Genomic DNA, 72089 nt, shown 5'->3' with positions numbered 1-72089 from the left:
CGACTTGCGGTGCGACTTCCATTCAAATCAATAGGCTCCCATAGGGAACCATTGATTTTGAATGGAGGCAGAAAAACGCTGCTAAAAGCAACGTGGCCAAACGTGCAATAACGCAAATGGAAAAAGCTACTGAAAGCACGTTTAACAGCTGCTTTTTCCCGGCGTCAGAAATAGCTTTGCAGGACGTTTTTTCTAACGTCCCGTGTACATGGACCCTAACGCTGCTGCTCCAGAATGCGCTGGCCCTGGGTTTTTTTACAGATTGAAAACGCCTATGTCACTTACAGCCCCTAAAAGCCTGTGTGTGCATGAGGCCAAAGAATAACATGGAGGAGCCTTTTGAAGCTGCTAAAAGCAGCTGTAAAAACGTCCTGTGTACATGAGGTCTAAATGGGATCTATTTACTAACATAACTGTTAATATCTCTAAAATCAACTTTCCAGTATACAGGGTTCACCTTCTTAAAGTACATAATATTGAAGTACTGAAGTAGCCTTTTCCACTCCTTGTTAATGTTGCAAGATGCCTTTCTCTTTTATATCTTCTTTTTACTCACTCACCTCAGTTTTGTGCTGTTTTCACTCCATGTTTGTGCTGCCTATGGGCCTGCAATATCATCTGGAATTGATGGAATATTTATAATTCATTTTGTTTGCATCTGCTTTCAGCTACGGTATATGTAAAACCTATAAACAGAAGAGTGAAAATAATGAAATCCCACTAATATCCTGGTATTTGCTATTTTAAAAGGGAACATAAAAAATATTGATTGCATGTAAGTGTTTACCTGATTCGCTCAGTATGTAAAGTGTTAATCGACCAAAACTGATATTTCTCAAATTCTGTAAGTTATGTATTGTAAACTGCAGTGGAGTTAATTTTTTTTCTCATGCTTGCTCATTTGCTGTAACCATTATCATTAGGGAGTGCCATTCTCTGTATGTTATATTATATTATATTATATTTTTTATTGAACAGTTTGCACTTATATCTCATCCTAAGTCATTTTGAACAGCCAAGCAGTGTACAACTTGAAAAAAGGTTTTTACTAATTTAAGGTATAAGCATATGCACAATATGAGCAGCTGCAATGAGCTCTGGGATGAGCATTCCCTGTTACATTATAATATACTTTATCTTATTTTTTAAATCAGCACAAGAACTATGCTTACAATCAGTATAAAGCTCCCTTGTGCTGCTGGCTGTGATTTTAGTTAAAATCCTCTGTCTTCTGATGAACCCTCCCACCCTTCCTCCCTCCCGTAATTATCCAGTGCTGCAGGTTTTAATACAAGCTATGGGACCTGTGCACCCATCAATAGTGTGGTCTATGCCTGCCCTTTCCACCACTTCCTCTTATCATAGAAGTTGTACAATAGCTTATATGAGTAAAAAATAAACTAGAAATGGAGGAGAGAGACCTTTCATTCATCTGCCCATCCTCCATTCATAGAGCATTTTTCAACCAAGGAATCTGTATTACAGCTTCTATGAAGGGAGGAGGGGGGGCATAGGTGGACATTAGGGTGGGCATAGTTGGCACTCTTGACAAGTGCATATGGCATGTTCCTTGGCTTGTATTAACCTCTGCTGCACCGCAAGATTATTGCTGTGGGGGACAGGATTTCAAATTGATTGTAAATACAGTCCATTGTGCTGATTATTTTTTTTAATAAACTCAGGGTGTAAATATCATTACTGAAAAGATGAATAAGGGTGCGCTAACCAAAATAATATGCAGCTGCACTAGAAAAGGTGAAAATAACAGTGAAAAAATGAAATAGTGCGCTTACAATGTGGCATAGAGTATATACAACCAACACAATAAATTATATAGTGATACTAAACCACACAGTGGTAATAAAAACATAAAAAATAAATGCATCAAAAGTCCATTTAAAAAAGCAATCTATCAAAAGAATGCATAAGTGTGATAACACACAAACTTATATGATTAATTTTGTTGGTTGTATACACTCTATGCCCCATTGTAAGCGCACTATTTCATTTTTTCATGAATATCATTACTGAATGTAAGTTTAACAAATGTACACTCTGAGACAGGAAGTTTACATTCTCAAGACTGCGAATGGGATACAGCCTACATAATTGCAAAACAAATTTGCATGGTCTGACATTGGGTCCATTAAGTTGCCTATGATATCTATAGGGAGGACAATTTGTATATTCTAAGGTTCCTCTGAGATCATTGTTTTTAACAGCACACTGTTTATCATACATGTTACTATGAGAGTTCTGATAGTAGGTGGTTACTGAGACAAGTAGAAGGCTATTATTTTTATTAGACACCCTTGTTATTTAGTTAGATTTTTTTAGTTAGGTTCAAAGAATTTATTAATTTCTTGTAAGTAAAAGTTTTTACTATTTAAATAAAATGAATAAAAACATATATTCCTTTATGTGACAAGTAATTTTCTAGTGAAAAACAATATTTTTTTCCTGTAAAGAAAAAGTGTCAAAAAAGACTTGGTCTTCAAGTGGTTAGAAGAGAGTGATGTGTGGCATAAGCTTGTAATATTGGGTATAAAATTCCAGGACAGTTCAAACAACCCCCATTAGACCACTTTTTAGAAAGTAGACACTCCAAGCTATTTGCAGAGAGGCATGTTGAGTCCATGGAATATTTTATATTTTGCCACAAGTTTTGGGAAAATTACAATTTTTTTTTTTTACACAAAGTTGTCAATAAATGATATATTGCTCACACATGCCATGGGTATATGTGAAATGACATCCCAAAATACATTCTGCTGCTTCTCCTGAGTATAGGAATACCACATGTGTGAGACTTTTTAGGAGCCTAACTGTGTATGGACCCCGAAAACCAATCACCACTTTCAGGTTTTCTAAGGGCATAAATTGCTTATTTTACTTCCACACTACCTATCACAGTTTTGGAGGCCCTGAAATGTCAAGATAGCACAACCCCCCCCCCCCCTCCCAAATGACCCCATTTTGTAAAGTAGATACTCCAAGCTATTTTCTGAGAGACATGTTGAGTCCATGGAATATTTTATATTTTGCCACAAGTATCGGAAAAATGCCCAACTTTTTTTTTTTTTACACAAAGTTGTCACCTAAATAATATATTGCTCAAACATGCCGTGGCTATATGTGAAATGACACCCCAAAATACATTCTGCTGCTTCTCCTGAGTACAGGGATACCACATGTGTGAGATTTTTTGGCAGTCTAGCTGCGTACAGGACCCCTGAAACCAATCACTGCCTTTAGGCTTTCTAAGGGCGCAAATTGTCGATTTCACTCCTCACTACCTATCACAGTTTTGGAGGCCCTGAAATGTCAAGATAGCACAAACAACCCCCAAATGACCCCCTCTGGGAAAGTAGACACCCCAAGGTATTTGCTAAGAGGCATGGTGAGTATTTTTCTGCTCTCATTTGTTTTGGAAAATGAAGAAAGTAAAGGAAAATTTATTTTTTTAATTATCTTTTCAAATTTCAAAACTTTGTGACAAAAAGTGAGATCTGCAAAATACTCAAAATGCCTCTCAGCAAATAGCTTAGGGTGTCTTCTTTCTAGAAAGGGGTCATTTGAGGGGGGGGGGGGGTTGTGCTATCTTGGCATTTCATGGCCTCCGAAACTGTGATAGGTAGTGAGGAGTGAAACCAACAATTTAAGCCCTTAGAATGCCTGAAGGCGGTGATTATGATTTGGGGGTCCTGTACATGGCTAGACTGCCAAAAGTCTCACACATGAGGTATTTCCGTACTCAGGAGAAGCAGCAGAATGTATTTTGGGGTGCCATTTCACACATACCCATGGAATGTGTGAGCAATATATCATTTAATTGACAACTTTGTGTAAAAAAAAAAAAAATTGGCATTTTCCCAAAACTTGTGGCAAAATATAAAATATTCCATGGACTCAACATGCCTCTCAGTAAATAGCTTAATGTGTCTACTTTCCAAAAAGGGGTCATGGGGGGGGGGGTTGTGCTATCTTGGCATTGATAGGTAGTGAGGAGTGAAACCAACAATTTACACCCTTAGAAAGCCTGAAGGCAGTGATTGGTTTTCGGGGTCCTGTATGCGGCTGGACTTTCAAAAAGTCTCACACATGGGGTATCCTCATACTGAGGAGAGAAGCAGCAGAATGTACTTTGGGGTGTAATTCCACATATACCCATGGCATGTGTGAGCAATATATCCTTTCAATGACAAATTTGTGGGGGGTTTTTTGGTCATTTTTCAAACACCTGCGACAAAAAAAAATTAATATTCAATGGGCTCAACATGCCTAAAGGAAAATTCCTTGGGGTGTCTACTTTCCAAAAAGGGGTACTTTGGTGGGGAAGGGGGGGGTTGTACTGCCCTGCCATTTTAGCACTTCAAGAAATGAGATAGGCAGTCAGAAAGTAATAGAAAGTAAAAACCAATGTCTGTAGACACTATAACTTTTGCTCAAACCAATAAATATACATTTATTGAGATTTATTTTTATCAAAGACATGTAGCTAAATACATTTTCGCCTAAATGTATGACAAAAACTGAGTTTATTGAATATTTTTTTATAAGAAAAAGTAGAAAATGTCATTTTTTTCTCAAAATGTTCGCTCCTTTTTTGTTTATATGGCAAAAAATAAAAGCCGCAGAGGTGATTAAATACCACTAAAAGAAAACTCTATTTGTGGGAAAAAAAGGACATAAATTTTGTTTGGGTACAGAATTGCATGACCGCACATTTGCCAGTTAAACTCATGCAGTGCCAAATTGCAAAAATGCCCTGGTCATTAAGGGGGTAAATCCTTCCGGTCCAGAAGTGGTTAAAAATAACACACTAACGGTAACTGAAAATGGATCAAAATTTGGCCATAGCAGGGATCAGCCAATTTTTGATCCAGATGTGGCCACATCAGTTGACTTCTGTTCAACTAACATGTCAGATAAAAAACATTCGATCAGTGGATATAGCCAATGGCTCCAACACTGATATGTGTATTCTGACAGTGAGGCGGGGGGGGGGGTCTCTCCCTGCTGTCAGCATATGATAGGTTAACATAGGTTAACCTATCTACAAAGCACAAAGGTAAAACAAGTATAAAAAAGGAAGAGGGCTGGGACATTAAGTGAGGTATGTGTAACATGCCTAGAAAATTAGTCAGTGTTGGAAAAAACTTATGTTTATTCTCAATGAATAGCGTGACGAATTGCAGTGGGTACATACGAGTAGCATGACATATTACAGTAGGTACATACATGAGATTGTGAACATATCAGTGTCATGTTGCAAGCCATATATACATATAAATAACAACATAGCACATTGCATTGTGTGATGTAAGAAACAGTCCTCCATATCAGAGATCACTTTAAAAGCAGGACGATGTAGTATGAGCTGAATGAGAAAAAGGGCAAGTAGAGCCGTCATATAGATGCACCAGGTTTTCATAAAGACTGATACGTTTCGTGGATTCGCTCCACTTCTCCAGGGGTGGATGCATTGATAATCTACAGAGAGACATAAATATACCAATAATGTACCCAAACATTGGGGAAGAAATATAAGTAGGGGGAACAAAGTTACCCATCCCTTTAAATACTCACATGTCAGCTCTATGTGGGGGCATGTGAAACTAGAAAGTATGGGCTGCTTGAAATATCTGTCCTGGGAGCTGGGACCAGTGGGACCTGGGGTAAAAGAGGCCCGTGGGGGGAATGGGAGCACATGTATATTCCCCAAAAGAAAGGGTATCCAAGTGATAATAAGTATAGGACCCAATTCTGTGAATTAAAATAAATTATATATATATATATTTTAGTAAATGTATAGTATTAATATACTGATGAAAGTGAGAGGGGCCCATAACCAGGTAGAATGAAGGACATAGAAAAGATATGAAAAAGCACATTTGTCCAAGGAGCGCTGGCATGATGAGTGGAAAAGAAAAAATTATAAGACTAATGTGTGATGTAATCTAGGGGGGCCAACCATACATAACATCAGAGAAAGGAGAAATGAAGACAGGTGCTCGAGGCCCAAAAAAGTGAGAATAAAACTCACAGTGGTTACCTCATAGTGCTACAAAGAGCCATGGTCCAAAATCAAAAATACAATGTACACAGGGTGTGCTGCCAAAAGGACTTGCTAACACCAAATGGGGGTGGTATATGCTCCCAGCGTGTCCCACAAATCCCTCCCAAAATTATACTGGCTCAATGAGGAAAACACTTTTGATAACACTTAATTAGGTTCTTCTTTATGTTGCCACCCTTCCATATGCTGCCACATATACACATACGGCAAGTGGCAAAAATGGGTATTTCTTCTTTTGTTATAGCTTTGGCCACCTTGGTGGACTTTGCAGGCACAGCATGAGGCAATTTGTAAAAAAATATATATATTACAAAATTTCATTGAATTAAACACATAAAATCATAGCAGCGCCCTCTACATTAAACAGGCCAACAATACCCAATCCTAAGCATGGAGATACAGATCCAGCTAAGTAATAAATGGAAGTTCATCAAACAAAAGCTGGTAAATGTGATGTCAGCATGAATCTCACAGATCAACTTTGCTATTCCTCCATGCTTGATAATAAACACGTTTCGCAAAAGATTTGCTTGCTTTTTCAGGACTGATTGGGTGAGTGCTGGTTGACCTTGAAAGTAGGGACTAGAGTGACATGCAATCACAGGGGCAGACGCAGGGGCTACCCTGGGGAGGAGTGGAGGGAACCCAATTACAGATTTCCAGATTACCATCTCTCCCAATCCACAGACCAGAAACATGTAAACAGACTATAGCACAATTATAATAAAACAGTACTTGCCAATAAAACATATAAAAATAATGTGCTCAAAAAAAGGTATGTATAAAAAACATATATGAAGTCTTTCAAAAGTTAGATAGAGTGCTCAAGTGCTCCAAACTCCATTAATAAGGCACTAAAGTGCTTCATGTAAACATGCTGTGAATTGTGCCACAGTCCCCTGTCGCATCCCTACTCATCAGGGAGAATGGACCCACAGCTTTTCAGTATGGGGGTCAGCCAAACTTGTACTCGGTGTTGTGGATATCAGACCTCTTGGCGTCTAGATTGGATCTCACCAATAATACTCTTGGGGCAGCTTTAATATCCTCCAGGCTCAATAAAACAAAATAGCGCTCAAAGAGAAGTACTGTAAAAGTAATGTTTATTTGTGCAAAAAGCAAAGCAGCTTACAAAATTGTAGATAAAAATGGGCATAAACAATCATGAGGCTCTTCCGGGATTGCCGCTACTCGGCGTGCATTCCACAGAGGAAGGAAGTGTTTTAACGGAACCAAAAATAGGTCAATGCGTGTCGCCCCTCCTCCAGGGCATCATTAAGGACCGCTGCTTTACTATGGGTAACAGTATTGCAGGGGGAGCCTCCAATGGATTACCTTCAGAGGAAGTGTGGTTACTGGTGCCAGGGTACTGATCTACAGGAGATAAAGAACACTCAGTAGCAGCTGTGGTTGCTAAGGGTAACAAATGAAGAGTGTCTTGATTTTTAGCAGCAGATCTGACTTTGTGACTCATCTAGTACTGGGGATAGGATCTCTGACCAAGCTTGTGGCAGAAGGTGAACTAAAGTCAATTTGTCTTTCCCTTGCTCACATTGCCCAATTAACCACTTTACCACTAGAGGATTTTGCTGTCTTACGTCTGGGCCACTTTTTGTGATTCGGCGCTGTGCGACTTTAACTGACAATTGCGCGGTCGTACGACGCCATACCCAAACGAAATTTACGTCCTTTTTTTCCCACAAAACAGAGCTTTCTTTTGGTGGTATTTGATCACCTGTGCGATTTTTACTTTTTGCGCTATAAACAAAAAAAAAGAGCGTAAATTTTGAAAAAACAACAATATTTTTCACATTTTTTATATGAAATTCCCCCCCCCAAAAAAATGTAAAAATCTAAATTTTTTTAAATTTTTGGCCAATTTGTTTTCTGCTACCTATGTTTGGTAAAAAAATTCACAATAAGTGTATTTTGATTGGTTTGCGCAAAAGTTATTGCGTTTACTAACAAAGGGAAAGATTTCTGTCATTTTTGGTGTTTTTTTTTTAACGCGTAATGGCGGCGATCTGCAATTTTTTTGCGGGACTGCGACATTGCGGTGGACAGATTGGACCCTTGACTGACATTTTTGACACTTTTGGGGGTACCAGTGACATTACTGCAGTAATCAGTGCTATATATATGCACTGTTACTGTAAAAATGACACTGGCAGGGAAGGGGTTAATTTTATTGGAGAGGGAGGGGTTAATGTATGCCTGGTGCTTACAGACGTGTGGGGGGGAGTTGACTGTGTGACACAAGGACAGATCCAGGGTTCAGCTATGCTGAACCCTGCAATCTGACCCTGCCTGTCACTTGGGAGATCCGCCCGCTTGTGTTTACACAAGCAGGCGGATCTCCACACTAGATCCCCGACGATTGGGGAAGAGCAGAGGCGATCGCCGCTGCTCCTCCCCTGGCCCAACTCCCGCTGTGACTGAATACAGTGGCCCACAAGGGGAGTGTCTGACGATGTAGGTCTACGTCGTCAGACAATAACGAGCCACTTTGCCTCAGTAGTACTACGGTACTCAGCGGTAAAGTGGTTAAAGAGTGCACAGTAGCAATACAATCCAACAACACCTGTTGGGAATTGGCTGAATACTGCAGGAAAAAAGAACCTGCACAATGTTGCAGCAACCATCCCAAAAATCCAAGCTGGAACATAGTAAATGGAAGAGTGAAAACATCATGGCCCTGAGAGATAAACCAAAATAATAGCTCAGAACAGACCCGAATCCAAAGCTGAACTTTGCTAAGGGAGAATCTGCCCTCAACAGCTAAGGCATGTGTCAGAATGCTTCCCAACAGTTCCTCCTCAGTGAGATCCTGCCAAAATGAACAACAAAAATCTTCATTCTCTACTACAAGCTGCACACAACAAATAATCTTCGCTCTAAGCATTTTGACAAATTGAAAGCAAAATAGTCAAAAGCAACTGGCTCCCAGTTCTAAAGTGTCATTAATGGGCATCACTATTATGTCATGATTCAGCAGCAGCTAGGGAGACCAGACACAATGTGGCTACACATGGAATCTGAGACCAAACAATGTAGATACCCTAAAGTGAGATTGATTTTCAATGAAACACACGCAACACAAGCATACACAGAAAACAGTGAACAAAAGAAACTCCTGCAAACAAGAACCAACCACAAAGACAAAAATAACTGATAAACCTAATAACTGACTATATACAAATATATACAATATAAGTGACAAGGGTAACAGGGATGTAAGGAAGAGGGGAAACAAGACTGGGTACAAGAGCAAGTATAGATCAGGATCACAGGGCTAAGGCTCTGGCAACAAGGAGGCAATCAAAATAGTGACACACTGGGGAAAGGGAGGAGCAGCCTTAAATAGCCTCCTGGCAGCTGAACACAGGTTTAAGTGATCATTACAGCCTGTTAGTTTCTGGGAGACACCTGCTGGTGGACACTGGAACTGCAGCAATCAGCCAGAGCAACATAGTGCCACCAGCAGGTTAACCTAATCCTAACACATAGGTATACTAGTTATGATAAGGTAAGATGATAATTCTCAGTTTATGTAAGTCATGTTTGTGTAACATTTGCCATGTTTTTCCCTTCCAAGTTTCAATCCAAGTTCACACATTAAAATTATTATTTTGATTATTGTTCTTCTTGAGGGAATATACAATCTGGGACAAGTTCCATAAGGTCCCTTTTACATTCACAAACCAATCAGACCCGCCTGTCAGTTTTTCAGGTGGACCCGATCTGACCATCCATAGCTCTTTATGGATGACTCGCCTGCCAGCATCCTATCCGATCCTGTACACTAAAAACAGATGGATGGGGTTCCGTTCCCACTCTGTCCGGTAGATTGGATCAGATGACAGTCGGATGGAAGTGGATATGCAGTCTGTTTTTATCTGATCTCCCCATACAGAACAGCGGGCTGTGGCTGTGGCTGTGTCCGCTCTGCATAGAGGAACAGACACAGACCTGTCATCCACCTGCTCAACGGAAATCAGCAGAGAGATTCACTTGATGGAGTCCTCCCCATGTGAAGGGAGCCTGACCCCTACTGAGGAAGTCAACGACTGTGGTTGGGCTTCAATGTCACGCGTATAAGGGACAGAGCCTGCGTGCTGGAACTAAGCTGTCTCTTCCTAGATACCGTTTATGCTGATTGCCATGCGCTTTGGAAGCGCCACCTTTGTGAGTACCATTCCTTTACTCAATAAAGTGGTTTACTGCAACCATACAGAGAGCACTAGATCTCTTCCTTTGTTCCCCTTTTATGTCTATCGGTGAGAATCCCTCTGGAGATGATAGGCTATCCATAGCCTTTACTATCTGAAGGTCCCTGTGTATACAGTATACAACGCTGTGATTGACCCAGCAATGGGTCTATAGTGGAGGTGAGAGACCAATTCACCTGGTGGTGGGATTGCACTAATCACGAAAGCACTAATTAAGTTTTGCACAAGATTCTTTTGGACACGTGGATTCACCGTTTATTTGATTGATTGTATGGACATTGGAACATGTATGGACACTGATTTTGTGTGCACATGACTAGCGCAACACTACTTTTTGTTTTTTTTAAAGAAGAAAGACAGAAGTACTTTGAAAAGGTTTTTTTTATTTGCCAAACAAACTTTTTAAAAGACCCTAATTTTGAACAAAATAAACTTTTGTAATTGTTTCTAATTTTTGGTTAAATATTTTTTTTTTTAATTTCCCATATTTTTTAAACAACCTCTGAAAAAAAAGCAGGACAAAAAAAAACCAACACACAAACAATAAAATAAGAGCAAACCTCTTCTCTTGTGAACTTGTATCCTTTCTGGAAAGTCTTCCTCACTCTCCTCCTAGTGGGTGTCAGAAGTTCAAAAATAAGAAACTTATAGTGTTATACCGTAGAAAATCTTTTGTCCACAAAGTCTAATTTGTACTACTCACAAAAATGTATTTATAAACAATTTATAAACAGGTATGTTCCTTTAAACTCAATAATGAATCCACCATTTGTATTGTATCTAAGTATATGTATGAAAAAACCTCCGAAAACAAAAATAAAATATATAGTGTATTACCGCTTTAAGACTCCACAATGTGCAATGGTGCCATATCCACTCACATTTTTCATGCAAAATGATATACTATCCAATCACCACTGTGAAAATCTGTTGCCGAGCCCACTGGTCACCATGTGGTCATTCCATGCACTTTACCAAATATTAGTATGTAAACACTGTTTTCGACTATATTGTTTTCAACATCATCCTAGGAAGAAGTCCATCGGAGGTGACGTCAGACGCTGAAAGTGACTTCATCATGCATGCCGGAAGTGCCACAGTGGCAATTTTTACATAGTTACATAGTTAGTCTGGTATAAAAAAGACACAAAGTCCCTCTAGTTCAGCCAATAAAAAAGGGAAAACAAAACAAAACAATTTTTTTTTTACAATCCTATATACACATACCCATACCCACAGTTGATCCAGAGGAAGGCAAAACATCCCAGCAAAGCATGATCCAATTTTCTTCAGCAGGGAGAAAAAAATCCTCCCTTCAACCCTTCACTGACTAAAGTAGCCCTTTGTAACTGCTTGTGCTGCTGCAACTCTCAACACTGTACACTGCATGCTGTACATTTTGACTCTTCAGGGCCCAACAGCTGGCGCCCCCTTTACACTTCAGGGTCCTCTCATCAGGCACCCCCTCTACACTTCAGGGTCCTCTCACTAGGCACCCCCTCTGAACTTCAGGGTCCTCTCACTAGGCACCCCCTCTACACTTCAGGGTCTACACTGGCACCCCCTTTACCGCTAGCTGGCTCCTAGATCCCTTGGATCTTCACCGGAGAGGTCCCCTCTGCTAGGCAGACCCCCAGGGGCAGTTTACAGTACTCACGAATTGGGAATGCTTTCCTGAAACTGGACCCCCTCTGCTCTGCTAGTCCTCGGCACACCGGATCCTCTCTGCAGCTCAGCTCACTCCGTCCTCTTAGGCAAGCCGCCCGGGACACCCGATCCTGCTGACAGGAGGAGAGACAGCCGTACTTTCCCTCCTGGGACTCTGCTTCCCGCCAAAGACGCTGCATCATGCGCTCCCCTCAAACTTATACTTACTCCCAGAATCCTGTGCGGCAGAATCTGCCATTCTGGGGTAGATACAGGCCTGAGTGTGCCATTGGCTGGGTTTCCTCCACTGCCCAATGAGAACCCTCTCATGAAGCACAGTGGGGAGACTCCCCAGTCTCAACAGCTACACCTGGGAGACATGAAAATCATGGCCCTGCTGTTAGGCAGCTTAAGGCCCACTATACTTTGCCTAGCACCTACCCTGTAGGATGCTACATATGCATAAAACATGCTGCAGCAAAAATGAAATTTCTAAGGAATAAAAATGAACCAAATCCTATTTAAGTAACTTGTAGTTACAATTGCCGACACCCGGCAATTAAAAAAATAAAGAAAAAAAGAGGCGTGCCCAGAAGGGTCTGGTATGTATTTGGAAAGCAAATTTGGAAGGGGGACCCCACTGCATTTTTTGTTAATATTTTTTTTAAATTTGGCTTGGGGTCCCCCCAAAACCAAAACCAGACCCTTTTCTAGGCAGGCAGCTTGGCAGGCCAGGAAAAGGGGAGGACCATACCAGGCCACGTACCCACAACATGAGGGGGTGAGTGCTTTGGGACACTGCCCCCACCCACCCCAAATCACCTTGTCCCTATATTGATATTGATGAGGACAAGGGTCTCTTCCCGACATCACGGACTGTTGCATGATGGGAATGTGATGTCAGAAGTGGGCGTTGCCACCGGATGAGGTAGCCAGGTGGCCCTGCCTCTTACCTATATAAGAAATGTCAAAGTGAAAAGAAGGCATTCAGTGGGAGGCCTCCCAGGAGGCAAGAGCATTTTAGACTTTTTCTGATTTTTCTGATCCAATGGGCGGCATGATTGATGATGGATTTACATCAAGGGACACAAATTTTTTATTTTTTAATAAAGGATTTGTCAAAAACTGTCTCTTGTGTTTATTACTTTTTGACACTTTTTTGGTGAATGGGTAGGGGTGCTATATACCCTATACCCATTCACAAAGGGGGGCAGGATCTAGGAGTTATCAACATATAAGGACAAAGGCTTTGGGGCGCCTCAAAGCACCCACCCCCCCATGTTGAGGGCATGTGGCCTGGTATTGTTCAGGAGTGGGGGGGTGCTCGATTGTCACCCCTACTTTCCTGACCTGCTAGGCTGCATGCCTGGATAAGGGTCTGGTATGGATTTTGGGTTGTCCTTTAAATCCATACCAGACCTGAAGAACCCCACTGCGTTTTTTTTTCTTTCTTTTTTTTAGGCCTCATGCACACTGGAAGTTAATAAAACATCAGTAAAAAGCTGTAGCTGTAGCAGGAGTTTTTTAGCTTTTTTCCAGCTGTAGCGTTTTTTTAGCTTTTTTTATCAGAACTATATCCCCACAAAAGCTCATGGCTCAAAAAGGTTAATAAATAGTGAATAACCACGTTTTGTGGTGTTTTTTGACGTTTTTCAGCATTTTTTAAGCTTTTGCAGCTGAAAAACGCCTCTTAAAACCCACTAGTTCTGGGTTTTTTTACAGCCAGAAAATGCTCCTGCCAAAAACTGCTGATAACAGTTTATGTGTGCATGAACACATAGAATAACATGCTGGGGAATTTACTGGCTGTAGGAAAAACTTCTGATGCCAAAAACAGCAGCTGGAAAAACGTCCAGTGTGCATGAGGATTTATTCTTCAGCTGTCAGTGGGGAAACCCATTGACAGCCGATGAGTCATGGGTTGTAAAGGATGCTGCGGCAGGCTTCCCAGCCCTGCTTTTTAACAACCAGCTAACAGTGTGCCCTAATTGGGCAGCCTTGCCCAATCAGGTCGCAGAATGCACTGGGCAGTAAATCGACCGATATAGTTTTTTTAACCACTTGCCGACCGCCGCAAGTACATTTACTGCAGCAGTCAGCCCCTCCTGGGCAAAGCGATGTAGTACTACGTCGCTCACCCAGGAGCCTGTAGCGGGCACGCGCGCCGCTGGGGACGCGCTCCCGCCCCCGCTCATTCACAGCCATCCCCGCGCGAGTGACCGGAGGCTCCGATGTCCGCTGGTCACTCGCAATCTCCCGCTGGAGAGGGAGAAAGGCAGGCAGCTAATGTAAACAAAGCCGCCTGTCATTCTCCCTGGTGTAACAGCAGAGACTATACAATCCTGCTATGTAGGATCGTATGTCTCTGTGGTTACATCAAAAGCCACGCCCCTTGACAGTTAGAAGCACGCCCCTAGGGACACACTTAACCCCTGGATCTCTAATAAAGTTAACCCCTTCCCTGGCAGTGTCATTTTTACAGTAACAGTGCATATGTATAGCACTGATTACTGTAGTAATGTCACTGGTACCCCCAAAAGTGTCAAAAATGTTAGTCAGGGGTCGGATCTGTCTGCCGCAATGTTGCAGTCCCGCAAAAAAAAAATCGCAGATCGCCGCCATTACTAGTTAGAAAAAAACAATAAAAATGATATAAATCTTTCCCTTAGATAGTAAACGCAATAACTTTTGCGCAGACCAATCAAAATACGCTTATTGCGATTTTTTTTACCAAAAATATGTAGGAGAAAACAAATTGGCCTAAAATGTTAAAAAATTCTGATTTTTAAATTTTTGTTTTGAATGTTGTCCATTTTTTTAATTCGGCGCAGAGTACCCGGAAGTGATGTCATGACATCACTACCAAGTTTTTTACATGGAGATCGGCGCATGCGCACTTGCGGCAGGGATACTGGCTTTCACAGGGACACATCTTCATGCTACACTGGGTCTTCTCTTCGGCGGCGGCGGTGGAGGTAGGTTCCCCGGGTCTCCCGGTGGAACGGGAGACCCAGGTGAGCCGTGTAAGGATGCGGGAGGGGGGGAGTCCTCTCCCGCTCTTTGTAATGACAGCCGAGAGGCTTCTCAGCCTCATTGGTTGTTATTACAAGTCAGCTGACCGTTGACTATGGACACCGGTACCTCTAGCTGCAGGCATCACCCCAGTACATGCACTTTCCTTAAATATCCGCAATATCGGTAATCTCAGGGGCCGATTCCGATATATCGGGGAAAGTGCATATCGGCCTCCGAAATATCTGTGTTGCCGATAATCGGTCGATCTCTACTGGGCAGCACCCAATGCATTGCAGGGTGTTCGTTGGGGCGAACACCCTGTAAATTCGGGTGTTCGACGAACGGCCGAACAGGCAAATTTTTAGCCCGAACTTATGCTTGGGCCAAACTGTTCACCCATCCTTAGTAAGGTAGTAAGGTGCATGGAGTGACCACATGGTGACTATTGGGCTCAATAACACATTTTCACAGTGGTGATAAGATAGTAAATGATTTTGCATGCTAAATGTGAGTGTATATGGCACTGTGATGGTACTAACCATCACTATGAGTAAAAGACAGATAATTAATGGTTTGAATTGCTTCAGATGGGACAGTCATATTTGTCAGTAATATCTCCATATAGAAATATGAAGATTTTTTCCCATTGCCATGAAATCTGTAATTCCTAAATAATGTGTGTATTACATATCCCTCAATGTCAGACAGGTTTTCCCTATTTATTTAGCTTTAATGTGAGAGAGACACACAGACTGTCACTGGCAGCCTTGTCCTATTGTTTGTGTATTGAAATGGAATGTGGATTGTGCCGTCCCATTGTCTAATGTTAATGACCTCACATTGTTCTGTCCAGATGGCTAGATAATTAGTTTACGTTAGGGGGGAGGGATTGTGTACACTGTATGGGAATGAGTGTAAAACCCTGTTTCTATTGGACTGTGAATGTCACATCCAGTCCTCAACAAGGTCCACCTGGACGGTAACATTGTGGGGGAAAACTGTATATAAGTATGTTTCTTGTTCAATAAAGTTGAGTTACTTCACCCTCAATCTAGAGTCCTGTCTCTTATTGGGGGAATATGCTACAAGGTATTGCTATGGTCTTCCATACTCCCTTGGATAATCACTAAGCTCTTGTAAGAGCTTGTGTAAGAGCTTGTGTAAGAGCTTGTTCTGCTGCACTCTCTGGGGAAAGAGAGGTTCACCCACGGGAACCTGGAGCCTTGTCGTAGGTCCAGGGTGGGTAGGAGATGGCGAGACCCCAACCAAGCTGTGGTGGTTCGTGGGGTCGGACGTGGTTATGGTGTCTGGTGGAGTGCTTGGAGCCCTCAGGAAGCACTAGGATCATCCGTCAATGGAGGTGCCCATTCGGGGTGCTGGTTGATCTGTTACATTGGTGGCAATCGGTGGGATGGCATCCCAGTGTGAGGGGAAGCAGCTCGGAGACACCGGTAACATTATGGAGCGAGCTAACACCCGTGCAGCGTCCCCATATGAGGAGGAGTTTCTCTGGAGGTTGCAGCAATACTTGGCCCAACAGGATGGGCCTGTATCAGAGGAAGCCATACTGGACTGGAGAGACCATACTCGAAAGGAAATGTGGTATGAGGCCTTAGAGGATGTGCAGAGAACCTTCCCAGCGAAGAACAGTGGTTCCAGGTATACGTTGCCCTGGTAAAGAGGGAGATAGGGTGGAAATTTTGAGGGGATGTAGGTTTCTTCTCTGGCTTCGGTAGTGTAATGGTCAAACCATTTAACATTTCCTTTTGGAAGAAAGATAAGGTGGCAGCCGCTTTGAAAAGCTGACAAAGAGGGTTTAAAATGGTTGTATATCCCCCTGTAATGTTTGTACCTATAGGTAAGCCTATAGCATTGTGGCACATAGATAAGAAGGAATAGTCCCATTCTTTGGCGTGTTGATAGCGCCATACATCATGCAGTTGAGAATCTTGAAGGAAAGGCCCCAGTGAAGGTCTTCCCCTCTTGGATAAGTTTGAGGAGTCAAGTTGGGAGTCTGGTGTGATGTTGAAATCCCCACACCAAATGAGGAACCTGTGTTGCACCTTGGAGACTTTTTTGCACAGTTTCTATAAAAAAAACAATCTGGTGGGTGTTAGGTGAATACACGCTGATGATTGTGTAGGGGGAGTTATTCAGGTGGCATAAGAAAATAAGGTATTGACCTTCTGTATCTTCAATGCACTGCTGCAGTTGGAAAGAGACTGTGTTAGACAGCTAGAGTACCTTTCTTTTTGGCTGTGGCACTCACAGTGAAAATGTGCAGAAAGGATTTGATAGTGCATCGGGTTGGCGAAGAGCATGGAAGTGCATTTCCTGCACACAAAGAATATTAGGATAAATATTGGGATAAAGCTCTTTTGACTGGGCGCTTTAGGCCCTTTGTGTTGATGCACAGGATCTTGATGGTCATGGTAGCTGTTCGAGGAATTGGGTATTGGAGTTCAACTATGTGCGTTTGTGATAAAGAGAAGATGCGTTACACAAGCACACAAGGATGAGTACTATTGGCTGTTTTGACAGGAGTCTAAAGTATGCTTTTAAGCAGTAACAAAAAACAGTAGAATTGCTTATTGAAAAATGGGTTGACAACTGTTGAACACTTCCTGTGCTTGAGGCACAACTGTGCCCAGTAAGGAAATACAGGGTTAGAAGTTTAGTAAAGTTGGAGGCTATGAAATACTGGATTGAGCATATGAATTATAGAGTGCTCCCTGGCGCTAATTTAACATGGTCTGAATCTTTGGTTGTTGTGCTGAGGATAGCTGGTAGGTGGTGCTGGTTTCACAGGGTACATGGGGTCTGAGTCAGGGGGGTCTGGTATGGTGATCCAGATATGCAGTTGTTGTAGGCCTGCTTAAAGGGTGGAAAAAACATGTTTGGAGCCTTGAAAAGTAACCAGAAGTTTGACAGGGTTAGCCTATTGATATGGGATTTTTGTGGTTACATAAGGCTTTTGTTATTGTGTTAATTGTCTGTGGCATTGTAAAGTATGCTGTGATAGATCTGCGTACAGTTGCAGATGAGCACAGAGTTCCAGCGGTTTTAGCTTTCTGCATGAGTTGATCCTTAACATGATGGAAGTGGATGCGTAGAATGAATTTGGGAAGTCTATGTATGCGGTTAATGACTAGCTCAACATTTTTGGCTCTGGCAATAGTGTTTTAAGCAGGCTTCGGAGATATGTGGACAGATTGTGCGCTTGCACGTCTTCGGAGAGTCCTCAAATGTTAACATTATTCTGGCGATAACTCTACTGTATCTGCCAGTTTGTTTTTAATCCAGTTGAGTTCTTCAGAGTGTGCTTCATGAGCGTCTATTAAATCATTAATGGTGGTTGTGTAATCCCCCATTTTTGCCTCTGTGTGCTCTACTCTGTTCCCCAGGGAATAGATATCCTGCTTAAACTGCTGCATCGTGTAATCATGTCAGACTGTAGTGTGCTCTGGAGAGACAGTAAAATTTCCTTTAGAGTAGTATCCATCACTGGCTGGTTAGTGGTAGGAAACATAGTGATGGCATCAAATGGAGCTATCTGTGACCCAGGAGTAAGAGAGGAACTTCATGTAGATCCTCTGCTATCAAATCCACCCGCATCCGATGCATTTCGATGCATTCGGTGCTGGGAGGAGAGCTGGCGGAGCATGTATCATGGAGCTGATACTCCATGTTGTTATTGAATGGAACAGTCACCATGTTGCCGGAGCCTCACCACAGGCTTGAGCATGAAATCAGTGAGCTTCTGCGGGTGCCGCAGTTTGTTTTTCTCCTTCGCTACAATGCTGCTGGGTGACAGGTAAGCACAGGAGTTTGCCAGGCTTGAGGTATCACTGCGGATTGATGTCAAATAGTTGCTTTTACCCGATTCGGTATGCAGAGCTTTAGAGCTTGGGAGCGAGCACAGGCATGAGAAAGTGCAGCATGAAGGGATTTATTAATAAAAACAGAAGTGATGGTACTCACAAACAAAGGGAATAGCAGGGCTTAAAACCATGGTAGGCGTAGTGAGAAATCATCCCCATCAATAGAGTGAGAGTTCAGGACGGCCTCTAGCAGTCAGGGCTTCTAGAGACACTGCCGGTGGGTTGCAGCACCTCCTCTGGCTGTGAAATGCACGGATGCCATCTCCTGACGTCACTTCCCGGAAGTGATGGGGTGCCGTAGGCGACGTGTTTGTGGAGCATGCACTCCTTCTTCAGGCCTATACAACTCCATCTTGGATGAGGGAATTTATAGGACTAGTGGGGTGCCGCTGGGTCCTAAAGCCTGGCAGTTCCTCTAAACTGCAGTGATCTGATCATACACCCTAATGATGTACTGGGCAAGTGAGATACAATTGGAATACACATTATATATATATATAGGGATATGTATATCTGACAAAATGTTAATACACACGGTGGACTACCAAAAAATGAAAATATTAGGCACTAATTCTATAACTGATATTTTGTGTCCCTTACTGGTGAAACTGCCTGGCAGGAAAGGTTTGCCTAGCTGAAGAATATCATGCAATACCATTTTGCTACATTTTCAAAACATTTTTTTTCTTTTGGGTGGTCATATCTTCCACATAATATTACCTTGCATAATAAAATAGGTAATGAGCAGTGTGTGCTTTTTGGTATTCTTTTTTTCCTTGGTAACTTAATTTCTTTTCAATAATTTACAGTTAAGGCTTAAGATAATAAAGTATTTGTGTCCAACTATTTGTGTTTGTTGTACAGCAAGAAGGATGACTTTCAAAAGGCATGTGACCCAATGTGGTAAAGGAGGAGGACATACATTTGCTGCCCTCCCTTTCCTGTTCCACCACACATTACCTGGTTAATTATCGATTGCATTACAAAGGGGAATCCCATGCTTTTAATTTTTTCTTAAATTAATATACTATATGACTAATATTAATAATGGAAAAACTATACATCCATGTGCACTTTTGACAATATAACAATCTTTTTACTCACCAGTGGCTTACTTATGGGATTTTCCATCTGCTCCCATTCTGGATATTTTTGTTAACAATCCCTTTCCAGATGTCCTTTTTCTGGCTGTCCTTTAAAGTTTGTGGCACTGGTCACACAGCTCTGGGTGTTCCTAAACCATGTTGAAGAATGCATCATCATTCAGCCATGCTTTGTCTGGGATTGTGATAGATGCAAACAGTATGTACCAGTCTGACACACTTTACTAACCAGGAAATGAAATGGAAAGATAATAGCAGAGGAGCCTTAATTGTAAATCTTTTCTCAGAGTCCCATTGACGCACTTTGGATTGCATTGACACAAGTTTTCATACAGCACGTTGTACCTTTATTTAGGGCACTGCAATACAGCACAATGGTGGTTACTTGTCTCATTTTCAAACATTGCTTTTAGACTGTATATAGTATACAGTATCTCACAAATTTAAGTACTCCCCTCACATTTTTGTAAATATTTTATAATATATTTTCATGTGACAACACTGAAGAAATGACACTTTGCTACAATGTAAAGTAGTGAGTGTATGGCTTGTATAACAGTGTAAATTTGCTGTCCCCTCAAAATAACTCAACACACGGCCATTAATGTCTAAAGTGCTGGCAACAAAGGTGAGCACACCCTTAAGTTAAAATGTCCAAATTGGGCCCAATTAGCCATTTTCCCTCCCCTGTGTCATGTGACTCGTGAGTGTTACAAGGTCTCAGGTGTGAATGGGGAGCAGGTTTGTTAAATTTGGTGTTATCGCTCTCACTCTTTTATACTGGTCACTGTAAGTTCAACATGGCACCTCATGGCTAAGAACTATCTGAGGATCTGAAAAAAAAGAATTGTTGCTCTACATAAAGATGGCCTAGGAACATTGCCAAGACATTGAAACTGAGCTGCAGCAAGGTGGCCAAGACCATACAGCAGTTTAACAGGACAGGTTCCACTCAGAACAGGCCCCACCATAGTCAACCAAAGAAATTGAGTGCACGTGCTCAGCATCATATCCAGAGGTTGTCTTTGGGAAATAGACATATGAGTGCTGCCAGCATTGCTGCAGAGGTTGAAGGTGTGGGGGGCCAACCTGTCAGGGCTCAGACCCTACGCCACACACTGCATCAAATTGGTCTGCATGGCTGTCGTCCCAGAAGGGAGCCTCTTCTAAAGATGATGCACAAGAAAGCCCGCAAACAGTTTGCTGAAGACAAACGGACTAAGGACATGGATTACTGGTATCATGTCCTGTGGTTTGATGAGACCAAATTAAACTTTTTTGGTTCAGATGGTGTCAAGCATGTGTGGCGGCAACCAGGTGAGGAGTACAAAGACAACTGTGTCTTGCCTACAGTCAAGCATGGTGGTGGGAGTGTCATGGTCTGGGGCTGCATGAGTGCTGCCAGCACTGGGGAGCTACAGTTCCATGAGGGAACCATGAATGCCAACAAGTACTGTGACATACTGAAGCAGAGCATGATGCCCTCCCTTCAGAGACTGGGCCACAGGGCAGTATTCCAACATGATAATGACACCAAACACACCTCCAAGATGACCACAGCCTTGCTAAAGAAGCTGATGGTAAAGGTGATGGACTGGTCAAGCATGTCTCCAGACCTAAACCCTATTGAGCATCTGTGGGACATCCTCAAGTGGAAAGTGGAGGAGCGCAAGGTCTCCTCTAACATCCACCAGCTCCGTGATGTCATCATGGAGATGTGGAAGAGGAATACAGTGGCAACCTGTGAAGCTCTGGTGAATTCCATGCCCAAGAGGGTTAAGGCAGTGCTGAAAAATAATGGTGGTCACACAAAATATTGACACTTTGGGCCCAATTTGGACAGTTTGACTTAGGGGTGTACTCACTTTGGTTGCCAGTGGTTTAGACATTAATGGCTGTGTGTTAAGTTATTTTGAGGGGACAGCAAATTTACACTGTTATATAAGCTGCACACTCACTACTTTACATTGAAGCAAAGTGTAATTTCTTAAGTGTTGTCACATGAAAAGGTATAATAAAATCTTTACAAAAATGTGAGGGGTGTACTCACTTTTGTGAGATACTGTATGTTAGGAAGGCATTGAAAAATGCATCCAAATACACCTGAATCTGTGACACATCATAATGACATATTTATGATTATAAAGCTGCATTAAATTTTGTATTTCATATCTGCCTAGAGTTCAGCTTTAATAAAGCCCTGTCGCAGTGATGAAGTCATCAGCCAGTATGATGTTTGCTTCAGAGACTTCAAGTGACTCAACAAGAAAAATGTTATATAAATGTGCTTAGCCTTTTAAAGAAAAAACAAAGAGATGTTACATACATAATATTCTTTTCAGACGTGTTGGCTTTGGATCTAATGTATCCAGAAAGGCCATAACCTTGCAAATCATTGAATTATGTTCCATATGGCTAACATATGTAATTTTGTAACACATCTTTAAAGAAGTCAAATAATCTCCTATAATATATAAAATATTGGCAACAGTGTCAGTCCAAATATGTGCAGCTTAAACACTGACTTTTAGAAACAGAATATTAGGGCTTAAGGCCCGTACACACGTACCGATCGTCGGCCGAAAAGCTTCGGCCGACGACCGATCTGCCGATTGTAGGCTTGTTAGTATGATGCCTCCGACAGCCGTCAGCGCACATTCTGCCGACAAGAATCTGTCATGCAAGCATTAAAAATTTTGTATGCCGACACCAGAACGGCCGATTGTTCGCCAGTCAGTACAGAATTCGGCTGACAGACCGCAGATTTGCAAGACTGGGCATGCTCAGAAAAGAAAAAACACAGGGAAAGTTAACCATTACATGACATCACTTCTGCAGTCGGCTGTAGTCGGCGGACAAAATTCTTGTGCCGTCTTTGCACTTTTCAACAGACACCGACAGCCCGGGGACAAAAGACGGCCGATCGTTCGCCGACGATCGGTACGTGTGTACGGGGCTTTATTCACACTGGCACATAGTTCCATGAAGAGCCATTTGTTCATTTTTCTATACTAGCATGTAGCTGCTGAATAGTTGTCTACATTCGTGACTAGATACACATCAGCTGTAGGGAATTACCTGCACAGCAGAGTTTAACAGGTATGCAGGTCTTTACAACCAAAGCATATACATTAACTTACATAGGTTACCTCCACGCAGCTAAACGTTAGTACAAAAAAATAAACAAATGGCTTGTCATGCTGTATGGGGCTCTACACCCATGTGAATGAGCTTTTATTTTTTATTTTTTTCCAAATAGAGCTTTTATTATTAATAATAATTGTTTAATAAGAAAATCATAATTTAACTATGGATGGAGGAACCTTAGAGTAGCTATAGGCTGCATCCAAATTTATTATGGTAACACTTTTTTTGCAAGACAGCAAGGTTGATACAATAACATTTCTTTATTTTAAAACATATTCAATTTTTACATGGTATATAATACTGTATTTCCACAAAGATCAGTTGTTATGCTGCAGTACAAGAAAAGGAGTCTAATGCCTCGTACACACGCAACGATTATCGGCCGACCGATCGTCCGACTTTTGTCCAGAGTGGTGTTTTGTTGGTTGGAATGTGCCTAGACTGCACACTAATTTTCTCGGCCAACAAAAATCTACTACAGAAGTGATGTCATGTGCTGGTTTACTTTCCGTGTGTTTTTTCTTCTCTGAGCATGCCCAGTCTTGCTCATCAGATTTTTGTCTGCCGAAATCTGTACTGACTGACGGGAAAATCGGCCGTTGTGTTGACGGCCAACAAAATTTTTATAGCCTGCACACCAGATTTTTTTCGGCCGAAAAGTCGGAGTCGGTTGTCGGAAGCATCATACTAACAAGCCGAAAATCGGCCGATCGGACGTTGGCTGAAAATTCCCGGCCAATAATCGATGCGTGTGTACGAGGCATAAGGAACAAGCTAGCAGAACTCATGTAAAGACTGGACTGCAGGGAATTAGCCCCCTGGGCCAGAAAAATTAAGGTACAGTGGACCCGTGGCCAATTAAAACCACAGTCAAATACAGCTTCTCGGCATTATTCAGCTACCTCCTCCTTGTTCATTTTTTTCTTGCAGATGTTCCTTGCAGATGGTATGTTTTCGAACACAGCCACAAAGAAAATCAGTGCTGAAATACTTCAAGCTAAGAGGGATCTAACAAGGATTAACCCAACCGAGAGAGAGACCTGAAAAGGAAGGAACCAATCAGTAGGTGTTGATAAGGGTTTGTGTGGAACAGGACCCAGTACCTGGGAGAGCTATGATCTGCTTGGCTAAAAAGATGTTGCTGGATTGTTGTGTCCTTTTTTCTAGGTCTCTGGAGCACGCAGGACCTTTAAACACTGTTGTGGGACAGATATGCAGCACACCCCTCCATGGGAGCCTCTGGTGAATGGGATCTCCCACCTTGCACAGGCAGGCACAACGAATTTCCACAGGCACACTAGAGTCAGGAAAAAGTCCAGCAGCTTTGTTTTTTTTTGTTTATTTGGGGTATTGAACTTGAATCGAGATGGGATCATCATGGGAAGCCCACTCAACTTCAAATAACTCTCCAGAGATACTTCAACTACATACACAGTCTGTATACACACTCCTCAGCTTTCCTTAGCACATCACTTGCTTGCAGGACAAAATCACAGATCCAGCTGGCACACTTTTATTTTATCTGACAAAAAAGCATCAGTCGAATCTTACAGGCAGGGAACATGGGCCCCTTTGGTGTGTAGAAAAAGCCAGTGTCCAGCTTCCATCCCTGTGACTACTGATCCCACCACCACCACCTCTTCAGGCACTGACAGCCTGTCTGACTGCAGCTGCCTCTCTAGCTTACTTATGCCTTGTACACACGCACCGATTGTTGGCCGTGAATTTTCGGCCAACGTCCGATCGGCCAATTGTCGGCTTGTTAGTATGATGCTTCCAACAACCAACTGCGACTTTTCGACCGAACAAAATCTGGTGTGCATGCTATAAAATTTTTGTTGGCCGCCACCAGAACGGCCGATTGTTCTTCAGTCAGTACAGATTTCGGCAGACAAAAATGTGATGAGCTGACTGGGCATGCTCAGAGAAGAAAAAACACACGAAAAGTAAACCAGCACATGACATCACTTCTGCAGTTGGTTGCTGTTGGCCGACAAAATTCGTGTGCAGTCTAGAGCACATTTCAACCAACACAACAACACTGGACAAAAGACGGCCGATCGGTCGGCCAACAATCGTTGCGTGTGTACGAGGCTTTAGCTTTTTCCCACAGTCCTGCCAGATTGCTCACATACCATCCCAATTGGCTGCCTTCTCCCTGAAGATCTCCCAGACGTTTTGACTCTCTCCTGCTGTGTATAACCTCACTATTAAACAGCGCTAGCATAAAAAAAAAATTCAAATGTCTTTACACTAAAATAAAAATAAAAAAATTTAAAAAATTGTGCACAATGTGATAAATCATTAACCACATACATTTTAGATATGTACAATAAATGTGATAAAAAAAAGTCCAATCATATAAATTGACCAATATAGTGCAAGGTGCTCCAGTGCAGACGAAAATATAAAGGTGCTCCAGGCGATTGTGACCCCTCCAGGTTCCCCACTCACCAGAAAAAAGGATCAATAAAGCCTGTAACCACTGGGATATGACAATGCACCAGGACTTCTCCTATGTAATGCCAGGTTGTTTAAGGTTTTCTTAGTCAAAGGTGGTCCGAGATTCCTCCATGGACCCAATACCAGAGATAAGAGACCATATATAGTGAAGTACATTTAAAAAGATTTATTGCTTCAATCAAAAAAACATACTCACAAACAATATCGGGAAAAAGGCAATATAGTATCTACAATCTGCCGCGAACACCACTGATGGCGTGCGTTCCACAGCCGATCCAGGAAGCTTGACCGGAAGTGACAACTACGCAAATGCCGTACCGGAAGTGCATCGACGCGTTTTGCCCACCCACTGGGCGTTATCAAAGACATAATTTCCAGTGGACGGACGGAATTTATACAGTGCTGGGAGCGGACATCATATCCGGTGCTCATCCGGCACTAAGTGTATTCCGGCAGTAGGTATATGATTAAATTTAAAAAATGGTGAATATAAATGTGTATGGATCCTATTTCGGAACTCTTTTAATAATTTTAACAATTTAATTATTGTTATATGGGGATAGTAATTTATCATTCCCAATTGTGTTGATGTACACTTCGGTATCACCTGTTTACATCAATAGGACAAACTTTATTAACAATGCATAAAATACTGATATGTCTGAAAAATTATGATTAAAAACATAAGGTTAGAAAGATTAATAGGTGTACCTGATAATTATAAATTTAAAATTAGAAATGGTGATGTGAAAGGTGATTTAATTAATAACCTCCGATGATAATGATAAAAATAAATGAATAATGATAATAATAAAAAAATAATAAAACTGGTGTCATTGATTTATAGTTAATTAATATATAAATACAAATGGTTGTAATAAATTTTAAATTAGGTGTCTGTGGATAAAGTTTCTTGATGAATATTTATAAGATATATTTAATAAAGTGCTAGTATTTATAAATAATTATATAGGTGATAAATAAAATTAATAGTTCTTAAATATATTGTGAAAGTATTTTTAGGATGATGGTGACTGGGAGGTGACTAGTAGGTGATAAATAATAATATTATTATAGAATAGGTAAGGGCAATCCTATCATATTGTTTTAAAAAAAGGAAGTAGACCATGAAAACCATTTATTTAAAAAATGTATATAATTAATTAAAATTTGTTAAAAACGTATTAAAAAAATGTATCATGAATATAAATTTGAGTAAAAAATATTTTAAATTTACCAATTGGATAAAAAACAATTCAGATCTAAAATATCTCCTGCTGTCCTCACACCTGCTCCTGTGCATCCAGGGCAGGTGTAAGGACAGCAGGGCTATGTTGTAGAAGATCCCTCCAGCACCTGAGCACCAGGCCCAAGGTCACCCCCCTCCAACAGTCTCCTCAGTACTCCATCTCCAATTTTACACTCAACACCACTGCCCCTGCTGGAATGATCTAGAGTGTAAAAGAGCCCCCCCCCCCCACCAGCCCATTTGCTGAGGATTGACTGAGGCTCTCATCAATACTCCAGGGACCTCCTCCTAACCTCCCTCCCATCTTCTGGAAACTTCCCTAAGGTTCCAGCAAGTAGGGAGAGCAGGGCAGCCATCAGAAATGTTTGGGCCCCTTACACAGCTTAAGGCCTGGACCCCCTCGGCCTAAGCACCAACATTCCCTAGGGCCCATCCATTGGCCGTTCCACTGAATCCAACAGCCCCATGTATTCAGCAAAGAGACATCCCCATATATTCTGCAAGGAGACAGCCCAATCCGCAAAGAGATGGTGCCAAGCAGCAGAAACATCCCCATATTTCCAGCAAAGAGACACTCCAATACAGCAAGGAGACATTGCCATATTCTCAGCAAAGAGATGGCCCAGTCCAGCAGAGACATCCCAATATATTCAGCAAAGAGACAGCCCCATCCAGCAAAGAGATAGCCTAATCCAACAAAGAGACAGTAACAGTCCAATCCAACAAAGAGAAAGTCACAGCACAGGCCCATATCCAGCAACATTATCAATCAATTTACCAAAAATGTGATGTCTAACAACTCATCTACAGTTCACAGTGAGCAGTCAGAGAGGCAGTCTACACACAGCACAGAACTTCTACATGGCAAAGCTGCGACTGGAGCCCAAACCAGCATTGTGTCTGAAGGGAGAGGTAGAATGCAGATTATATCACTCCGTCTTCCTCTCTCTTAGGCTTCTGCCAGAACTAAGTAAGCATATCGGCTCACTCTGCAGCCGCCCTGCTAAAGAGATAGTGTACAGAGAGTGCTTCTCCCTCACTATCTCTGGCAGAGGTGCTGGAACACCGATCCAGCACGTTCCGCCAGAAAAAAGCCCTGGCTGTTACTATACAGTAAGTTAACAACTCGTTGGGGGCCCGGGTCCATACCAGTGAGTTTCACTTTGGTACTAGACAGCAGAAACAATTTGTTGGTTGGGGCCTGGGCCCCTCAGGATGTCTGGGCCCCCTACATGTGTATGGGCTATCCCCCCCCTGATGGCAGCCCTGAGAGAGAGGTACCAGAGATGCTGCCTGATAAGTCATCCAGCATCCCTGAGTCAATCACCCTTAACCACAGGCTTGGCTGTCAGTTTTACAATTTACCTACACTACAAAAACCTATGTACACTTCTACCACACTAAACTAGAGGGTTCTACAGATATATGCTGGCAATAAGCCAAAACTTATCTTTATACCTGAGTTCATGAAGTGTTTTTATTTCTTTATGATGAGAATAAGTTGTTTTGTTTTTCAAAAACCTGGCTGGCTTGTGAGCCAGACTCTGGATGATCAGTATATATATATATATATACACACAGTATATATATTCCACTACATGGTCTCATTGATGCTTCTTTCCTTTCCTTAATCCATTTACCTAACTCTTTTTTTCCTTTTCTACTATAATTTGGGTTCACTAATTTGATAATCCCCTAACACTCACACTCAATCTTGGCAGTGGCGTACCAAGGGGGGGGGCGGCCCGCCCTGGGTGCCACGCACTGGGGGGTGTCAGCCGGTGTCCTGCCCGGCGTGTTCCGTATCGCTGTGAAGGCAGCTCCTTCAGTCAGCGCTGCGGGGGGGGGGGCGTAACGGCGGCGGGAATAAGGGGCGGAGCCGCGGCGGGAATAAGGGGCGGAGCCGCGGCGGGAGAAGGGGGCGGGGCCTCGGTGGGAAGAAGGGGCGGAGTCTCAGCCTCGGCAGGAAGAAGGTGAGTGCCGAAGTGTGTGCTGAATAGGAGGGGGATGGGGCAGCTGCATATGAGGAATTCATCTTTCCCTAGCTCCCTGTCCCCTTCAGTGCTCTCCACCCCCATGGTTTTCTCTGCCCGCCCCCCAAGTGCTACCAGTCCTCCCCACAGTGCTCTCCACCCCCCTGGTTTTCCCTACCCACCCCCCAAGTGCTACCTGCCCCCTCCTGTGCTCTCCACCCCCCTGGTTTTCCCTGCCCGCCCCCCAAGTGCTACCTGTCCCCCCCCCCCAGTGCTCTCCACCACCTGGTTTTCCCTGCCCACCCCCCAAGTGCTCCCTGCCCCCCCCCCCGTGCTCTCCACCCCCCTGGTTTTCCCTGCCCGTCCCCCAAATGCTCCCTGCCCCCCCCAGTGCTCTCCACCCCCCTGGTTTTCCCTGCCCGCCCCCCAAGTGCTCCCTGTCCCCCCCCCCCCAGTGCTCTCCACCCCCTGTGCCTTCCAACCAACCCTGCAATGCTTTCCAAACCCCCTCTTAATTCTCTCCAGCCCCCCCACCGTGCCCTTCAGCTCCTCCAGTGCTCTCTGCTTCGCCTGTGCTCTCCGGCCCCCCTAGTGCTCTTCTATCTTCTATCATGTCCTCAGTCTCTGACCAACTCCTGTATCATGTCTGCAGTCTGACCATCTACTGTGTCATGTCTGCAGTCTCTGAGCATCTTCTGTATCATGTCCTCAGTCTCTGACCATCTCCTGTATCATGTCTGCAGTCTGACCATCTCCTGTATCATGACTGCAGTCTCTGACCATCTCTTGTATCATGTCTGCAGTCTCTGAGCATCTCCTGTATCATGTCCTCAGTCTCTGACCATCTTCTGTATCATGTCTGCAGTCTCTGAGCATCTTCTGTATCATGTCTGCAGTCTCTGACCATCTCCTGTATCATGTCTGCAGTCTCTGACCATCTCCTGTATCCTGTCTGCAGTCTCTGACCATCTCCTGTATCCTGTCTGCAGTCTCTGACCATCTCCTGTATCACGTCTGCAGTCTCTGACCATCTCCTGTATCCTGTCTGCAGTCTCTGACCATCTCCTGTATCATGTCTGCAGTCTCTGACCATCTCCTGTATCATGTCTGCAGTCTCTGACCATCTCCTGTATCCTGTCTGCAGTCTCTGACCATCTCCTGTATCATGTCTGCAGTCTCTGACCATCTCCTGTATCATGTCTGCAGTCTCTGACCATCTCCTGTATCATGTCTGCAGTCTCTGACCATCTCCTGTATCATGTCTGCAGTCTCTGACCATCTCCTGTATCATGTCTGCAGTCTCTGACCATCTCTTGTATCATGTCTGCAGTCTCTGAGCATCTTCTGTATCATGTCCTCAGTCTCTGACCATCTCCTGTATCATGTCTGCAGTCTGACCATCTCCTGTATCATGTCTGCAGTCTCTGACCATCTCCTGTATCATGTCTGCAGTCTCTGACCATCTCCTGTATCATGACTGCAGTCTCTGACCATCTCTTGTATCATGTCTGCAGTCTCTGAGCATCTCCTGTATCATGTCCTCAGTCTCTGACCATCTCCTGTATCATGTCTGCAGTCTCTGACCATCTACTGTGTCATGTCTGCAGTCTCTGAGCATCTTCTGTATCATGTCCTCAGTCTCTGACCATCTCCTGTACTATGTCTGCAGTCTGACCATCTCCTGTATCATGTCTGCAGTCTCTGAGCATCTCCTGTATCATGTCCTCAGTCTCTGACCATCTCCTGTATCATGTCTGCAGTCTGACCATCTCTTGTATCATGTCTGCAGTCTCTGACCATCTCCTGTATCATGACTGCAGTCTCTGACCATCTCTTGTATCATGTCTGCAGTCTCTGAGCATCTTCTGTATCATGTCCTCAGTCTCTGACCATCTCTTGTATCATGTCTGCAGTCTCTGAGCATCTTCTGTATCATGTCCTCAGTCTCTGACCATCTCCTGTATCATGTCCTCAGTCTCTGACCATCTACTGTATCATGACTGCAGTCTCTGACTGAGCATCTCCTGTATCATGTCTGCAGTCTCTGACCATCTCCTGTATCATGTCTGCAGTCTCTGACCATCTCCTGTATCATGTCTGCAGTCTCTGACCATCTCTTGTATCATGTCCGCAGTCTCTGACCATCTCTTGTATCATGTCTGTAGTCTCTGACCATCTCCTGTATCATGTCCTCAGTCTCTGACCATCTCCTGTATCATGTCCTCAGTCTCTGACCATCTCCTGTATCATGTCTGCAGTCTCTGACCATCTACTGTATCATGACTGCAGTCTCTGAGCATCTCCTGTATCATGTCTGCAGTCTCTGAGCATCTCCTGTATCATGTCTGCAGTCTCTGACCATCTCCTGTACCATGTCTGCAGTCTCTATCTATTTATGCTAAAGGTAGGACTGTGCAGGGGAGGCAGAGAGTGCAAAAGGAGGAACTGTGATTAGAGAGACGGGGGAGGGGGCAGACGGCAAGGGGCACTGTGATGGGGGGCTGTGAAATTTGTGCAATAAATATTCTTGAAAACATTACAAATTTCTGTGGGTGTTTTTACATTTTAAAGTTGGGGGGGGGGGGGGGTGCCAGATATGGGATCCGCCCCGGGTGCCAAATGCTCTAGGTACGCCACTGAATCTTGGTGACTCCTGTCTCCCTCTGATATGCAGCTCTAATTTCTCTTTATTGTCCTTTCAACAATTTGCTCTCACTGCCTCTTTTACAATCCAGTTCTCTAGCTTTTTTACTCCTCCCTTTGTTCTGTAATCCATTTTTCCCCTTCCCCTTCACCCACGTCGTATCATCTTGTTCCCTCTCCAACAGTCCTGTTCCCTCCCCCCCCCCCCCCCCCACAATAAAGTCTTGCAGCCTCTGCTCTAGTCCATTCACTATACAGACTATAGGTGTGTTACTTCTCTATTAAATATATATATATTTTTACCAATTTGTTTTGGTATACATTCTTTATGAAGGAGTCCATAAAATAATCCTGTATAATCAAGAACAGTGTGCATGTATAGGTCAACATTTGTAATATTAATTTCCTGATTTTTCTGTGGTCTGTGATTTGTGGATAATCCCATAATTTAGGAACCAATACAGCGGTGGAACTACCTGGGTCACAAAGGTTGCATTTGCGACCGGGCCCTAAAGTTCCACCACTGTGGAGTGGGGGGCAAGGCTGCAGGAGGAGAGCATTTGTATGAGGCTTGTAACTGGAAATCCGGACTTCACCCCCACCCCACCAGCCATCACTGGTTGTGTGTGGCTCCCTCCCCGCTCGAATCCCCTCACTGGGCTCTCCCTCTTCATATCTGGTAAATCTAAAGGCCACTTTCCAGGATCGACCTATGTGTCACAGGAAGTGCAGGCAACAGCGAGGCACTTGTCATCTGCAGCTCGGCTATTGGATCATAGTCCAGGCTGCGAAGTCTGTGTATGTGTGAAGTGATCTTGGCAAGGCCAGGAGGAAGAGGGGGCATCCTGGCGAATAAGCCACTCCCATCACAGGAAAAGCCGCCAGTTTCTAATGAGAAAAGGATTCAGGCTTTTTTTTCTCTCTCCAGCAGGGGGCACACTACTCTTCTTATTCTCTCTACCCTGACATGTCACATGACTGGAGAGGGGAAGAAACTGCTGACTGTGTTAACTGTGAGTACAAAAGGGAAAGTGGGGGACAACTAAGCCTTAGACCTCCCCTCTACTCCTCTAATCCCCCCCACACATACCTCTGCTAAACAGACCACCCTTTACCTCCATTCTTCTCCTCAGACGACCCACCTCTCTCTCATACCCCCCCCCCCACACCTCATCTCTCCCCCACAGACCACCCCACATCTCCTCTCCCCTCTTTAGACCACCCACACCCCCCCTTCTCTTTCTCAGACCACTCCACTCTCTACTCTCCTCTTAATACCCCTCTATACCTCCCTTGTCTTCTGCAACCCCCCCCCCCCCACACACACACACACACACACATACACACACACACACCTTCCTTCTCCTCCTCAGACCACCCCACACCCCCCTCTCCTCCTCAGACACCCACACTTAATTTCTCCTCCACAGACCCCCCCCCCACACATCTCCTCTCATCCTCAGATCACCCCACACCCCCTCTCCATCTCTTCATCTCAGAGCTCCCCCCACACCTCATCTCTCCTCCACAGACCACCCCTCACCTTCCCTCTCCTCCACAGACCACCCAAACCTCCCCCACTCCTCTTCAGACCGCCTCACACACCCTCTCCTCTTCAGACCCCTCCCTCACACCTCATCACTCCTCCACAGACTACCCCACACCTCATCTCTCCTCCACAGACCACCCCACACCTCATATCTCCACCACCGACCACCCCACACCTCCCCTCTCCTCCTCAGACCACCTCACGCACCATCTTCTCTTCAAACCCCTCCCCCACACCTCATCTCTTCTCCACAGACTACCCCACACCTCATCTCCCCTCCACAGACCACCCCACACCTCATTTCTCTTCCATAGACCACTCGCATCTCCCTTGTCCTCCTCAGATTCCCCACCTCCCTTCTCCTCCTTAGACCACCCCACACCCTCTCTCCTCCTCAGATCCCCACACCTCACCTCTCTACCTCTGACCACCCCACACCTCCCTTCTCCTCCTCAGATCACCGTACATCCCACCTTTCCTTCATTTCTCCTCCACAGTCCACTTGACACCTCCTTTCTCGTCCTCAAACCACCCCAAAGATCCCTTTTCCTCCTCAGACCACCTAACACTGCCCTTCTCCTGCTCAGACCACCCCACTTCCCTCTCCTCCTCAGACCCCCCCCACATCTCCCTTGTCCTCAGACCCCCCTCACCTTTCTTCTCCTCCTTAGACCACCCCACACCCCCTTCTCCTCCTCAGACCACCCACACCTCATCTCTCTTCCTCAGAAGAATTCAAAGTTCAAAGTTCAAAAACAGCATAATACATTTTAGGATGTAAAGAAAAGACTGCAAAGATTGCAGCTGCAATAATCAATGCTATAACTTTCCAAGCTCAGAGTCGTGGCAAATGAAGCAGCTAATTTTTTTGATATCCCAAGAGCCACCACTGATTAGCTGGATAGGCATTATAATGAATAAAATGAGACCATAATGTAAAATTAAAACTGAAACATACATGCATGAGGGGGATGGGGGGCGGGCGTTTTCTGTGGGGGTGTTGTTTTTCTTTTTTTTTTTTTTCAATTCTTTCCATATAGGCTGCATACCTACCTGTATAACTGGGATTTATCTGCAAATCTTTTTTGTTTCTCTATACAGAGCCGTGGGAGTGAGTTCAGCTAGCTATAGAATGGACTCTCTCCACCTTTGCCCCTCGGGAAATGTCTGTTTTGTTTTTCTTCTTGTTGTTGTTTCTTTTTTTTTTTTTTTTCTTTAAAGGTATTAACTGCCAGGTGGCATGGGTATTTTCATGTCTGATGGCTTGTCTACTGCCACACACTGATTTTCCAATATGGGCATTAGTATTATATTTTACTTTTATTAGTTTATTTGCTATTTTTGTCCTTCTTAATTTCATCATTAAATATTTTGATCCTAGATAGGGATTGTTCTTTTTTGGTATTTTTTAGGCCTAAATTTTTCCCAAAGGTCAATAACTCAGTAACTAAAAGTATTCTCATACAGGATTCATTTTATTTATACAATGTGAATGCAGATACTGTGGAGCAGACGTAGCGGGTCTCCCCTTCTCTTTTCACTTTATACAGTACATGTTTAACTGGTGTGTGCACATGGTATGTGCATGGATATGTGTGTGTGTGTGTATATATACATATGGACACATACCTCTGCTAACTTTTGTACCCATATTAATGTATAATTAGTTAATGAGTATTGTTTCTTGGAACATGAGGGGAACAAATTGTTCACTTGAAGACCAGGCTTATTTCTGAGATTTGTTGCTTACAGGTTAAAATCAGTATTTTTTATATTAAACATATTTTATAATATATTATAATTAATTCATATTAATTAATTAATTAATTAACAATTCATTCATTTGGAAATAATTAAATGGACTTTATAGGCACAAATAAGGATGGAGTAAAAAACTTTTTTATTGATTGACATATAAAAACAAGGGGGAAACCCCTAACACAGGGGAATGGTTATTTGACATACATTAAATACATAGAAAACACCGAAATGTACCTTAACAATAAGGCATAAAAATACAAAATGATAAACAAATGGTTGCATAACACATAAAATGTGGTGGTATAGGGATACTATACATTACATCCTACATGACTCGAAGACGATACCAAAATTGACGTTAAACGTCCTCTAGAGTGTAGTTGGTACAGCCCTAAAAGTGAGGGATAATTCATGTAGCCAGATGCCCTACATGTTTCGCTTGAGGAATCAATTCATTCATAATTAATATTAATATATTAATATAGTTTTTTGCCAGAGACCCTAGAGAATAAAATGGTGGTCATTGCAATATTTTATATCACACTGTAATTGCGAAGCAATTTTTTATGGAAAAAATACACTTTAATTAAAAAAAAAAAAAAAACTAAACAGTTAAGTTAACCCTTTTTTTGTGTGTGTAATGTGAAAAATGATGCCATGCCAAATAAATAGATACCTAACATGTTGTGCTTTAAAATTGCACATACTCGTGGAATGGTGACAAACTATGGTACCTAAAAATCTCCATAGGTGACAATATAAAATTTTATAAGGGTTACCTGTTTAGTGTTACAATGGAGGTCTTGCACCCAGTGGCGGCTGGTGCTCAAAATTTTTGGGGGGGGCGCAAACAGAAAAAATCGAATAGGCATTGCTTTGTGGCAAAAAACGCGGCAAAAAATTGTGTGACTTTGAGGTCACAAAAGTGTGAAAGGGGCCTTCAGTAATCAAAGTATAGTGTGCCCCCCTTCAATGCAGAGTTACTACAGCGTGCCCCCATCAATGCAGTGACCAGCATGTCCCCATCAATGCAGTGACCAGCATGTCCCCATCAATGCAGTGACCAGCATGTCTCCATAAATGCAGTGCCAGTGACCAGCATGTCCCTATCGATGCAGTGCCAGTGACCAGCATGTCCCCATCAATGCAGTGCAAGTGACCAGCATGTCCCCATCAATGCAGTGCCAGTGACCAGCATGTCCCCATCAATGCAGTGACCAGCATGTCCCCATCAATGCAGTGACCAGCATGTCCTTATCAATGTAGTGCCAGTGACCAGCATGTCCCCATCAATGCAGTGACCAGCATGTCCCCATAAATGCAGTGACCAGCATATCCCCATCAATGCAGTGACCAGCATGTCCCCATAAATGCAGTGACCAGCATGTCTCCATAGATGCAGTGACCAGCATGTCTCCATAGATGCAGTGACCAGCATGTCCCCATGAATGCAGTGACCAGTATATCCCCATCAATGCAGTGACCAGCATATCCCCATCAATGCAGTGACCAGCATATCCCCATCAATGCAGTGACCAGCATGTCCCCATCAATGCAGTGACCAGCATGTCCCCATCAATGCAGTGACCAGCATGTCCCCATCAATGCAGTGACCAGCATATCCCCATCAATGCAGTGACCAGCATGTCCCCATCAATGCAGTGACCAGGCATGTCCCCATAAATGCAGTGACCAGCATGTCCCCATAAATGCAGTGGATGAGGCGGCTGGCTGGATGTGGCTGCAGGGGAGTCAGCTAGCAGCAGTTCCGGGGAGACTATAGGGGAAGGGGGCCCCAGGCAGGAGAGGTGCGTACCGTATGCTGGCTGGGAGTGGGACCCAGTTTCAGTGGCTCCAGAGGTGTACTTCCCGCCCGCCGTCAGACTCAGCGAGGAGGAGCAGGTAAGGGAAGAAGCCACGGTGGCCTGGCGATGGCGCTGTAAGGACCTGTCACCTGCTGCCTAGGAACTCCGTGACCAGCGGTCTCGAGGGATCCAGGATACTTACCGGTGGTGGTCTGGACGGATCGATCCGATTCCGGTCCGGTGACTCCGGTCTCCTCTCCGCTCTCTGCCGGTGCCGCCGTCACTCCCGTCTCCCGCCGTGTCCGTCCACTAGTCTCCGACTCGGTGCGGCAGCGTGACTGACGCACGCGACGTTACGTCAGCGGGGTCAGTATGAGGCCATGGGATGTCCTGTATGATGATTGGTCCAGGCTGTTGACTGGACCAATCACAGCCAGGATATCAGAAAGTGGGGGTGTCCCCCAAAGACTTGCGCCCAGGTTACGCCCCCAGAAGGCAGCCAATCGGCGCCTCTTCTGGGACGTAACCCCACCCCCCCCCCCCCCAGCCACCAGTTTCTTCACAGAGGCCGGCGAACCCAATTTTTTTTTTTACAACTTTATTTGTTCGCTTTGTAATTTTTTTTTTTCTTTTTTTTTCTTTTTTTTAGGGGTAGGGGGGCGGCGCCCTGGCGCCCCCTATGCACAAGCCGCCACTGCTTTCACCGGAATTATTGATCTCACTCTACTGATCGTGGTGATACCTCACATGTGTTGTTTGAACACTGTTTACATTTGCGGCCATGACTTACGTGTGCGTTTGCATTGGTGCGTGAGCAAAGAGGAATGGGGCGTTTTAATTTTTTTTTTCTTATTTATTTTATTTTATTTTATTATTTTCTTATGCTGTCCCTTTTAAAAATTCTATTCACTTTTATTGCTGTCACAAGGAGTGAAAACATCCCTTGTGTTAGTAATCGGCAGTGACAGGTACTCTTTTGGAGGTATCTGGGGTCTTAAAGTCCCCAAACCCCTCCTCTGCCCTTGAAAGTATTCAAAATGCCAAGATCAGCATTTTTGAAAACTGTGGATTTTTTAAAACTGGCGCCGTTGGCTACCGTTGTGATGTCACTTTCAGGGAACTACATCTGAGACCCGGTGAAAGCCAATTCTGGCTTTGTTTGGGTCTCCCGCCAGCCGGGGGAATGTGCCGGCTGGTGACTTGGTTCTCCCCATGGGACAGACGAGCCTGTGCATGCTTGGGAAGGCAGCAGGAGGGGTGGGACATGCGTACATGAGGTACGTGATTTTGGCAGCAAGTGGTTAAAGTGCCAATCTGATTTTGACACCCTGATGAATTTAAAACCTGATCTTGTCTGTTTGCAGGAGACGCACACAACTTTAGAAACAGTTTTAACAAGAGTTTTATCACTCTACCTATTCTTTGTATGCTAGAGGTGTATCTATCCTAGTATACGATGTTGGGGGCTTCTCCTGCGAACGGGCAGAAATAGATAAATATAGAATATATATATATATATATATATATATATATATATATATAATTAAATATAGAGAGATATGTGTTTTTTGCAATGCAATGAAATCATGATAAGTGTTTTGTGATTGCCTATGTGTACGTACCGCCTTAATATTCATGTGAGGTATTTCCAGGGCTGCTGTTAGAAATCGCGGGGCCCTGTACAGACTATCTGGCAGGGCCCCCCAAGAAAATATTAAAGATATATTTATCTAAAATTACAACAAAATCACTGTTATCAGACACAAATATAACATAACTCACATCATTCCTGCTAAATCTAAAAAAAAAAAACTATGTTAAATAAAAAAGAAGATGAGATGAGAAAAATATACAGGCTGGACAGTTGGAGCTCAGTGATCAGAGAGACAGAGAGAGAGAAACAAAGTTACAATTTACAAATAAACTCCTGAGCAGAGATAAGTGCTGGGAGGGGGGCCCACACAAGGGAGGGGGATTAGTGAGGGACAACTGTCTCTTTCTCAACAGATGAAAGCTGATAACAGGGAGAGGGACAGATCAGATTCAGGTGCTGGAGGAAGATTTCTGTATTTGTTGTCCATCACTAATCCCCCTGTTTGTGTGGGCCCCCCTGTGTGCTGGGGCCCCCTACAAGAGGGCTGGTGCCCCCCCTATCAGCGGCCCTGGGTATTTCAACTGTTTGTAAAATTTATAGTTGACATACTGCCCTTCCAATTTTGCTAATGGGTAACTTTAACAATGTTTTTATTAGCATACAAGACAGGTTCCCTGCTTCCAGACAGGCCAGCATAGACGGATTGACCCCCATGGGTAAGTTGGATGGAGAGATGGGTCTCCATAATCTTTGGTGTAAATTGCATCCTATGGAGGCTCAGTATACATTATTTTCAAGGACTTATAACTCTCTCTCTTGTATATGATGGGTACTTTTGAAATATTTAACCACTTCAGCTCCAGAGGGATTTACCCCCTTAATGACCAGAGCACTTTTTGCAATTTGGCACTGCGTAACTGGTAATTGCGCGGCCATGCAACGCTGTACCCAAACAAAATTTGCATCCTTTTTTTCCCACAAATAAAGCCTTCTTTCGGTGGTATTTGATCCCCACTGAAATTTTTTTTTTTGCTATATAAACGAAAAAAGACCGCAACATTTTTAAAAAAATGATATTTTCTACTTAAATATTTTTACAAAAACATCCAATAAACTCAATTTTTGTCAAACATTTAGGCCAAAGCATATTCAGCCACGTCTTGGGTAAAAAAAATCAAAAAGCGCATATTTATTGGTTTGCGCAAAAGTTATAGCGCCTACAAACTATTTTACATTTTCTTGAATTTACGCAGCTTTTAGTTTATGACTGCCTATCTCATTTCTTGAGGTGCTAAAATGGCAGGGCAGTACAACTCCCCCCAAAAAAAAAAAAAATTACACCTTTTTCGAAAGTAGACACCCCAAGGAATTTGCTGCGAGTCAGGTTGAGCCCATTGAATGTTTAATTTTTTAGTCACAAGTGATTGAAAAAAAAATAAAAATACACAAAGTTGTCACTGAAATTATTTATTTCTCACACATGCCATGGATATCTGTGGAATTACACCCCAAAATACATTCTGCTACTTCTCCTGAGTATGGGGATACCCCATGTGTGAAAACCAATCAACACCTTCAGAATTTCAAAGGGCGTAAATTGCTCATTTCACTTTCTCACTACCTATCACGGTTTCGGAGGCTCTGAAATGTCAAGATTGCACAAACCCCCCCTCCTAAATGACCCCATTTTGGAAAGCATACTCCTCAAGCTATTTGCTAAGAGGCATGTTAAGTCAATGTAATATTTTATATTTACCGTATTTATCGGCGTATAACACGCACTTTTTCCTCCTAAAAATGGAGGAAAAAGCAATAGTGCGTGTTATACGCCAATATAAAAAAAAAAAAAGGCCAGGAAGCAGCGCCGAGAGCAGAAGGGGGCAGGTGGGGCTAAGGAGAAAGAAGGACGAGCTGTCATAGGAAGTCCCGCCTCCTCTGCCGAGAGATCACAGATGAGGAGCAAGGTATGCTTGTTTTTATCTTGTGGCTCTTTCAGGTGCTGTTGCCAATGGACTGCATGGCAGGTCGTCATATGTCTTGTCAAGCATGTGGTGCCCAAGTTGCTGGTGTTCTAGCCATGCTTGATTCGCTTCAGACAGATGTTGCAAACAGCAACGCTGCGGTCTACTGCACATGTGTTGAAAAAAAAGCCCACACTAATGAACTTTTGGAAGTCCGCGGGGAGTTTGTAGCACCCTGCACCTGTGGAGCTCTGTGGTGTGATACAATAGGTTGGCTACTTCTATGGCGGCCCTTTGAGCTCATCCTGCCTCATTGGAGTTGTTCCTCTTCCTCCTCCCCCTCACTTTCCTCCTCTATCCTGTAAGGCACCCAAGTACAGTCAGTGATCTCATCATCCCCTCCCTCCTCGTCACTGGAGCAAACTTGGCAGTATGCTGCAGCTGTGGCAACATGACTGTTAGTTTCTTGTCTGTCATTGTCACCCCCTCTCTCTAGGCTCAAATTATTCCCTTCAGAACCTGTGAACCAACATCACAGCATTCAAATTTAGAGGGTTGGTGAAATTCTCGCGCTGTCTCTCTAATTATTGTCTACAAAATAGGCACCTTTAATGCTGCAGGTACTAAAATTGGTAACCTACACAATACAAATAAATAAAGTTGGGGGGAGTACCGCGCTTTAAAAGTGCTTAAATAACATAGAAAAAAATATATAAATATGTAAATAAGTGAAAAAGTGCCAAAGTGCTTCTTAAATAATATTAAAATTAATGTGTCTTAATGTATACAATAATACAATCCAATACAATTCATACAATAAATATAATAGGTGATGAAATATTCACTAAACAAAAATAGATCTTATTGAAACCAACTATATCAATCCATTATACAGTGAAAAATTTATATAAAATTAAAATCGGTGACTTATAAAAAGTGCTCTAAATAGGTGATATCCAATAAAGTGCTGAAGTGTCCTTTTAAAATTATTTTTATAAATATATAGTGTGATGAACACAATCTTCTTAATCCAAATTTCACATGCAGGTGCTTCGTGCGGTGCCCACTAGGTGTCCTAAGCGCTCACCTCACTGCTCCTTTAAAAGAGCCTTAGGTTGTATTCCCCAGTATGCTGTTCCTTCCTCCTTATTGGCATATATGTACCATTATAAATCCTTGGTTATATCTCCCTTGTAAATGCAGCTATCTTCCAGGGGATATATGCGGTTCTTTGTATCTCCAAAAAAATCAAATTGGGCCCAACATAGTGAAGTACGTCCCATAAATTTTATTTAGAAAAGTAAGAGTAACACTCACATTGCTTTGCGTCTTGTTTCTAGCATAACATACGATCCTTTGCCGATACGTCACTTCCGGTTTAGCTATCCTACGCGTTACGCTGCGTCATCACGCAGCTTCTTCCAGGGCATGGAAGAAGCTGCGTGATGACGCAGCGTAACGCGTAGGATAGCTAAACCGGAAGTGACATATCGGCAAAGGATCGTATGTTATGCTAGAAACAAGACGCAAAGCAATGTGAGTGTTACTCTTACTTTTCTAAATAAAATTTATGGGACGTACTTCACTATGTTGGGCCCAATTTGATTTTTTTGGAGATACAAAGAACCGCATATATCCCCTGGAAGATAGCTGCATTTACAAGGGAGATATAACCAAGGATTTATAATGGTACATATATGCCAATAAGGAGGAAGGAACAGCATACTGGGGAATACAACCTAAGGCTCTTTTAACCACTTGCCGACCGCCGCACGACTATCTACGGCGGCGGTCAGCCCCTCACAGGCAAAGTGACGTAGGTCTACGTCGCTCGCCTGTGAGGGTTTAGGGAGCGAGCGCGCGCCGCCGGAGGCGCGCTCCCGCTCCCGCGTGGTCACGGACCCCCCCGCGCGTGTGACCGGCGGACCCGATCGCCGCCGGCCACTCTGCGATCGGCGGGGGAGAGGGAGAAAGTCAGGCAGCTTGTGTAAACAAGCTGCCTGTCATTCTCCTCTCTGTATGAGAGATGATCACATGGATCTACTATGTAGATCCATTGATCACTCTGCATACAGTTGAAGCCACAGCCAATCACAGTTAGAATCACGCCCCTAGGGACACACACAGCCCCTCCCTCTCAAATAAAGTTAACCCCTTCACTACCAGTGTATTTTTACAGTAACAGTGCATATATATAGCACTGATTACTGTAGAAATGTCACTGGTAACCCCAAAAGTGTCACAAATGTCAGTCAAGGGTCCGATCTGTCCGCCGCAATGTCGCAGTACCGCAAAAAAAATCGCAGATCGCCGCCATTACGCGTTAAAAAAAAAACAACAAAAATGACAAAAATCTTTCCCTTTGTTAGTAAACGCAATAACTTTTGCGCAAACTAATCAAAATACGCTTTTTGCGATTTTTTTTACCAAACATATGTAGCATAAAACAAATTGGCCGAAAATATTAAAAAATTTTGATTTTTACATTTTTTTTTGGGGGAATTTCATATAAAAAAAAGGGAAAAATATTGCTATTTTTGCAAAATTTACGCTCTTTTTTTGTTTATAGCGCGTGATCAAAAAATCGCACAGGTGATCAAATACCGCCAAACGAAAGCTCTGTTTGTGGGAAAAAAAGGACGCCAAATTCGTTTAGGTACAGCGTCGCACGACCGCGCAATTGTCCGTTAAAGTCACGCAGTGCCGAATCGCAAAATACCCTCTGGTCGTTTAGGAGCCAAATCCTCCGGGGCTTAAGTGGTTAAAGGAGCAGTGAGGTGAGCGCTTAGGACACCTAGTGGGCACCGCACGAAGCACCTGCATGTGAAATTTGGATTAAGAAGATTGTGTTCATCACACTATATATTTATAAAAATAATTTTAAAAGGACACTTCAGCACTTTATTGGATATCACCTATTTAGAGCACTTTTTATAAGTCACCGATTTTAATTTTATATAAATTTTTCACTGTATAATGGATTGATATAGTTGGTTTCAATAAGATCTATTTTTGTTTAGTGAATATTTCATCACCTATTATATTTATTGTATGAATTGTATTGGATTGTATTATTGTATACATTAAGACACATTAATTTTAATATTATTTAAGAAGCACTTTGGCACTTTTTCACTTATTTACATATTTATATATTTTTTTCTATGTTATTTAAGCACTTTTAAAGCGCGGTACTCCCCCCAACTTTACAGCTTTCAAATTGCTGCGCATCCTCCAGCAGCATGTCACTGACACTACTGTATGATCGAATATTTCAGGTGACTCCTCCGTGCATGATGGTGGGGCAACAGAAGTAGTAGCTGTGGAGAAGGAGCCTGTGGAATGGGCTCCTTTGGCAGCTGCGGTGGAAGGCAAACTAGTTTGAGCCTGGGTGACAGAGGATGAGGAGGATGAGGACAGCTTGGTTATCCACTCCACCATCTCTCTTGCATCTTGTGACTGAATAACACGGCCAGCACCAGAAAAAAAAGACGGGCATGCCCGGGCTGCAGAGGATGCACCATGTCTGTAACAATTACTTTTCACTGTGGACACAGAGGCTGCTTGCCCTCTTTTTGTGGCCTGTGACCATCTGCCTCTCCTTGTCAGCCTTTCAGACATGATGTGGATTTTGGGGGGAATTTTATTACTGGTTGATCAATATATATATATATATATATATATATATATATATATATATATAATATATACATATATAATGCACTGCTGATATATACTGCACTGCTGACATGTAAAGAACTGACCAATAGATACTGAATGGCCTGATATATACTCAAGTGGCCTATATATATATATATATATATATATATATATATATATATATTAGGGATCGACCGATTATCGGCAATATATAGATATATCGCTATATCGAGGGCCGATATGCACTTTCCCCGATATATCTGAATCGGCTTACCGATATTGCCGCTATTTCAGGAAAATGCTCGTACCAGAGTACCTGCAGCTAGAGGCATCACCCCAGTACCGGCGTCCATAGCCGACAGTCGACTGTCTTGTAATGACAGCCGATACGGCTGAGAAGCCTCTCAGCTGTCATTACAAGAAGCGGCAGGGGAGACCCGGGCAACCAGCCTGCACAGCCGCCAAAGACCCAATCAAAGCTGCTTTCGGCTCTGATCGGGTCTCCATGCAAAAACCCGGAAGTGATGTCATAACATCACTTCCGGAAGTTTCCGGTACTGGCGCCAGATTAAAAAAATGACTGCATTCAAAACAGCCAAACTTGCTGTTTTAAATGCTTTTAAGTGCAGACTAGGGGTTTGGGGTCTTTTAGATCCCCAGATCTCTCCACAACAGTACCTGTGAAAGTAAAAAAAATAAAAAAATATATATTTTTAAATGTACAAAAATATTGGTTGATATCGATATGTGATGACCAATATATCGGTATCAGTATCTATACTGAACCGACCGATAGATACTGAATGGCCTGATATATATATACTCAAGTGGCCTATATATCTATAGAGATATCAATCCATGGTCTGTACAGAACCAACTAATAGATACTGAATGGCCTAATATATTCTTAAGTGGCCTATATATATATATATATATATATATATATATATATATATATATATATATATAGGGCTATCGATTACATCATATCAGGTCATTTAGTATCTATCGGTCATTTGCGTATACCCTATATTGATCTCTATCCACATCATGTCCAAAAGGCTGACAAGTAGAGGCAGGTGCTCACAGGCCATAAAAAGAGGGCAAGCAGCATCTGTGTCCGCAGTGAAAAGTGGTGGTCACAGTCGACATAGTGCATCCTCTGCAGGTGGGGCATGCCTGTCTGTTATTTCCGTTGCTGCCCGTGCTATTCAGCCACAACATGCAGAAGAGTTGGTTGAGTGGATAAATAAGCAGTCCTCATCCTTCTCGTCCTCTGACACCCACACTCACAGTAGTTTGCCTTCCACCGCAGCTGCCAAAGTGGCCCGTTCCACAGGCTCCTTCTCCACAGCTACTCCTTCTGTCGCCCCACCATCATGCACAGAGGAGTCACCTGGACTATTCGATCATAGTGTCAGTGACATGCTGCTGGAGGATGCGCAGCAATTTGAAAGCTGTGATTCCCAGATTGAAGAAGGGAATAACATGAGCCTAGAGAGAGGGGGTGACAATGATGGACAGGAAACTAGCAGTCATGTTGCCACAGCTGCAGCATACTGCCAAGTTTGCTCCAGTGACAAGGAGGGAGGGGATGATGAGATCACTGACTGTACTTGGGTGCCTTACAGGATAGAGGAGGAAAGTGAGGGGGGAGGTGGAGGCACAACTTCAATGAGGCAGGATGTGCTCCAGGGGCCACCATAGGAGTAGCCAACCTATTGCCTCACACCACAGAGCTCCACAGGTGCAGGGTGCTGCAAACTCCCCGTGGACTTCAAAAAGTTCATTAGTGTCGGCCTTTTTCAGCACATGTGAAGTAGACCGCAGTGTTGCTGTTTGCAACATTTGTCTGAAGCGGATCAAGTGTGGCCAGAACGCCAACCGCTTGGGCACCACATGCTTGACAAGGCATATGACGACCTGCCATGCAGTTCATTGGCAACAGCACCTGAAAGAGCCACAGGATCAAAGCAAGCATACATTACCTTGCTCCTCATCTGTGATCTCTAATCCTACTATACCTCATGCCTTCTCAAATACCAGCATTAAGAAGGATGATGAAATAGCAATGAGTGCCACAGAGACTTGCACCCAATCTGCTAGCAGTACACCACTGCTTGATTTGAGCAGCTGGCAAATTTCACTACCCCAATTCCTGAACCATAGAAATAAATACTGTCCCAGCCATCCACATGCTCAGTGTCTTAATGCTAGCTTGGCCAAATTGCTAGCATTACAATTGCTGCATTTTCATCTGGTAGACTCTGTCCCCTTTCGTGAATTTGTGGAATGTGCTGCACCACAGTGGCAGGTACCAAAAAGGCATTTCTTTTTGCGTAAGGCCATTCCAGCTCTCTACCGTCATGTGGAAGGTTGTGTTTTGGCCTTGTTGGATCGAGCGGTCAGCAGGAAGGTGCACATTACTGCTGACTCTTGGTCCAGCAGGCACGTTACATTTAGTTCATGGCGCAATGGGTGCTGGCAGCTGGGAAGGATGCGGGACAGGGTTCAGCGTTGCTGCTTGTTTTGCCACCACACCTCCAAAAATCTGATGCTGGTTCTGCCACATCTGGCTACTCCACCACCTCCTCCTCCTTCATGTCCTCTTCTGCTTAAATGTCCTCTGAAGCAGCAGTGCTCCCTAAGCGTTCAAGAGGCTATGCAAGCAGTCAGGCTAAAAGATGCCATGCCGTGCTTCAGTTCCTCTGTCTAGGGGATAGGAGCCACACCGGTGCAGAGATTCTGTCAGCTCTGCAGGGCTAGGCTCAGAGATGGTTGATGCCACGACTGCTTGAGCCAGAAATGGTTGTATGCAACAATGGCACCAACCTTCTCTCCGCCCTCTGACAGGGACACTTGACACATGTTTCATGCTTGGCACATGTTCTGAATCTGGAGGTGCAGCGTTTCTTGAGTAGATACCCGGGCTTCCAAGATCTCCTGAGGCAGGCCAGAAAAGTCTGTGGCCATTTCTGCCATTCATACAATGCCAGTGCTCGCTTATCTGACATTCAACGGGAATTCAACCTGCCCACCAACTGCCTCATTTGGGACATGCCCACTAGGTGGAACTCAACGTTGGCAATGCTGCAGCAGCTGCACATGCAGCAGAGGGCCATCAATGAGTACCTGTGTAAGTATGGCACAAGGGCAGGGTCAGGGGTGCTTGGCTTTTTTTCACCACGCCAGTGGCTTTTGATAAAGGATGCATGCACCGTCCTGTCACCATTTGAGGAGGCCACAAGGATGGTGAGCCGGAACGATGCACGCATCAGTGACACTATCCCTCTAGTCTACGTGGAGCACACGCTACCTGGAATCATGGACAGGGCACTTGAGGCAGAACAGGAGGAGGAAGAGGAGGACTTCCTTTCCTCACAAGGCCCCCTTTATGCAGATATCATTCCTGCAGGGCCGCAAAACACACAGGAGGAAGAGGAGGAGGAGGATTTTGACAGCATGGATGTAGAGGATAGCATACAGCAGTCTTCAAGAGATGGTTTTGATTCCCCAGAAACCCCAGGAGTTGTATGTAGTAGGGGAGAGGTTGCTCCTCACAATGTCATCCTTAGTGACCCAGAGGACTCAGAAGCTCATGCCTCCTCCAACTTACGTTGCATGGGCTCCCTGATTCTGCAAAGCCTGCGAAAGGACCGGGGATTCGTGCTATCAAGGAGAGGGATAATTACTGGTTGGCAACCCTTCTTGATCCACATTACAAGGGTAAAGTTGCAGAGCTCATTCTGCATTCACAGAGGGAGCAGAGGATGAAACATCTTGAGGAGGCCTTGAAAAAAAAATTGTGTACCACCTTTCCAGACACTGGGAGGTCAACATTCTCTGGACATCTGAACCTCAGATGACGGCTGATTGGCCGAAATGCATCAGGTGATCCTCCTGCAGTTTCTAGGACATGCTATTTGAACCTACACCATGGTTTTCCTATGTGTACCTGTCGTTTTTATCAGTCTTACATGTAAGTGACTACAATAAATGTGAGTTAATTTTTAAATACTGCACCATGAGCCTCTTTCCTCTTTTTTGGAACTGAAATTCATTGGTGATTATCCCCCTTGGTGGATCGGTTTATCCGGATATTGGATCATCCTTCTTATGAGATCCCCTTTTCCACTAAGAATCCTCCTGGATCCCTGCAACCTGTATTCATGCCATCTTAATGAGTGTTTCTGGTAAGCAGCCCATTTAATTACATCCACAGGTGTTTTCTTGCAATTCATAAGGAATTTGGTGGTGGCCTTTTATTAGATACTATTCTGGTGTCCAAGCATACCACACTATGTATATATTTTTTCCATTCTTTTGAGTTCATTTTAACTTTTGAGACCTGTCCTCTGGAGTTCGCCTGCCATTGGAAGTGGAGAGAAGTCTTAAAACCTGTGTATAACTGCATACTTTACTATAGTATCTGGTACCATTGATGACTACCATTGGTGACTACCATTGTCTGATGATCTTAAGGAGATTCTGGTGATGGTCTTTCTGTAGAATTTACCACCTATATATATATGTCCTTCTGGTGAGCGGCTCACATAATCATTTGATAGTGTGGCATTCTCTAGTTCTTGGTGGCGGGTTTGTTCCTAAAATTAAAAAATTTGGGATATACTGCACCATGAGATCTCCTTTTGTTTATTTACATATATCTTGCCATCGGCATTGAATTGATTGAGCCAAGCCGGGATAGCAAGATTCTACACCATCTCTACCTACTGACAGGTTAATTTTTATCTTCCATCTGGTAAGCAGACTGGACTGTCCCTACTATCCATATGGACTAATATTTGAGCGCCGCAAATCCAAAATATTATACTCTGGACATGTTTCAGAGGCATCATTCAGCCTTTGAACAGTTCTTTAGCCCTCAGCAGAACCCAGGGCTGTTAGGTTTAAGCAACCATCGGCAGCGTCTACATCATATGGTGCATGATTATCTAGGCGCAAGGGCAGAATTGGAGACCTTTCCAGCTGAGCATCCACTGGGTTACTGGGTTTTGAGGATGGACTACTGGCCAGAACTTGCTCAATATGCAATGGAGCTACTGGCCTGTCCTGCTTCCAGCGTGCATTCCAAACAGACGTTCAGTGCTGCTGGAGGTTTTGTGACAGACAAAAGGGTGTGTCTGTCTGCAGACTCTTTTGACCAGCTGACTTTTATCAAAATGAACCAGTCCTGGATCAACAAGAACTATCAAGCTCCTGATGCTGATGTAACTGATTGAATTTTTTAGGGGTCTGTCATCCCTTGAAGACTGTATATGCTGCCTATGCTATTCCTCTACCTTGATTCTGCTAGCTTCCAACAATGTTTTTGGTTTAGGTCACCACCAACCCCCAAGGCCTAATTTGTCTGCATTCGTATGGCAGGTGCGTACAATTTAAATGTCGTATGTAATTTTTAACAGCAGGCCCTGTCCCTGTGCCCTGCGCCCAGCAAGAGTAACTGTGAGGGGTTACGGTGTTCAGGCACCACCAACACCAAATGCCCAATTTTTTGCACATGTATGACAACTACATGCAATTTCAAATTTGTAAGGAATATTTACCAGCAGGTACCGTTCCTGCGCCCAGCAAGAGTAACTTTTCTGCACCTGTATGACAAGCACATGCGATTTAAAATTTGTATGTATATTTGTATTTGTTCCATTTTTTCCTTTTGAAATGTCAGTATTGCTGTAGCAGGCTACATACATCGTAGAGATGCGCTACTTTACAGGCACATTAAGGGGACCCCCCAGGCAAGATATTTAAAGTAATTTTAAATTTTTATAGTTTCACTTTAAGCCTCATTAACCGCTTGCCGACCGCCGCACGACTATTTACTGCGGCGGTCAGCCCCTCACAGGCAAAGCGACGCAGGGCTACCCTCCCGCTCCCGCACGGTCACGGACCGCCCCCCCCGCGTGTGTACCCCATGTCCGCCGGGCACTCACGATCATCCGTTACACCGGAAGAAAGGCAGGCGGCTAATGTAAACAAAGCCGCCTGTCATTCTTCCCTGTGTAAGAATGGAGATCACACGGTTCTACTATGTAGGACCGTTAATCTCTGTTCTTACACTAGTAGCCATATCCAATAACAGTTAGAATCACGCCCCTAGGGACACACTTAACCCATCCCTCTCAAAAAAGTTAACCCCTTCACTGCCAGTGTAATTTTTACAGTAACAGTGCATATATATAGCACTGATTACTGTAGTAATGTCACTGGTAACCCCAAAAGTGTCAAAAATGTCAGTCAAGGGTCCGATCTGTCCGCCGCAATGTCGCAGTCCCGCAAAAAAAATCGCCGCCATTACTCGTTAAAAAAAAAACGCTTTTTGTGATTTTTTTTTACCAAACATATGTAGCATAAAACAAATTGGCCTAAAATGTTAAAAAATTTTGATTTTTACTTTTTTTTGGGGGGGAATTTCATATAAAAAAATGTGAAAATATTGTTATTTTTGCAAAATTTACGCTCTTTTTTTGTTTATAGCGCATGATCAAAAAATCGCACAGGTGATCAAATACCACCAAAAGAAAGCTCTGTTTGAAGGAAAAAAAGGACGTCAAATTCGTTTAGGTACAGCATCGTACGACCGCGCAATTGTCCGTTAAAATCACGCAGTGCCGAATCGCAAAATAGGCCCTGGTCAGGAAGGGGGTAAAATCTTCCGGGGCTTAAGTGGTTAAAATCAGTAAATCACTGCTCCTTTAAAAACCATCATTATTTAAATAATTTTTTTGCATTGGTACATGTTCCCCAGGTCAGTACCCCGACCCCCATACACTTTTTTTGGGCAATAACTTGCATTTAACCCTTTAATATGAGGCCGTTTGATTTTCGAGGTTCGAGTCCCATAGACTTTAATGGGGTTCGTTTGTTCGAACAAACTTTTCCTCTGTTTGCGGTGTTCTGGTGCAAACCAAACCGGGGGGTGTTCGGCTCATCCCTAATAGATATCAAAGTATGGACTATACTGAACTGACCGATCCATACTCCATAATTGCGATAGATAGATAGATAGATAGATAGATAGATAGATAGATAGATAGATAGATAGATAGATAGATAGATAGATAGATAGATAGATAGATAGATAGATAGATAGATAGATAGATAGATAGATAGATAGATAGATAGATAGATAGATAGATAGATAGATAGATTCTATGTTTGGTCTACACTGAACTGACCGATAGATACTGAATGGCCTAATATATACTCAATTGCCCTATATCTATATATACATTTAAATGTATGGTCTATACCAGGAATGGGCAAACTACGGCCCGGCGGACCTTTTAATCCGGCCTGTGGAGTGCTAGCTAATTTATTAATTTACAGTGGTGGCCCGAGCCCACCCATTGTGTGACAATAGCGAATTTTCATTCGCTATTGTCACACGGATCCTCCTCCTGGCCAATCAGGAAGCGGGTCTAATACCCGCTTCCTGAATGGCCGCAAGGCAAACCCCATGCCATTGGCCGAGGAGGAGGCGGGAGGACTCGAGGAGACGCCGGGGGACTGAGGAGAAGCCTTTGACGCAGTAGTGGGCTTGAGCACGATATGGCCATATGGTGGGACCAAACCCCCATTTTTATTTATGGACTCTCTTCAGATTTGGTAGTAATTTCTTTTGCATTTGCGCGCTATTCTTTTTTAATATACATGTCTTTTGGTTCATAGCTGCAGCAGCTTTGGAAATACATGGGTATGCTCCCCCAAATTTTTTGCCTGTTTTGACTGAGGAGAAGCCGCCTGCTGCAGGTAAGTGCACTTCCCCTGATGATATGGTGCCTGCTGCCCAGGTTGATGATCTGGTGCCTGCTGCCCAGGTTGATGATCTGGTGCCTGCTGCCCAGCTTGATGATCCAGTGCCTGCTGCCCAGCTTTATGATCCTGGGCCTGCTGACCAGTAGGGATGAGCTTCGAGTTCAAGACGAACATAAGTTCGATTCGAGCGTAAGTTCAACTTGAACATTGACTTTTTGCCCATTCGTCGAATGACGAACAAATGTGCTTCTTTGCGGGAAATTTGAACGGGCCATCCCCAAAATGTTCCCACAAAGTTAGGAGCATGAAATTGTCCAAAATGTTTTGGTATCCTGACACCTCAATAGAGATGTCGCGAACATAACATTTTCCGTTCACGAAAGGTGAATGTGAATTTCCGCAAATGTTCGCGAACAGGCGAACTGGGCGAACCGCCAATAGGCAGCCGAATTTTAAAACCCACACTCTTTCTGGCCACAATAGTGATGGAAAAGTTGTTTCAAGGGAACTAACACCTGGACTGTGGCATGCCAGAGGGGGATCCATGGAAAATTACGTCGTTGACGCAGAGTCGGTTTTTAATCCATAAAGGGCATAAATCACCTAACATTCCTAAATTGTTTGGAATAACGTGCTTTAAAACATCCAGTGTGTGTATATGATCAGGTATGATATTGTATCGATCAGGTAGTGTAAGGGTTATGCCCGCTTCACAGTGACAGACCAAACTCCCTGTTTAACGCACAGCAAACAACCGCAAACAGTCCATTTGCACAACCGCAAACTCTCCATTTGCACAAGGTTGGATACCAAGCTAGCCATGTCCCATTCCTTGTCCTCACTGACGTCATTGAAGGTCTCCTCCTCCACCCAGCCACGTACAACACCAAGGGTCCCCGAAAGGTGACAACAAGCCCCCTGGGACGCCTGCTGTGGTTGGTCTTCCACCTCCTCAAAGCCACCTTCCTCCTCTGACTTCTCTTCTTTAGACTCCTCTCTCTGCGTTGCCGCAGGTCCAGCAATCGATGACGACAAGGCTGCTTCTGGTGGTGATGGTGACCACAACTCTTCCTCTTCATGCTCATCTACGGCCTGATCCAGCACTCTTCGCAGGCCACGCTCCAGAAAAAACACATATGGGATGAGGTTGATGATGTTGCCTTGGGTTTGACTGACCAGGTTTGTCACCTCCGCAAAAGGACACATGAGCCTACAGCCATCGTGCATGAGCGTTCAGTAACGCGGCCAAAAAATACCCAGCTCCGCAGAGGCTGTCCTCTTTTTTTTTAATTAAAAAAATCTGTTCTTACCAGTTTAATCTCTGTTTTTCCCCTATCAGGGGCTGATGTATGGAATAGATTTTAGGAACCGGGAGATGGAAAAAGATGGTTGGTCGGTCCTCTTACTTCCGATTTGGGGCACTGCATGTGCGCCGTGCAATGTGCTGTGCCACCCTATATGAGTGGTGTGTTAAGTAGTACTATTCTTATCAGTTTAATCCCTGTTACGTCCCCTTTGAGGGGCCGGTGAATGGAATGGTTGCACATCACTCATTTCTTCCAACTGATGTGTAAATAACTCCTCTGACAGATCAAGTGAAGCGGCTGTGGTGCTAGTGTTGGTGGTGGCGGCGGGCGGGCGAGTGGTAACTTGAGAGGTGTCCAAAGCTGAGCTGGAGGAGGATGGTGCGTCAAGGTTCTGAGCGGAAGCTGTAGAAGATTGGGTGTCCTGTGTAAGCCAGTCAACTATGTGTCCTTAGAATTTTTCGAGTACAGGGTACGTGGCCTCTGAACACTGGGCATTATTCTAGGGCCAAAGGAAATCACAGCACCACGACCACGACGGCCCCTGCGGGGTGGCCTGCCTCTGCCTGTCATTTTTTTAGATTAGTGGTACTATGCATGCAAGGTACTGTGCCACCCTATATGAGTACAGTCTGTGGGCCTGTGGCCTCTCACACACAGGCAGGCAACTGCAATATATATATATATATATATATATGTATATATATATATATATATATATATATATATATATATATATATATATAAAAGAAGGCTGATGTACCAGTCCTAAAAAGGGCTTTTTGGGGTGCTGTCCTTACAGCAGATTGGTCTTTGAGGACTGGAGTGGACACAGAATACTGGCCTAGCTATTAATTTAGCAGCAGCAGCACTCTCCCTGCTCTAACTAACACTGCAGCTTCAGAATATTAGTGATACTATGCGTGCAAGGTACTGTGCCACCCTATATGAGTGGTGTGCACACAGTACAGTCTGTGGGCCTGTGGCCTCTCACACACGGGCAGGCAACTGCAATATATATATATATATATATATATATATATATATATATATATATATATATATATATTGTGACGGTATGCGAGGTGAGGTAGTAGATAATCGCTATATTTCACCTCGCATACGTTCTGTAGTGAGAGACTGAACCGGAATCCGGCCGGGTTTTTCCAGCCTCCGTGACAGGCTAGGTTACGGTCCAGAGATTGTGAGTTACCTGAGTCCATGCTCAGGTAAACTTTAAATGAACATGAAAAGAGCACAGAAATGCTCTGGCCTGATACTCAGAAGGGGATCTGAGAGAGGAGCTCGGTTTGGACTTTAAAAGGTTTGCTTTACCATGTGTTTTTGTGGGTGATGGGGACCACACTGTATAGTGAGGAAAATTCCTGTATAGTTTAGCGCCGGACGGCAAGGATTTATTTTACTGTTTTGTTGTTTGTTTCATATTTGCAAACCTCTGCTGAATAAAGCTGGCAACCCACCAGACTTTTAAGAAATTACCTGCACGCTGGCCTTACTTTCCTGGAAAAAGGGGATCCCTGTGAGCTAATCTCCCACAATATATATATATATATATATATATATATATATATATATATATATATATATATATATATATATATATATATAAAGCAGACTGATGTACCAGCCCTAAAAAGGGCTTTTTTGGGCTGCTGTCAGGACGCTGTCCTGACAGCAGGTGAGTCTTTGAGGACTGGAGTGGCACAGAAGACTGGCCTAGCTATTAATTCAGCAGCAGCAGCACTCTCCCTGCTCTAACTAACAACGCAGCTTCAGAATATAAGTGGTACTATGCGTGCAAGGTACTGTGCCACCCTATATGAGTGGTGTGCACACAGTACAGTCTGTGGGCCTGTGGCCTCTCACACACGGGCAGGCAACTGCAATATATACTGTATATATATATATATATATATATAAAAAGAAAAAGCAGACTGATGTACCAGCCCTAAAAAGGGCTTCTTGGGGTGCTGTCAGGACGCTGTCCTTACAGCAGATGAGTCTTTGAGGACCGGAGTGGACACAGAACACTGGCCTAGCTATTAATTCAGCAGCAGCAGCACTCTCCCTGCTCTAACTTACACTGCAGCTTCAGAATGGATCTAAGATGGATGCTGTCCTTGCTTTTTTATAGGAGGTGGGAGGGTCTGGGAGGGAGGGTATGCTGATTGGCTGAAATGTGTCTGCTGACTGTGAGGTACAGGGTCAAAGTTTGCTCAATGATGATGTATAGGGGGCGGACCGAACATCGCATATGTTCGCCCACCGCAGGGAACGCGAACAAGCGATGTTCGCCAGCGAATAGTTCGGGACATCTCTACACCTCAAGACTTCCCTTCACTGGAACTAAGGTGCCAAGCCAAACCCCTGAAAAACCACCCCACACCATAATCCCCCTCCACCAAATGATTTGGACCAAACTCCTAAAGATCCATCATCTTTATCAGTAACCTGTGAAGTAACCTGTGTGAAAGAAAACCTCCCAATGCAACACCCCAAACAAACTGCAAGAGGATGGGAGCAGCATCTAAAAAGCAAAAGAAGTTTTGTCTGACACAAACAAAAAGGTAGTCCTAAAATTAACTGTTGGGTCTTTTCCCTGAGAATGCAAACGGTGGTACATAATAATATTTAACCCACTGCAATTCAATTCACAAAAATGTAAAACTATACAACACAGTGCAATTCACTGATAGTTAGTACAATACAGCACTGTATATAACACTGTATTGCTTTGAATGTAGCATTATATGTAACTGTATAGCAGTAATTACGTCTCCCTGTCAGCTGACCCCATCCAGACTTGTATAAAGTACTCAAAATTTCTACTTGAGTAAAAGTACAAGTGCTCGATCAAAAAATTACTTGAGTAGAAGTGGAAGTGCTCGCAGAAAAAGTTACTTAAGTAGAAGTACTAAAGTATTCAACATTTTTTTTACTTAAGTATTGCAAGTAGTTTTTTCAAAAAATTTGCTACTTAAGTACTAAAAGTAAAAAGTACCAGTAGTTTTGAAAAAAAAATTCTACTCAAGTACTAAAAGTAGAAGTACAAGTACTGTGTTATGTAGTTATTAAAGAAAGAAGTCAAAAGTTTGAACATCATATTGTTTTTTATTATTTCAAATGATTTATTCAAATGATTAACCTGTGTTTGTTAGTAGTTTCTTGATGCACTTTAAGCGCTGTAGCACCATTTATTTGTTTGTTTTATATTTTCTTTTTATTGGAAAGATTTGGTATAGCAGCTTTTATTATACACAGCCTTTATTTTCGTATGCGCTGATTTACAAATGACATTATACACATTTTTTTGAGCTTTATGCAACCTGCCATCTACTGTTCTGGCAGTGGTAATTTTTTTAAAAGTAACGAGTAACTATGCAGCACAAAAAAAAAATACTTGAGTAGAAGTATCGAAATCATCGAAAAAATGTAGTGAAGTAAAAGTAGAAGTAGGAGGAAAAAATTCTACTCTAGGAAAGTACAGATACCGCATTTCGGTACTTAAGTACAGTACTTAAGTAGTTCTACTTCGTTACTATACATCTCTGACCCCATCTACTCCAACTCCACACACACTGACAAAAGGTTGATGGAAAACCTAACTTTTATAGGGAACCCCCATTACTGGCCCTGCCACACGTTAGTACAACAGAAACGCACGAGTGGTAATCAGTTGCTATGAGAGTGAATAATCTCATTAATTCGCCATTTTTCCTGAACTGCGAACCACTAGAATTTGGATCGAACACATGGTCGACCCGAACCTAAAGCTTATCACTACTTGTCAGTTACAAGGCCTTCTGCTGGATTGAAGGCCCTTTTGGTCCTAACACTTGCAGCAGGGAAGGCCCGTGCTATTTCCTTTGTCTTTAGAGCTATCTTCAGGTATATCCCTACGTTTTATTTTTACTATGAAGATAAGGGGTTATGAGGAATATAGGTGATAGGTATATGCATGTTTTCTTAATTTTATTTATTTTTTTAGAGGATAGGTTACAAGGGATATTCCTCATGTTACTATGCTGTACTTTTCTAATCTATTGATGTGCATTTTGTTTATTTCTAGTACTAAGTGCATCATCCTTGTTCATACGGGGATATTGAGGCCTCAAGGTTTCTGAAGAAGCAAGGGATCTCACAACACCCATTGACCAACATAGTTTTACCTTACTTATACCTCTTTATAAGAGTTTTATGGATAGGTTGATGTGTTAAACATGACCTCTTAACACGAATTATGTAATTTTACTATTCAATGTCTGTCTAGTAAACTTATTGTGTCAAATTACTTTTTTAACCACTTAAGCCCCTGAAGATTTTACCCCCATTCCGACCAGGGTTTTTTTTGCGATTCGGCACTGTGTGACTTTAACGGACAATTGCACGGTCGTGCGACGCTGTACCTAAATTAATTTGATGTCCTTTTTTTCCCACAAACAGAGCTTTCTTTTGGTGGTATTTGATCACCTGTGCGATTTTTTTGATCACGCGCTATAAACAAAAAAAAACGTAAATTTTGCAAAAATAACAATATTTTTCACATTTTTTTATATGAAATTCCCCCCCAAAAAAATTTAAAAATCTAAATTTTTTTACATTTTCATTTTTTGTTTTATGCTACATATGTTTGTTAAAAAAAATTGCAAAAAGCGTATTTTGATTGGTTTGCACAAAAGTTATCACGTTTACTAACAAAGGGAAAGATTTTTGTCATTTTCGTTGTTTTTTTTTTTTAACGCGTAATGGCGGCGATCTGCGTTTTTTCTTTTTGCGGTACTGCGACATTGCGGCGGACAGATTGGACCCTTGACTGACATTTTTGACACTTTTGGGGTTACCAGTGACATTTCTACAGTAATCAGTGAAAAACATATGCACTGTTACTGTAAAATTAGACTGGCAGTGAAGGGGTTAACTTTTTTTGAGAGGGAGGGGTGGTGTGTGTCCCTAGGGGCGTGATTCTAACTGGGATTGGCAGTGGCTTGAGCTGTAGGAACAGTGATCAACGGTCCTACATAGTAGAACCGTATGATCACTGTTTCTACACAGGGGAGAATGACAGGCGGCTTGTTTACATCAGCCGCCTGACTTTCTCCCTCTGCACCGACGATCGCCGAGTGACCGGCGGACATCGGGTCCGCCGGTCACATGAGCGGGGGGGTCCATGACCGCGCGGGAGCGCACCTCCGGGGGCACGCGCTCGCTCCCTAGACCCTCACAGGCTAGCGACGTAGTACTGCGTCGCTCTGCCTGTGAGGGGCTGACCGCCGCAGTAAATAGTCATGCGGCGGTCGGCAAGCGGTTAAATTATATTTTGGAAAAAAGGATATACAGTGTATGTTAATATTTGGTTTGGTTGACTATTGGAGGTATATCTGAATTCCCACATATTTTGGTCTTCATACAGTTGTTGTTTAGCGATGATGCCCCCTATGGTTAGACTATGTAACATTATAAAACTCCGCCTATATCATTTTGGATGCTTCTAAATATTTTACCAATCTCTCCACACATAGTCAACTATTCCCATCTTCTCACTAAGAAGCTCCAACAGTACAGGGCTTTGTTTCCCCACCCTCTATTGGCTACAGTGAGGCTGTTGACCAGAGTTAAAGGCTGTGCTGAGCACATAGGTTAATATCTAAAGTTTGCTGACTGTGAATGGGCCTAAAATTCACCAGTTCAAAATGAATGTGCATCCTGGAAATTTGGCACAAATTCATGTTCAGAAAAAAAACAAAATCTTATAAATAGCTGCTTACTTTAGGTCAGGGAGACTAGGCAGGAAGCAGAAAGGCACTTAAAAATGTAGTAATCCTTTTACAGACCACACCTCTGAGTGGGGGCTACATAAGATTCTAAAGTAAATTGCTTCAACAGAGGAGATAACATTGAACATCTTTTTAACATAACCACCAATTACTTGAATTCCATTAGGAAGAGCTCTCCTTTAGATTTGTGTAGATTATGCATAGACCTGCAAAGGATTTCAATTCGCTAAAGTCTTTGTAGTTTCCATATTCTGCTTGCTCAACTTTCTCTTAATTTCTGCTCTACTGCTGTGAACCTGCTTTCTTACTTACGTAAAAGCAATAATGTCACCTATTAACACTATCAGTGCTTAATTAGTTTGTATGCAAATTAGGCTAATACAATACTGATAGAATGGCATCTGTCTTCTTGTAAGGCTTTGAAAAGAAACTTGAAATCCAATACAATAATCATTACCCCTACTGACTTGACCACCTCTTCCTCTCACCTTCATCCCAAAGTTCATTCAAAACTTACAAGATCTCTTTCAAAAGAAGCCAGTAGGTGGCATTAAAAGAAAGATCTAATTACCAAAAAAGACATTCAGCCTATTTCAAAACATTACAAACCTTCAATGCATATGGTTGAAGCTTATTTGTTGTCAATCCTTTATGTTACTTTCACAAATACAAGGCACTACTCCCACTTCTAAAGTTTCTTTTATTCTTTAAATGTATGCAGCTTTCTAATTAAACAGTAAATACAGCTAAGGGTCAACATAGAAATGTATATTGGATTTGTGATTGAAAAAAGACTGATGAGCCTGAAAAAGCTTTCCAGTGTTCTTTGAAAATGTTAGCTTGTACCACATGACTTGCAGTGTTTAGCAATTACATACTGGGTCTGATTTTATTAAAAGAAAATGCATTATAGCAGTAAGAAATATCAATGCAAATAATAGTCTCACCTATGTCTCATGTAAACAAAAAAAGCGCAAATTATCAAAAGTTTTGGGAAACTTGCCTTTACATGCACGTGAACTTAAAGCGGAGTTCCAGCCTCAGGGGTCAATTTGAGCTAAAAATACCCCCAGGACAGTTAGGGCTAGTACATTCCATAATGGATAGCCTCTGAACTGTCCCGGGTCGCACTTACCTGTTAAGAAGAAATACTTACCTTGAAAATTTCTTCTCCAGCGCTGCCATCTCAGGTGTGGGCAACTGAAGCCGCAGCATCCCTCTTCGTGTCCTCTTCCATGACGTCGGAGTCCCACAATGCACTGCACTGGCCCCGCTCGTCACTTCCGGTGCAGGCGCGACATCCCTGCACAGTCTCTGGGCATGCCCAGAAGCTGTTTAGCAGTGAATGCCGTTCCTGCACCGGAAGTGACGAGCGGGGCCGGTGAAGGCTCATTGATTCCTGGGAGCGATGACGTTCAGCTCCCAGGAATCATCGCAAACTGGAAGTGATGGCGCGGGCCGTGGCCCGCAGAGGGAGGAAGTGGAAGGAAGGTTGGGTATATTTTCTTCTATAATAAGGTAAGTGACCAAAAAAAAAAATCGCCAGTATCCATTTCTTTTTCAGGTTGCCCTCAGCAAGCGGATGGCCCAAAATTGATTTTATCGATTTTGAGGCCGGAACTCCGCTTTAAATGGCATTCCAGTCTTAGTCCATAGGGTTCAATTTGAGTTGGCCCAGCTTTGCAGCTATAACATGCGCAGTCATGTTGGAACAGGAAGAGGCCATCCCCAAACTATTCCCACAAAGTTGGAAGCATGAAATAGTCCAAAATGTCTTGGTATGCTGACAACCTAAGAGTTCCTTTTACTGGAACTAAGGGGCCAATCCCAACCCCTGAAAAACAACCCCACACCATAATCCCCCCTCCACCAAATGATTTGGACCAGTGCACAAAGCAAGGTCCATAAATACATGGATGAGCAAGTTTAGGGTGGAGGAAAATGACTGGCTTGCACAAAGTCCTGACCTCAGCCTTTGGGGTTGAATTAAAGTGGAGACTGCGAGCCAGACCTTCTCATCCAACATCAGTGCCTGACCTCACAAATGTGCTTCTGGAAGAATGGTCAAACATTCCTATAGACACACTCCTAAACCTTGTGGACAGCCTTTCCAGAAGAGTTGAGGCTGTTATAGCTGCAAAGGGTGGGCCAACTCAAAATTGAACCCTATGGACTAAAACTAGGATGCCATAAAATTTCATGTGCCTGTAAAGGCAGGCATCCCAATACTTTTGACAATATAGTGGGAGAAAGTATTCCCAAAGCAATATGTATTCGAATCAATGCTGCATCAACCTAGGTAAGTATAAATGAGGGAAAAAACAAACCCATACTTCTCTTTTAACATCCAAAGAAGGATATTTTTGGGGCCTAATACTGTCGCACCAAAGAAGGTGTGGTAAGTTGCTGTCTGCTTACACGTGTAGTGCACCCCATAGAGTAGAGAGCTGCTGGCAGTTTGGGCCTATTTCTCGTAGAAGGCACACAGCCAGGCACATTTTTTTTCAGTCTTTCTCTCGTTCAAGAAGCAATCTAGAGGTTTCTTTGTTGTGTGTTTTTTATTTGGGGGGGGAGGTAGAACTTTGATAGGGAGCATGAGATACCCCAGAACTGTAGGACTTGAACTTGAATAGGTTGAGGGCTACTAGCCTTCTGGCTGCACTGTCCTTTTCTTTACAAGAAAAAGGCTTGTACTTCTTCAGCTGCACTGGTACAACACCCAGCAGTATTGCATCCCTGCTTGACTGGACTGGCACACTTCAGGCTGTACTTTCTTAGCAAAAGTCAAATCGAAATCTCTATGTTGCCTTTGAAATTTGAAAGCACTAAACAGTCACTCTTGCAGCACTGGAGTCTTGTATTCACTCAGTCACAGGATCATCTGTTGCCTTCTTCCAATATCCACCAGGCTCTGTCCTTGTAAGGGAGATGAAGAATCACTTAGCCTCTTGGGCAACTTGGGCTATCTCCAACAGCTTCCTTCCTGGCTCTCCTCCCATGAGCTCTCTCCTGATCCCTGGGATGTTCCCTGTTCAGGTCCCCCAGCTACTCTTAGCTGGGACCCTCAATGCCTTTTGCTGGCTCCCTCCCTTGCTTCTGCCCAGGGGGACAAGGCCCCTCAACAGGGGTCTACTCCTGGCTAGACCCTGGAATGCTGCATTGATCCAATATCGTTCAATCTCACTTTGCTGCTCAGGCACAGACTTTATTTATGGTCTCTTCCCCCACCTTCTGGGCACACCTCCTCAGGGCTCGGTGGAAGTCCCATAAATATTCATACTGCAACAAGTAGCTCACCAAAAATATATTTTTCTGTATTTTTTTATATATATATAATTTTTTAAAAATGCATTTTTTAAAAATCTGTGAAAATGTACTTACAATTGTACTGTATATGATAATAAAAACAAGTAATAAGTTAGGAACTACTTCAGAAAGTTTTTTGTGTGCTTGTGATTTAGTGACACTGCCCAAAAAAATTTGAAAAAAAGCTCCCTGCAGAAGAAGATCAAAAATAATAATCCCGTTCAGTGGATAGTGAGTCCTGTTTTTTCTTTCCAGGAGAGCTACAGAAGCTGAGAAACTTCAGCGTCTGACACACTTCTTGGTGCTTCTTAAATCCTTAAAATGTCCTATAGTGTATGCTATTATAGCTGTGTGCATTTCTGTAACCATCACATGCACATTGCAAATAATGTGAAAGAATGCTTGCTTTGTTCAGCCTAGTATGTGGGCCCATTAAATGCAATGGCACAAATGTTTTAGTTAACTAAAGCCTGGCACACACCATTCGTTTTTTTTTTTTGCTCAACCAAGCAGGCTGAACGAAAAAAAAAAAACGAAAGAGCTCATGAGGAGCCGCTGTATGCGATGTCAGTACAGCAATCTCCTCGCTGAGCTATTGTATTCTGACAGGGGGAAGCCCCCTCCCTGCCAGAACACATCGGTCAGGGCTCTCAGCCTTTGGCTAAGAGCGCTGATTGGATGCCAATTGGCAAAACTTTTTCGGTCAGGCCCTTTCGTCAGAAGCCGGCCAAACTTATGTCGGACCGGCTGCTGTACACACAAGCTAAATGTCAGCTGGTCTCTATGGATCAATATTTAGTCCATGTGTACAGCCCTTTAGCCTGCTAAGTGGCAAATACAGGGCTGTATTTATTTTTCAGGAACCTATAGACACAGAAGAGGGCACCTTAAGTACAGACAGTCACCCCCCCCCCCCCCTGCACCTTAGCTTTGTCTCTGTTGTGCTGATTTTTTTCTCAATCCATTGCAGTTTTTACATTGAAAAAAATATATATTTTCTATGCAGTCTAAAGAGGAAAGGATTAACATGGACAGATATGTAAAAATATTGGGCCTTCAAAGTGATTGCTTTACTTCAGAAGATCTGAACATCAATCTACCCAACAGAATGGATACTCAGAATAAAAATAATGTATTTTTTGTCTGTGGTGTTTAGAGCCCTTGTCTTACCTAGGAATTACAGTACATTGACCTCTGCCAGAGGCATAACTGGAACCTTCAGGGCCCCGATGCAAGAATCTATGACCCCCCTCCTTTTCCATCCAGTTTTTTTTCCAGTTTTAGGAGGGCTCCCCCTGGGGCGCACATCCTTCAAACACAGCTGATTACAGATTACGGGCCAATCACAACGGCTCTTTACCATATGATCAGCTGATCACATGTAAATAGACTTGCCTGTTATTTGCAGTTCTTTTCTTTCCACGTTGTGTATGTGAGAGGAAAGGAGAGCCATTAACCAGCAAGAAGGTCAGTAGATTGGTTACACTGATGATCAGGGCTCTGATCATCAGTGCCATGATTATCAGCACAGCCCCATCAGTGCAGCCTACCAGTGCTGCCTATCAGAACCAACCTATCAGTGCTCACCAGTACAGCCCATCAGTGCTGCCTATAAGTGCTCATCAATGCCACCTATCAGTGCCACCTATTTGTGCTCATCAACGCTGCCTATCAGTGCCACCTATCAGTGCCCATCAGTGCAGACCATCAGTTCTGCCTGCCAGTGCTCATCAATGCCCCCTATCAGTGCTGCCCATCGGTGCCGCCTCTCAGTGCTGCTTATCAGTGCCACCTATAAGTACTCATCAATGCCACCTATCAGTGCCCTTTAGTTCTGCCTATCAGTGCCTCCTCAACAGGACTCTGAGCTGAGAGTGTCTCTCTCATACAGCCCAGAGCCTGCACTAAAAGTGGCCTATCTTCAGCTCATAGGAATGGAGAGAGCCTATCTGCTCCTATTCCTCCTGCCCCTCTCCTCCTGTGTGTGCACCATGTGAAGTGTGAAGTCCAGCAGCTGAATGATCAAATTCAGCTGCTTAGCTTCACATTTCCGGTGGTGCACACAGGAGGAGAGGGTAGAGAGGTAAAGGCAAAATCAGCTCTCTCCTCTCCTATCTGTGCGGGGGAGGAAAGAGGGGTAGCTATCAGTGCAGGCTCTAAACTGTATGAGAGAGACACTCTCAGCTTAGAGCCCTGTGACCAGCAACCATGCTTAGGCCCCCCCAATAGTGGAGGAATACCAGGACCCGGTCGCAAATGCCACCACTGACCTCTGCAATATCTGAATTATACCACGTTAACTATTTCCCCTCTATTTGAAGTAGAACTATTGGGAAAATGTATTTTTTATTATTAATACTATTTTGGATACAGTAAGTGATGGTTAGAACTTGTGTTAGATTTTTTCCCATCTATGTCCCATTATGGAGATTTCTCTTCACATCCTGTTCCACAAACAAAATAGAAAGATAGAAAGTCAGGGGAAATCCCTCTATTGCTGGTTTTTCACCATGGTCACCAGAACTAGCATCTCCATTGGAAGATTTCCCCTCTATTCCTGTTCTTTTGACAACTCAAAATTTGTGATTTTCTTTTTTGTCCTACTTTCCGTAATGCCTATATATATATATATATATATATATATACATATATATAGGTATAAAAAGTTTTGCCTATAAAGAGCTTTATAATATAAACAATATGTTTTTTTTTTTTAAATATGCTGCATGTTTTCTTATTTTTATAGTTTAGGGATTAGAAAAAAAATTCTAAAAACACTAGCGGACTTTGTAGGCAGACATGAGGCAATCTATAAAAAATATATAACAATCTTTGTTCCAAAAAATCATTAACAATTAAGCATATATAAAATTATAGAGGGTCTACATTCAATAGGTCAACAATACCCAATCCTAAAGCATGGAGGTATATATACAGACAATATTATATAGTAGATGACAGTTCATCAACGAATTGTATAAGTGTATGAAGTCATCATGGATATCATGGATCAACTTCAAATCCTCCTTACTTAATAGTTGACGTGTTTCGCAAGATGTGCTTGCTTCTTCAGGACTGATTGGGTGGGTGCTGTTATTGAATTCAAAATACAACATATTACATAAGTATCACAAATTATTCCAAAGATTATATTTTAATTTGTGTATTGTTATGTATACTGTACCTATCATCATTGAAAATTATCAAAAAAAAAATAGACAATATATATATAAAATGATAAACAAAACTAGTAGTAATTAACAGAGAATTTGTGCTTGCCTGGTAGAACTTGAAAATGATCTACATTATATACAATGATACATGATATACAATCGTGGGGGCGGACACAGGGGCCACCTTAAGCAGTGGGGAGAACCCGATTGAATGAAGAATCCAGATTCCCACTTCTCCCAGAAAACACAGATACCAAACCAGATGAAAAAGCTCTACCGTATTGTTTCTAAAGAAAAAGGGAGGAATACATATATATATATATATATATATATATATATATATATACTGTATATATAATTATAATATTTTATAGAAGATAGAAATCGAGAAAGCAGCCATACATCACATCATTAGAACTTAGTATATCTCCCCCTGAGGGAAATTGAATACAAGATGAATAGTAGGCCTAAAAGTATGAGCAGACAGTAGCCAACGCACAGTTGAGTGCCTGTTCACATTTATGCGATGCGGGAACGCTGCGAATATACAGCGTGTTTCCACATCGCATCCGCAGCACAGGCAGTTCACACTGCCATATTTGATATGCTGGTGGTGTCAATTCAAAGTTAAAAACACCCCCAGGTCAGATCGCATATCGCAGTTGTGATCTGAGAGTTCGCACAGAATCGGATCGCACTAGTGTGAACCACCATGCGATCCGATTCTACTGCAGACCAAAAAAAGGGTCCTGTGCGTGTTAAGTGTGATTGTGGTGCGAATTCATCCATAAAAACTGTATGGCTGAATTTGCACCGCACAGACATCGCATGTAATTTTAGGAGCAGTGCGCTCCAAATTACATGCGATCTCTGTGATCGCATATATGTGAACCGGCACTGAATCAGTCACTTAGATGATGGGCAGGTTTGCTATTGTATATCAGATGAGATTCAAGTAATCTCAGCTTGATATTAGGAAAATAGAGTATCCAATAGTGCTCAAAATCTATCAGGATAGAGGTACAGGGGTACCCACATATTGGGATATAGCCCAAAAGTATAAAGTGTCACCTATGATTATTTTTATAGTTATATTTTGGGCAACTAAAAAAATACTATTGAGGTAAAGTCATGGCTCAAATAACAGACCCTCACAGCCACATCTCTGAATACATTAGAAAAATAGGAAATGAACCATCTCTCTGTGGTGGTCATGGTTGCCGTCTACAAATAGACAGGCCAACGGCCTCTCACACTGTGCTTGGGACTTTAGAGGCTGTGGAAAGGTCTCTAATAAACAACACTTTGCTTCATAAAAAGTTACTTTATTGAAAATTTGACAAAACAATACATAACACATATATTAAAAAATGTAAGCATGTGCAGAGTAACATCAATCCAGTGCATCAAAAAACACAAAATAAAGCCAGTATTGTGTGACTAGAAACATCCTACATGTTTCGCAGAGGCTACAAAGCTCTCATATTTTTTTTTTTTAAAGGTAACTACAAAGCTCTCATATTGGCTTCTTCAGGGACTATATCCTGTAGTCACAACACTGTTTCAAGATGCATTTAGGATAAATCAGAGAGCATGCCAGTCGTGCATCCAGGACCCAACAAGGATCACTGTGCGGGGAAGCCCACACAGCAAGCACTGGACCAAATATCCAAAGTGTGGGGAGTGTCTTCCAAAAGTATGGATCACCAACCAGGAATGAATGCTAAGCATTAGCTCCCTGGGCCTGCTGGATACAGATGCCGGGCATACCTCCCGGGACAGGTTCGCTGAAGTTTACACATTTATCAGGCAGTAGCATTCATTCCTGGTTGGTAATCCATACTTTTGGAAGACGCTCCCCACGCATTGGATATTCGCTCCAGTGCTTGCTGTGCGGGCTTCCTCTCTTTCTCGGGTCGCAGGACACTGGCTCCATTCATTTCCATCATGATGGCATCACACCTTTGGTCCTACATGATCCTTGTTGGGGCCTGGATGCACATCTTGCATGCTCTCTGATTTATCCTAAATGCATCTTGAAACAGTGTTGTGACAGGATATAGTCCCTGAAGTAGCCAATATGAGAGCTTTGTAGCCTCAGCGAAACATGTAGGATGCTTCTAGTCACACAATACTGGCTTTATTTTGTGTTTTTTGATGCATTGGATTGATGTTACTCTGCACATGCTTACATTTTTTAATATATGTGTTATGTATTGTTTTGTCAAATTTTCAATAAAGTAACTTTTTATGAAGCAAAGTGTTGTTTATTAGAGACCTTTCCACAGCCTGTAAAGTCCCAAGCACAGTGTGAGAGGCCGTTGGCCTGTCTATTTGTAGACGGCAACTACGACCACCACAGAGACTGGTTCTCTTTCTACTTTTCTAATATTTTGGGCAACTGTTGAAACATGTGTTCGTTTATCATGAAGCGGTAAAATACTGCTACTGACTCCTCAGACATTCTCAGAGGAGATAGCTCCCCTCTGAGTGCCTGCCTATAAAGTTTCGTAGATTGCTTATCCCTTTGAGTAGTGAAGTGATTTACAAATGGCGGGAACTTCAGAGAATGTCTCCTGTTACTGTAATCTCGTGAGATATAGTGGGATTACAGTAATAGGAAGTGAAAAACACAAACTTAAAACATGAAGCACCTCATACTACACATCTCATTTTAATAAAAAAAATAAAGTTACATCCCCCCTACACAATATACATTAACCCTATTGATAAAAAACATAATTTTTATCATTATTTAAACAGCAGACATGTGCCTAATGATGTGAATAGTTTATAGTAAATGGTTGAATCCACATACAGTATGTCATGCAGATATACACCATTCATATCATTGAAAAATACATTATTAAAATCAGTAAGAAATCATTTTAATATAGAAAAAAAAAATGATTAATAAATTAAATTAAAATAAAATATTTTTTTCTAATTGGGAAACCCCCGTATAACTGAAATAGAACAGTACATGAGTTATATTTCAAGATTTATAAAAAAAAATTATAATAATAAATAAAAATTATATAAATATTTCTTTAATAATAACATTTTATTGAAAGTAGACAAATTTATATATATATATATATATATATATATATATATAATCCTTAAGAACAGTGATTGCAAAAAAATACATATGTTGTGTTAAACAAACTCCCCCGATCTTCTAAAAAAGGTACAGTCCTAACATTTCTTATATAAATGTACACATTTGAGGGTAGTGAAAAAAAGAAATGCACACTTGCGCAGAACTGAGTTGTTGTCTTGCGTGTAGTGAGCAATTGGGACTGTTCGTGTGGTCCCAGATCTAGCTTGCTGTCCCAAGCAAAAAAAGATGCTATATGTCCTGACCTCAACCTGAAAAAACACCTTTGAGATCATTTAGAGCGCAGACTGCGAGCCAGACCTTCTCTCCAACATCAGTGCCTGATCTCACAAATGCGCTTCTGGAAGAATAATCAAACATTCCCATAGACACACTCCTAAATGTAATGTCATGTAAATATATTTCATCTGTAATTTTTTTATGTATTTCTAAATATAAATATGTAAGAAGTTGTTAAGTCTATAATATTTTCTTTTTTTTATTTAGTTCCTGTTCAATCCCCAGTAAATGAGGAGCCTCAACCAGGACCATCTTGTACTGGTAAATATAAAGATGTTTTTTCCAATTGCCCTTTTCTTAAGCCCTGTACACACGGTCTGAATATCGAGTGGTATCAGCTTATTCAATAGAAACCAGCCAACATTCGGCCCCTGTGTACAGAAGCCAGCTGACCATCCAGCTTCTGTCAAAGGAGCATGACTGAAGAAGAATATTTCGATCCAGCCAATGGCTAAGAGTGCTGACAGGTGTGTTCTGGCGGTAGAACCATCCCCCTTGTCAGAACATAATAGCTCAGCAGAGGAGATTGCTGTATTAACACTGGCCAGTTATCCCTCACGAAAAAAAAAATTGAGGCAGTGCAGCTGGAGAATGTACTTACCTTAACAGCCGCATCATGTTGTTTTCAGATTATTCCGTTGAAACACAGAAGCCCTTTAAGTCCTTTGACTCAGTCAAGGCTGCCTTGAGAAGCAAGGGTGTTATGTATAGTTAGATAGTTACATAGTAGTTGAGGTTGAATAAAGACAACAGTCCATCCAGTTCAACCTGTGTAGGTGTGTGTGGCTGTAATCATCTCTCATACCCCTTGATGTTCTGAGCCTTGACATGTACATCCAAGAGTCTTTTGAAAGTAGCCATACTTCCTGCAGTAACTACCTCTTGTGGTAGAGAATTCCACAGTCTTGTAGCCTTAACAGTGAAGAACCCCCTACGTTGCCTGAGGGTAAAACTCTTCTCCTCTAATTGCATTGTATGTCCTCATGCAAACCTTGCGACTGAATAGCTTTTTTTCTATGCTGAGATCACCATTGAGGTATTTGTAAATTGCTATCATGTCCCCTCAAAGGGGCTCTTCTCCAGGGAGAATAAATCAAGCGATTGTAAACACTCCTCATAATTAAGGTCCTCCAATCCCCTAATCATTTTAGTTGCCCTTCTCTGGACTCTCTCCAGCTCCAACGCATCCCTTCTGAGGAATGGCGACCAGAACTGGACAGAATACTCCAGATGTGGTCGGACCAGAGTTTTATAAAGTGGAAGGATTATAGTTTTCTCTCGGGAATACATCCCCTTCCTTATGCATGCTAATATTCTGCCGGCCTTGGCAGCTGCAGCTTGACATTGCATGCTATTGCCAAGTCTATCCTCTACTAAGACTCCCAGATCTTTCTCCATTTTTGATTCCCCCAAAGGTTTCAAGCCCTAAAGTGTATTGTGCTTTTATGCTTTTTGCCATGTAGTTGCCCACTCTGTTATTTGGTTCAGGTCATTCTGCCTCATGTTGTGAAGTTATTGCCCTGCCCAATTTTGTGTCATCCGCAAAAACAGATTTTGAGCTAATGAACAAGATTGGTCCCAGGACTGATCCCTGGGGGACCCTACTTACCACTTCAGACCAGTCTGAGTATGCGTTATTGATTACCACCCTTTGGACACGTCCTTTTAACCAGTTCCGTATCCAAGAGCACTCAATGCCTGCAGACCTTATTTTATATATTAAGCGTTTGTGGGGAACTGTATCAAACGCCTTAGCAAAATCCAGGTACACCACATCCACTGATCTCCCCCTATCTAGCTCACAGCTCACCTCCTCGTAGAATGTTAACAGATTTGTTTGACAAGAACGCCCATTTGTAAACCCGTGCTGATTACTGCTGATGATGTTGTTATCTTTAGCAAACTCTACGATATAGTCCCTTATCATCCCCTCCAGAAGTTTACATACTATTGATGTCAGGCTGACCAGCCTATAATTTCCCGGGACGTGCCTCTGCCCTTTTTTGAATATTGGTATCACCTTAGCTTTCCTCCAATCCCTTGGTACATTTCCTGTCATAATACTGTCAGCAAAAATCAGGAACAGTGGTTTAGATAAAGTTTTACTAAGTTCTTTGAGTACTCTCGGATGTACGCCATCGTGGCCTGGTGATTTATTTGTGTTAATTTTATCTAGCCTTTCCCTGATTTCACCCTCTGTTAGCCATAGCGGCAAGTCCTGTAAATTACTGCTAACCATACAGTCATGATCAGTGTACACCTCCTTTTCCTGTGTAAAGACTGAGGAGAAAAAAGCATTAAGCACGGTTACCTTCTCTGTGTCCTCTGTAACATCCTCCCATCATTGTTAATTATGTGTGCAACATGCTCTGACCTAGTTTTTTTGCTGTTGATATATTTAAAGAATTTCTTTGGGTTCTTTTTACTATCCTCCGCAATATGTCTCTCAAAGTTGATTTTAGCCATTTAGATTTTGCACTTTTTTATTTGATTCTTTGTATTGCTGGAAAGCCGATAATCTGCCCTCCGATTATAATTCTTGAAGGCAATCTTTTTTTCCCTGATATGTTTTTTAACATTACTGTTTAGCCAGCCAGGTTTGGCTTTGTCCCTTTTAAATTTATTTCCTATAGGAATGCACTGCGAGATGCATTTGTTTAAAATATTCCTAAAACATGCCCATTTTTCCTCCGTGGTCAGTGTTCCCAGGGTTTGGTCCCAGTTTACCTTCTCCATCATTGAGCACAATTTGAGAAAGTTTGCCCTTCTGAAGTTTAGGGTTCTTATGTTCCCCTCTTGCTTGCTATATTGGTATTTATGCTAAATGTGATCATCCTGTGATCGCTAGAACCCAGGTTGTCCCGGACTCCTACATCTGAGATTAGGTCTGAGTCATTAGTGATTAATAGATCCAGCACAGCATTTCTTCTAGTTGGAGAATCCACCAACTGAGACATGTAGTTGTCCTGTAAGGTTTCCATGAAGAGACGGGCCTTCTGTGAGTGTGTTGTCCCCTCATCCCAGTCAATGTCATGATAATCGAAGTCCCCTAATATGATGACTGATCCCAGTGTTGCCACTTTACCCAACAGTGATATAAATTCCAGCTCTACCTCCTCCCTTTGGTTAGGCGGTCTATAACAAACCCCCACAATTACTTTTCCCTTTACATCTTCCCTATGGAGTTTTACCCACATGGATTCTAACTCCGTACTCATCCCTTCCATAATATCACTCCTTTCCACCACCCTTACATTATTCCTGACATAGAGACATACCCCTCCCCCTCTTTTTCCTACCCTGTCTTTCTGATACACAGAATACCCTTGGATATTGGCCAGCCAGTCATGAGAGGGGTCAAACCAAGTTTCCGTTATTCCCACAAGGTCTATGTCCTCCTCATGTACTAACATTTCCAACTCATCCAATTTATTAGCTAGGCTCATGGCATTTGCACATACCCCTCTTATTATTGTAGAAGTTGATAGTGATTGGCGCTTACTTTTATTCCTGTTTGGTTTGATGTTTTCCCGCACAGATTGTGGCACTTCAAATGGCCACCAATATCATAAT

Source organism: Pelophylax lessonae (assembly GCF_965119305.1).
Source record: "Pelophylax lessonae genome assembly, chromosome: 5".
NCBI classification, from domain to species: Eukaryota; Metazoa; Chordata; class Amphibia; order Anura; family Ranidae; genus Pelophylax; species Pelophylax lessonae.
Note: the sequence above shows the minus strand (reverse complement) of the source record.